The sequence below is a fragment of the Apium graveolens genome, chromosome 10, assembly GCF_009905375.1.
Source record: "Apium graveolens cultivar Ventura chromosome 10, ASM990537v1, whole genome shotgun sequence".
Taxonomy (NCBI): Eukaryota; Viridiplantae; Streptophyta; class Magnoliopsida; order Apiales; family Apiaceae; genus Apium; species Apium graveolens.
In genome coordinates this window covers 148,566,397-148,638,485 of record NC_133656.1, presented here as the reverse complement: position 1 = coordinate 148,638,485, position 72,089 = coordinate 148,566,397, and the positions used below count along the sequence as shown (strand labels likewise).

At 35.5% G+C, this 72,089-nt stretch overlaps 1 protein-coding gene and 1 pseudogene across 1 annotated transcript; one reads left to right on the top strand and one right to left on the bottom strand.

Moving 5' to 3' along the window:
* The first annotated feature begins 32,371 nt into the window (after window positions 1-32,371).
* On the top strand, window positions 32,372-36,177 carry LOC141693182 (protein KINESIN LIGHT CHAIN-RELATED 2-like; annotated as a pseudogene).
* A 3,494-nt stretch (window positions 36,178-39,671) lies between these two features.
* LOC141693967 (terpene synthase 10-like) lies at window positions 39,672-42,392 on the bottom strand. The gene is made up of 7 exons (XM_074499164.1): window positions 42,094-42,392; window positions 41,754-42,015; window positions 41,251-41,644; window positions 40,929-41,147; window positions 40,644-40,782; window positions 40,259-40,507; window positions 39,672-40,164 (listed from the first exon to the last, which is right to left on the bottom strand). The coding sequence occupies exons 1-7, from the start codon at window positions 42,361-42,363 to the stop codon at window positions 39,868-39,870; spliced, it is 1,830 nt and encodes a 609-aa protein (XP_074355265.1). The 5' UTR covers window positions 42,364-42,392; the 3' UTR covers window positions 39,672-39,867.
* Window positions 42,393-72,089: the final 29,697 nt, after the last annotated feature.

Sequence of the window (72,089 nt, the reverse complement as noted above, 5' to 3'; positions counted from 1 at the left end):
CTTTACCAATTGATTTGTGATATTGATGCGAGTGTAGTGATAACGTTAGAGTGATGTTGAATCTTGTAGGTTGACATGCATGCTAGAAACACTTGTAATTTCACTAAGTCTTAGATATGCTTAAGGACTAGATTGTTGTCATGGTTTGATGGTTTTTGAGGTTAATCTATTGATTATGTTTAGAATTTATGATAGGCTCTTAATGATAAAAGGCATGAAAAGATGAAATTGGAGTAAAAATTGGAATTCATTGCTAGTCGTGGCTAGGCGTCAAATGGCTAGTAGCAGGCTCGTATTTTATGCGAGTAGTCTAGGGTTGAGCAAGATGGAGCGAAACGCACTTGCTCAAAAATTTGAAAAAAAGGAAAAAAGAAAAAAGAAAAAAAAGAGAAAAAAAATGGTTTAATACATAATTGATCACGAGTGAGCTCTTTGGTATTCGAGTTATTAAGTTCTTAGGGGACTTTGTGCCTAGTGACCTAAGCTTTTATAGTCTGGGATCCGCTAACCTAACGCTCGCTAAATGGATATCATTGTATAAGTCTTTTGTGGACCTCAAGTCTTTTATGGACCTCACTCATTGCACGATCAAATAAGCATTTGTTTATTGTGTTGAATAAAAGCATGATTCCGTAATAAGCTCCAGTGATCTTGAAGTGTTATAAATTATTTTGTGTCTAGAATTTGTATAATCATGTGATTGCCTTGAGGATAATTGAGTTTTGATAATTGATCTAGTTTCGAAGCATATCTGTTAAGCATCTGCACATACCACGTTTCTAGTTGTATGTTAACTTGTGTGATTTGATTGACCTTTAGTCGCCTAATTGCATTTGTTTAGATGTCATGTGTTGGTTGGTTCAGTCATCGCATAGGGGGATCGCTGCATTTCATGTGGTATGCATTCATGCATGTTTTTATTTTGTTTTTGAGTCTGTGATGCTTGAGGACAAGCATCAATTTAAGTTTGGGGGTGTGATTAGTGGCATTTTATACCACCTAGAACGTCTTATAATGGCTTAAATTGATGCTTTGGAATCAAGTATTTTGTGTATTTGATGTGCTTTCAAGTGTTTTTGCATTTCAGGGTGTAACTTGCATATTCAGGGAGATTTCATCAAAATAAGCCTAGGGAAGTACTTGGGATCAGTCTCGGGGGAATGTGTGAAGAATTCACCAAAATCAGGAGTAGAAAAACAATTTTTCCAGAAGCCTTCTAGGCGCCCGCCCAGGATCTGGGGCGGCCGCCTGGGATCTGGGGCGCCCGCCTGGGAAGCTGGGGCGGCCGCCCGGAGTTGGGAATTTTAATTCTGATTTTTATTAAGTCGTGTTCTACTGGACTTCTGAGATGGCTGATTCTTGTGGACTTCTATATAAGTAATCTTCAAAGATGTTTCACGACAGGAAGTATTCATCAAGCAAGGAGCAAGGAGAGAAGAAAAGAAGACCATTTTAGCTCACCGTAACGAAGAAGAGGAAACATACATTAATTTGTGATTCTTTTATTCGTTGTAACAGTGGATGCTAGTTTTCTTTACTTTGAACCTATTTACTCTTGTGACGTACTCTGGTTTTAATAAATATTTAGTTAGTTTATATTTTCATGTTATTATCATGTTTTCATATGAACCCATGGTGACGATGAGTTCTATCATGGGCTAATCGTGATCATGGGGTCGTAGCGGATTTACTATGGAAGAATTGGCTACCCAATTACAGGTTAACCCCATTAAAGATGAAAGAATTGGCTACCCAATTACAGGAACTTTTGGATAAAGGTATGATAAGACCCAGTGTGTCTCCGTGGGGAGCACCGGTATTATTTGTTAAGAAGAAAGATGGGAGCATGGGGCTGTGCATCGACTACCGAGAGGTGAACAAGCTAACCATAAAGAACAGGTACCCGTTACCCAGAATAGACGATCTGTTCGACCAGCTAAAGGATGCTACCTACTTTTCCAAGATTGACCTAAGAACTGGATATCATCAACTAAAGATTAAACCTGAAGACATTCCAAAGACTGCATTCCGTACCAGGTATGAGCACTATGAGTTCTTGGTAATGTCCTTTGGATTAACCAATGCCCCAGCGACTTTCATGGATTTAATGAATAAAATATTCAAGAAGTACTTGGACAAGTGTGTGATAGTTTTTATCGATGATATTTTAATCTACTCAAAGACCGAGCAGAACATGCAGAGCATTTGAGGATAGCTCTAGGAATACTCAGAGAAGAACAGTTGTATGCCAAATTCTCGAAGTGTGAATTCTGGCGGAATGGAGTACAATTTTTAGGACATGTGATCAATAAGGAAGGAGTATTGGTCGACCCCTCCAAGATAGAGGCGGTTTCAAATTGGGAAAGGCCAACCATACCCACATAGGTAAAGAGTTTTATAGGATTGGCCGGCTACTATCGTAGATTTGTACAGGATTTTGAGAAGATCGTAGCCCCTTTAACACGACTTACTCGTAAGACGGAGAAGTTTGAATGGACAGAGAAATACGAGAGTAGTTTTCAAGAATTGAAGAGAAGATTGGTGACGGCCCCTGTGTTGGCGTTGCCAGACGGAAAAGGAGATTTTGTGATATATAGTGACGCGTCGCACAAAGGATTAGGGTGCATGTTTATGCAGCACGGTAAAGTGATCACGTATGCGTCAAGACAACTAAAGGAATACGAGATTAGATATCCTACTCATGACCTTGAGCCCGCGGCAATAGTTTTTGCCTTAAATATTTGGAGGCACTACTTGTATGGAGAGAAGTGCGAGATTTTCACAGACCATAAGAGCCTCAAGTACATATTCACGCAGAAAGGGCTAAACATGCGTCAGAGAAGATGGTAAGAGCTAATCAAGGACTATGATTGTGAGATTCTCTATCATCCAGGGAAAGCCAATGTGGTGGCTGACGCCCTTAGTAGGAAGGAAAGACTCAAAATGATAAGGTCTTCGGAGGAATTGATAAGGGATTTCGAGAAAATGGAGATAGAAGTAAAGTTAACCGGAGCCGACACCGAAAAGCTGTTTTAAGATCGCGATGCAGCCAGAGGTATTGGAAAAGATTAGATTGTGCCAAGAAAAAGTAATGAATGAAGGCAGAGAGTCAATGACGGGAGAAGAGATCCATACCGAGAGAGATGATAAGGGGATAATGAGGTATTCCTACAGGATTTGGGTTCCGAATGTTCAAGAGTTTAAAGACGATATTTTGGATGAAAGCCATAGTTCAAGGTATTCCATTCATCCGGGGAGCACCAAGATGTATAGGGATTTAAAGAAATATTACCGGTGGCCCAACATGAAGAGGGACGTCGCAAAATGGGTAAGCAAATGTTTGACTTGCCAAAGAGTAAAGGCGGAGCACCAAAGGCCCGGTGGACTTTTACGACTGTAATATTTGGGATATATCGTGTAATTATTTTTGCTAATAAATAAATATTATGCATGTTCAGTATTTATTCTATGAATTAATTGTTAAGTGGTATATGTATTTGGATGTTTAAAAATAATATCAATTGAGTATTTTAATTTTTATATGTCCAAAATAAAATATAGATAATTGTCATATCTTCCTATTTATTTTTATATTGATTTATGATTTTATAGGAAATTAATGAATTTTATAAAATCTTTTTCCGAGTATCTATAAACTATTTTATATAATCGGGAACCAACCGACGTCACCAGTTTTTACGTTTTTATAACCTGAAACTCTTCCGAGAACTCCTTCCTAACCTAATTGCAATATTCCGAGCATTTTCCATGTTTCGACTTTTTTGATCCGGCGTACGGTTTGTGCTGTGCGGGTCTCGGCGCAATATTTTCGGTACATTATTCATTTCGGTAATTCAATAAAACTCATATTTTTGATAAACGGGATCTTTTTATTAAACTATTACAATTATCACCTCGTAATACGTGTAACCAGGCGCTGAGACCAAGACCGCATTACAAATTGTACTGATTTGAATAATTATCCCGAAAACCAGTACCGTTTGGATCTGTTTTTATAAATAAACGTACCATTTTGTATCCGAAATGATCCAACGGGATACTAATTTTCCGTAATTATAAATATCCTTTACCGTATTTTATTTCGTACCGAAAATCATTTGCAAACAGTAATTATAGAATTTTCCAGAGGAAAACCCTAATTTCATATAAACTTTCAAGAATTAAACTACAATTTGGACGTGTTAGTGAAATCTGCTCGGGAAGCTCTAGTAACCAAAATGGAGGTTTTAAAGTGTTCTATCATATTATCCAAGTTCCAGAACTGCAGAATCAAAGGTTTATTTTCTATATTTTTATTTATTTTCGAATTATTTTGATTAAAAATATGAATTTTTGTACGGATGATTGTTTGAATGATTTGATGCTTGCATGTTGTAGAGCTTGTTCTCATGATGATTTTCATATGTCATATGACTGATTTGGAGTTCAATAACGTGTTCAAAATTGAGTTTAATTTTTGAATTTTAAAATTAGGGTTTATAACCCGTATGAATGTTCTTAATTGAAAATTAGGGCTTTTTATTCTAGGGGTTATTAGCTGTTGAAATATAGTAGGTTGTGTTCCTTATGAAATTTGCAATCAATTGGTATATAGCTCGCTAACAGAGGATTCCTAAATCGAAGGGAGTTGTGTTTTTAAGTTTACGTCGAGCTCGCTGGAAATCGGCGAACTTCCCGGCCATTTTCCGGCCAACTCAGGGGTTATCTGTGTGATTGAATGGTATGGTTAAATTTCTTGTGAATTGTAGATTAATTCCGGAGTTTTTGTTGATGGGAGGATTCCAGGAACGAATTCTCCGGCGAACCCCGATTGTTTTCCGGCGAGGGGTGGTAAAATTGCAGTTAGGTCCCTGTATTTTTGAAGATGGTGAAGTTTAGTCCTTGTAGTTTGCAAAATTTTCAAAAATAGGATTCCTGTTTATAAAATGTTTTAAAATCATATTTCCTATTTATTTTAATTATAATTTTTTTTATTTCTTAAAATTCCAAAAATTATTATTTTAATTCCGAAAATTATTTTTAATTCAAAATAAATCTGAATTAATTAGTTAATTAATTTTAGTTAATAATTAATTGATTAATTGGTCAATTAATTCGAAAATTAATTTATTAATTGATTTAATTAGTTATTAATTGATTTTAATTAATTATTTAATTAGATTTAATTATTTAAAAATGATTTAAAAATTCTAAAAAATAGTTTCGAGCTTTAAAATATTATTTTAAATTATTTTCAAGGCTAGATAATTATTAGAAAATTATTTTGAAGCTAGATAAGGCCAACCGAACCCTGTTTATTACTTTAGAATTGATCCAATGACCCGTTTTAATTCCGAAAAATGTTTTAAAAATCATATTAAATACCCGAAAGCTTGTTTATGACCCAAGACTCCTTTATAAATGATATATCATTGATTGTTTGACGTGTTATGTGTTATATGTGACTTGTTGCTTGACTGACTGTCTATATGTTCGGTGTTACTTGTTTATAGCATAACTATCAATCCGTTAATCGGATTTGGGTAAAACGAAGGGTAGATAGAAGTGTATATCAAATAGAATCATATGAGTTGAGTATTGATAGATGTTTATGATAGCGAGCAGAAGAGGCAAGGCGTAGGAAAGGGAAACAGATAGTCGAGGAGTAGGAGATTGTGATTGGAAGTTAGAGAAGTATAACAAGCTAATATCAGGCAAGTGTTCTGAACTTTCTCGAGATATATTGTAATTGATTAATAGTCTTGTTTCATATTGCAAGTGCTTTGAAGCACTGAACCCTAAACCTTGATTCCAGTTGTTGATCTTTGAGCCGTAAACCTTATTATTTCTGAACCATTGATTGTTTTATACCCGAATATGAATCACAGATATACGATACTACTTCACAAATACATACAAACTAAATGCCAAACACTGACTCAAATTGCTTACATACTCAAACCATTGTACCTTATGCTTTGAAAGACCAAATCCTTGCAACCTTGAAACTTTGATTCCTTTGTTATCCAATTCTTTCATTTCCTAACAGCCATTCTTTGAAATTGACATATTGATCCTTTGTGAAGATTGAAACCATTTTATTGTTGAATATCTAATGTTGCTTATGATTTTGTTTATCGCTTTACATTGTTTATTCTGTTATTATGTTAGAATTGGATTGTTTTATAAAATTATGGACCAGATTCATGGTCAGACCAGATTGGTGGTCAAGTTAGGCCAATGTGTGCCTTGAATCCAATAATTAGAGCAGAGCTGTGTGCCTTGCTCGGGGTTAGTGCATGACTGATCAACAGCCTAGCCTTGGTTTTTAAAATAAAAATATAATATCTAATTCTAAATTATTAATCATTGTTCACTTGATACCTTAATCCTTTTCACTTGATGATCATTATTCTCAGTCTTGTCATTGTGACTTGTTGAGCTAGTTAGCTCATTTGTGCGATGTTGTTTATGTTCTTTCCCAGTTAAGAAGGAACCAGTTGGTAGCAAGGATCCCCAATCCAGTACGAGAGCTAGGGGTCCAGGTTGATCGAGTTAAGCTAGCTGGTAGCTTTTGAGATAGTTTAAGTTTGTAATAATGTTTAATGTTTAGTTCTAAGTTTGAATAGTTGGGATTTGGACATTTCTAATACAAATGTGTGTGTGTGGGTGGTGGACATACTTTAACCTGTTGTGGTCTGTGGTAGTTGGTAAGTAGGGTCACTACATATTATTATTATTATTATCTTTATTATTGTTATAAGCATGTTATAAATAAGGTTTGTGTGTGTGTGGACCCCATACTTCTGACCCGAGTTTGGAGGGCGCCACAACGACCCCTGGAGATTCCCGAATGGAAATGGGAACAGATAGCTATGGATTCTGTTGTAGGCTTACCAAGGACAAAAGCCAATCACGATGCCATATGGGTAATTATAGACCGACTGACAAAGTCATCTCACTTCATTCCAATCAATGAGAGATACACAGTCGACAAACTGGTGGACATTTACCTTAAGGAAATAGTGACGCGACATGGAGTTCCAGCATCTATTATCTCAGACCGAGACTGATAAGTGGCATTTTATACCACTTAGAACGTCTTAAAATAGCTTAAATTGGTGTCTTGAAATCAAGTATTTTGTGTATTTGATGCGTTTTTCTAGTGTTTATGCATTTCAGGGTATTAGTTGCATTTCGGAGGAGTAATCATCAAGAATAAGCCTTGGCATGTGTTCAGCATTGCGAGAGGAAAGAAAGGGGCAGATTACAGCGAAGAAACGGAGCAAACTCAGGAATTTTCCAGTAGGGTCCTGAGCGCCCGCTCAGTTATGCTGAGCGGCCGCGCAGGGTCGGGAAAAAAGATAAATTGTTTAAGACTTCTACTTCTGTTTGGCTTCCAACTTCTATGTAATCTGAGTTTTATGGGACTATTATATAAGTAGATTTGGAGACATTTTCACAAGGTTGGATCGCGGTATTAAGAAAGGAGCGAAGGAGATAAGGAAGAAGACCGTTTTAGCACACCGCAACGAAGAGGAAGCATATTTTCTTGTGATTCTTTATTTCGTTGTAACGTTGGATGCTAGTTTTCTTGCTTTTGAACCTATTTACTCTTGTGACGTACTCTGGTTTAATATAATTAGTTTAGTTATTATTCTCTTGTGTTTGTTTATCATGTTTTCATATGAACCCATGATGACGATAAGTGCTATCATGGGCTAATCGTGATCATGGGGTCGTAACGGATTTACTATGGAATTCTGTAGTTAATTGTTTAATACCTTAGTTTGTGATGATTGTATGATATCTAGTATTGGTTGTGCGTATTCATCTTATGTGCGTCACGAACATATAAGATAGGGCGTTAATCTCTTGTGAAGCGACGGTGGATCTCGAGATATAGAACTTGCCATGCTAGCATAGGTTCATGTATGATGTGCATGATTAGTGGGTAACTCTAACCGTTTTATTCGCCCTGTGTAATCAAAAGGAATAACTTGTGCTTAAATCATTATGTTGTCAATTTCTTTAGACATATAGGGACTCAACATAATTGATGACTATTCAACTTCTATCTTAATTGTGGATGCTTGGTAGAATGGTATTAGTACAATGAAAGTTGACTTTTATCAGTTTCGTGTTATTCGATTAATTTCATCACCGTTGCATGCTAAGGGTAATAACAATAACTATTGAAGGAAGTAGTAATGAAGTTGTGATCTCATGAGTGTTTTAATATTGTTAATTCAAAGTGTTAATTAATTGGTTAATTAAGTAGTTAATTGTAGTTAATATTTAGTCAATAATTCTAAGTGTTAGTGTCTTAACATTGAGAAGTAATTATACATTGGTGAGTGAGTTTAATTGAACAATAATTAGTCTAAGTCTCTGTGGGAATGAACTAGAAAGTATTCTATATTACTTGCGAATGCGTATACTTGTGTGTATTATTAGCGCGTGTTTCCGCCCTAAAAAGTTTTTGGCGCCGCTGCCGGGGACTCGGCGTATTTGTTTAGTTTATGTACTTACCATCATTGGTCGTTAGGACTCAGTGATTAAGACGTATTTGTTACTTATTATTTCTGGTTGTGTTTCAGGTACTTTAGCAAGGATTTATGCAAACTCGTTCTCGTACTCGCAAGAGGACTTTAGATACAGCTGAGGAGACAGGCGAAGTTCTTGATATTCTGGAGAAGATAGATTTTGAAGATTCGGATTCAGGAAGTGAGCAGAAAGAACCAGTAATCATGGGTGATCGTATTGTTCAGGCCGATCCAACTCTTATGGACTTTTCTCGGCCTAAAATTGATGACATTCAGTCAAGCATTCTTCATCCGGCTATTCAAGCTAACATCTTTCAAATCAAGCCGGGCAATATTCAGATGGTGCAGAATTCTGTTTCTTTTGGAGGAGCTGCGACTGAAGACTCCAACATGCACATAAGGAATTTTGTCGAGATCTGCAGTACTTTCAAGTATAATGGCGTGACTGATGAGGCTATCAAGCTGAGGCTTTTCCCATTCTCACTGAGGGATAAAGCTAAGGACTGGTTACATTCTGAACCAGCTGGGTCCATCACTACTTGGCAAGATCTAGCGCAAAAGTTTCTGGTAAAGTTTTATCCAATGACAAAGACTGCTGCTATGCGGAGTGCTCTTACTCAGTTTGCGCAGTAACCTACAGAATCTATGTGCGAAGCTGGGGAACGCTACAAGGAAATGTTGAGAAAGTGTCCACATCATGGAATGCCCGATCGGATGGTGATCACTGGTTTCTATAATGGTTTGGGGGCCCAATCTCGGCCCATGCTCGATGCAGCAGCTGGAGGCGCCTTGTGGGCCAAAAGCTATATTGAGGCTTATAATCTTATAGAGACTATGGCTGTAAATGAGCATTAAAACCCAACTCAGAGGATGATGCCTGGGAAGGTAGCAGGTATTCTGGAAGTCGATGCAGCCACCGCTATTGCAGCGCAGCTCCAAGCGCTGTCTATGAAGGTCGATTCTCTAGCTACATATGGAGTTAATCAAATAGCTATGGTCTGTGAGCTTTGTGCAGGTTCTCATGCTACGGATCAGTGTTCTCTCGTCAACGAATCTGTTCAGTATGTGAATAATTATCAGTGACAACAGTAGCCTGTTCCAGCTACTTATCATCCTAACAACAGAAATCATCCAAATTTCACCTGGGGTAATAATCAGAATGCTATTCAGCCACCATATCAGCAAGGTGTGAGTAAACAGTTCAATCCACCTGGATTCCAGCAACCACAGCAGTATGCTCAAAGGCAATCATATCCTCAACAGGGAAGTGCAGCTGCACCTACTAGTGCTGATTTTGAGGAACTTAAGCTGTTATGCAAGAGTCAGGCGGTTTCTATCAAGACCTTGGAAAATCAAATCGGTCAAATAGCCAATGCAGTGCTCAATCGTCAACCTGAAACACTTCCCAGTGACACGGAAGTGCCAGGAAGGAAGGAAGCTAAAGAGCAAGTCAAGGCTATTACCTTAAGGTCTGGGAAAGTTGCTGATGCTGAAAAGGCAAAAGAAGGAGAAGCTGAAGTTAGAGATGAAGAAGCTAAGCAACAGGAGAAAGTGGTGGAACCAAGGAAGACTACTGTTGAACACACTCTGCCTGAGGGTAATACAGGGGAGAAACAGCTCTATCCTCCACCACCTTTCCCTAAGAGATTGCAGCAACAAAAGCTGGATAAGCAGTTCGGTAAGTTTCTGGAGGTGTTCAAGAAACTTCACATCAATATACCTTTCGCTGAGACTCTGGAGCAAATGCCTAGTTATGCGAAGTTTATGAAGAGTATTCTTTCAAGGAAGGTGAAACTGGATGACCTTGAGACCGTTGCTCTAATGGAAGAATGCAGCGCTCTTCTGCAACAAAAGTTACCTCCAAAGCTTAAAGACCCAGGTAGCTTCACCATTCCTTGCACCATTGGCAAGCTGTCGTTTAACAAGTGCCTTTGTGATTTGGGAGCAAGCATCAATCTGATGCCGTTGTCGATCTTTAAAAAATTGGATTTTCCTGATCCAAAACCCACCTACATGTCTCTACAATTGGCTGATCGTTCTATTACTTACCCAAGGGGCATATTGGAGGATGTGCTAGTCAAGGTGGATAAGCTCTTCTTTCCTGCAGACTTTGTTATTCTTGATTTTGAGGAAGATAAGAAGATTCCCATAATCTTGGGAAGACCTTTCTTGGCTACTGGCCGTACCTTGATAGATGTGCAGAAAGGTGAACTTACTATGCGGGTGCAGGATCAGGATGTGACCTTCAATGTATTCAAAGCAATGAAATTCCGTATAGAAGATGAGGAGTGCTTAAAAGTGGATGTGATTGATTCTGCGGTTACTTCAGAACTCGATCATATGCTAATGTCTGATGTATTAGAAAAGGCCTTAGTGGGGGATTTTGACAGTGATGATGAAGATGGCAACGAGCAATTACAATATTTGAATGCTTCTCCCTGGAGGCGAAAGATGGACATGCCATTTGAATCTCTTGGTACTTCTGACCTCAAGAATGCTGAAGGAAAGCTCAAACCATTAATTGAGGAAGCACCTACCTTGGAGCTCAAGCCATTACCTGAACACTTGAGGTATGTTTTTTTAGGTGATGCATCTACTTTACCTGTTATTATTGCATCTCAGGTAATGAGGAAGACAAGCTCTTAAGGATTTTGAGAGAATTCAAATCGGCTATTGGATGGACTATAGCAGACATCAAAGGGATCAGCCTTTCATATTATATGCATAAGATTCTGATAGAGGAGGGTAGTAAGCCAACTGTTGAGCAGCAGCGCAGACTTAATCCTATCATGAAGGAGGTGGTAAAGAAAGAAATTCTGAAATGGCTGGATGTAGGCATCATTTATCCTATTTCTGACAGTTCTTGGGTGAGCCCCGTACAATGTGTGCCTAAGAAGGGAGGTATCACTGTGGTAGCAAATGAGAAGAATGAGCTCATCCCCACTCGAACAGTTACTGGATGGAGAGTATGCATGGATTACCGAAAGTTGAACAAGGCCATGAGGAAGGATCACTTCCCTCTTCCATTTATTGATCAGATGCTTGACAGGTTGGCTGGTCATGAGTATTATTGTCTTCTGGATGGCTACTCAAGGTATAATCAGATTTTTATTGCACCAGAGGATCAAGAAAAGACTACCTTCACTTGTCCATTTGGCACGTTTGCTTTTCGCAGAGTTTCGTTTGGGTTATGTGGCGCACCGGCCACTTTTCAGAGATGTATGATGGCTATATTCTCTGACATGATTGGGAATAATGTTGAGGTGTTCATGGACGACTTCTCCGTCTTTGGACATTCGTATGATGAATGTTTGAATAATCTTCGTGCCGTGCTCAAAAGGTGTGTGGAAACTAATTTGGTGCTCAATTGAGAGAAATGTCATTTTATGGTGCGTGAAGGCATTATTCTTGGGCATAAGGTCTCTAGCAAGGGTCTTGAGGTGGATAAAGCCAAGGTGGGAGTCATTGAAAATCTTACACCACCTATTTCTGTGAAAGGAATCCATAGTTTTCTTGGTCATGCGGGTTTTTATCGGCGGTTCATCAAGGACTTTTCGAAGATATCTAAGCCGTTGTGCAACTTACTTGAGAAAGATGTGCCTTTCAAATTTGATGATGAATGTTTGACGGCATTCGAGACTCTCAAGAAGAGTTTAATCACTGTACCAGTTATTACAACACCGGATTGGACAGAGCCTTTTGAGATGATGTGTGATGCAAGTGATTATGCGGTAGGTGCAGTTCTTGGGCAGCGCAAGAATAATCTCTTTCATGTGGTCTACTATGCTAGTAAGACCTTAAATGGGGCCCAAATGAACTACACCACTACTGAGAAGGAGCTCTTGGCTATAGTCTTTGGTTTCGAGAAATTTCGATCCTATTTGCTGGGGACAAAAGTGACAGTATTCACTGATCATGCGGCTATTCGCTATTTGGTTTCCAAGAAGGATTCGAAGCCGAGACTCATTCGTTGGGTGCTCTTACTTCAGGAATTTGAGTTAGAGATCAAAGATCGAAAAGGTACTGAGAATCAAGTAGCTGACCATCTCTCTAGATTGGAGAATCCCGAGTCTACTTCACAGGATAAGACATTGATCAACGAATCTTTTCCGTATGAGCAGTTGTTCGCAGTTCAGGAGGAAGAGCCATGGTTTGCAGATATTGTAAACTATCTTGTCAGTAATATAATGCCTCCTAATTTGACCTCAGCTCAAAAGAAGAAGTTTCTGCATGAGGTGAAGTGGTATATGTGGGATGAACCATATTTGTTTAGACAGGGAGCTGACCAGATCATCAGGAGATGTATCCCGTTCTGTGAGACAGAGGGGATATTACGAGACTGCCACTCCACAGTTTATGGTGGACACTATGGTGGTGAGAAGACGGCAGCTCGTATTCTGCAAGCAGGTTTTTTCTGGCCTACTTTGTTTAAGGATGCTCATCAGTTTGTTTTAAGGTGTGATCATTGCCAAAGAGTGGGAAATTTGACGAGAAAGGATGAGATGCCGTTAAATGTGATGCTTGAAGTCGAGGTCTTTGATGTTTGGGGAATCGATTTCATGGGGCCTGTTGTCTCATCCTGCAATAATCAGTACATCTTGCTGGCAGTCGATTATGTCTCAAAATGGGTAGAAGTCAAAGCTCTACCAAGAAATGATGCAAAGGCAGTGTTGAATTTTCTTCATAAGCAGATTTTCACAAGGTTTGGAACGCCTCGGGTAATCATAAGTGATGAAGGGTCGCATTTCTGCAACCGTAAGTTCACTTCTATGATGCAGCGTTATGATGTGAATCATCGAGTTGCTACTGCCTATCATCCACAAACAAATGGTCAAGCGGAAGTGTCTAACAGAGAGATCAAGCGCATTCTAGAGAAGGTTGTTTGTCCGTCAAGGAAGGATTGGTCTTTAAAGCTCGATGAAGATGTTTGGGCTTACAGAACAGCATACAAAACTCCACTTGGTATGTCCCCGTTTCAACTGGTGTATGGTAAGGGATGTCATTTACCTGTGAAGCTTGAGCATAAGGCCTATTGGGTGTTGAAAAAGTTGAACCTGGATTTAGATGCAGCTGGTAAGAAGAGAATGCTTCAGCTTAATGAACTTGATGAATTTCGACTTCAAGCGTACGAGAATAACAAAATGTACAAGGAAAAGGTGAAGAGGTGGCACGATAGGAAGTTACGTCCTAACTTATTCGTGCCGGGGCAACAAGTTCTCTTATTCAACTCTCGTCTACGACTTTTTCTTGGGAAGTTGAAATCAAGGTGGTCTGGACCTTTTATTGTCAAAACTGTGTTTCCACATGGAGCGGTGGAGATTTTTGAGAATGATCCGGACCAGGCATTCAAGGTTAATGGTCAGCGTTTGAAGCACTATTATGGGGACACGGCAAACCGAGAAGTGGTTAGTACCATTTTATTGTCAACTTGAGGAAGGTACGCAAAGTCAAGCTAATGACGAAAAAGAAGCGCTGCGTGGGAGGCAACCCATGAATTGTTGTTACAGGAACCCTTAGAAGTTAATAACCTATCCAAAACCACAAAAAAATCAGAAAAACCGGGCTCGCAAATTTTTTTTCCAAAGACCCCCTGAGCGCCCGCTCAGCTTTGCTGAGCGACCGCTCAGGGGTCGACATTGAGAATTTTTTTTAAGTTCATAAAAAATCAAAAAAAAAAATAATCAGAAAATCAAAAAAATAAATTACAGCCCTATTTCCCACGATTTCTTTTCCTATTACCCCATGATTTTATCCCTCAAACCCACTCCTAATATAATTTTAACCTAATCCATACCCTATATATACATACACCTATCCCATACATCTCCCACACACTTTCTACACTCAAACTCTCTCCCAAACACAAAAACACTATTCTCAAGCACTTTTATTCAGATTCAATGGCACCCAAGAGAGCAAGGACTATTGATAGCAGCAGCACAGTCCCTACTGCTGATTCATCGAGGGGTACTGCTGCGAGGCCTCGGTTGAATGACATAGCTGCGGAGGAGGAGTACACTAGGCTTTTGGGGAAGCCGATTCTGAAGGAGAGGGGGTTTTTACCATCGGGGAGGGATGGTGAGTTGCTACCTATGATTGCAGAGAAGGGGTGGATAGCTTTCTGTGAGTCGCCTAAAGCAGTACCGATAAGCGTGGTTCACGAGTTCCATGCGAACGCTAAGGCCGAGAAAAATGGATTTTCTGTGGTCCGAGGGCTGACGGTTGATTATCACCCAGCGGCGATTCGCCGTGTGATTGGGCAGCGAGAGAGGAAGCCCGAGGAGGAGAAATGGAATGAGAAGACTGCTGAGGATTTCGACTTGGATTTGATTTGTACTACTCTTTGTAGGCCGGGCACAGTTTGGACCTTCAAGACATGAACTAATGAGTATTGTCACTTTCCGGCGATCGCTATGAACATGTATGCCCGTGCATGGAATGCGTTTATTTGTGCTAATATTCTGCCTTATTCGCATGCACATGAGGTCACAGTTGAGAGAGCACAGTTGTTGTGGGGAATTCTGAATGAGGAGTGCTATGTGGACCTTGGTGAGTTCATCTACCAAGGGATTCTGAAGTTTTTGAGGGGAGCTAAGCACATGAACATCCCTTATGCATCCACGGTCACGAAGCTTTGCCGAGCAGTGTGAGTGAACTGGCCGTCTCATGAGCAGTTGCAGTTGCCGGTTGCTCCGATTGATTCTGGGACTCTGAATGGGATGCAGGAGTGGACCGGTGGTGAGCCCGAGGAGCATGGGCTGGGTTATCATCTTCCAGGAGGGCATCCAGCACGAGGTGCTACTATGGCTAGGCCTAGGCGTGATGAGGCTGGTTCTTCGAGAGCTCAGGTTGGTGCTGGGATGGCTGATGCCCAGTATAGGAGCCTGTCACAGCGGATGGATGCCATGTACGAGACGCAGAGCAGGTTTGCTCAGGAACTCACCCTTGCGTTAGGGACTGCTTTTCGGGGCCTTGGAGCTGACATCCAGTGGCCAGTTTTTGGTGAGGACTCTGCATACCCGCTGCCTGATACTCCACCCACTGAGGGTGATGATGATGATGACTCCGAGTAGGTATACCCTGTGTTCCTTTCTACTACCTTCACTGGGGACAGTGAAGATTTTAAGTTTGGAGGTGGTAGTTAAGGAATATTTTGTGTGTGTGTCATATAGCTGCATATTCATGATCATGATAGTTTAGTTCATATAGTTGCATAATTTTTGCCATATAGTTTTTTTATAGCTTTATTTGTTTATCATATCATATAGCTCATGCATATGCCATGATCCCTTTTGCGATGATTTATCGACTGATTTGTGATGTTGATGCGAGTGTAGTGATGGCGTTAAAGTAATGTTGAGTCATGTAGGTTGATATGCATGCTAGAAACACTTGTATTTTCACTAAGTCTTAGAGAATGCTTAAGGAATAGATTGTTGTTATGATCTGATTATTTTCGAGGTTAATCTAATTATTATGCTTAGAATTTGATAATAGGTTCTTAGTGATAAAGGCATGAAAAAGAAAAAATGGAGTAAAAAAATGGAATTTGTTGCTAATTGTGGCTAGGCGTCAATTGGCTAGTAGCCGGCTCGCATGTTATGCGAGTAGTCTAGGGTTGAGCAAGATGGAGCGAAACGCACTTGCTCAGACATTTTGAAAAAAAAAGAAAAAGAAAAAAAATAGAAAAAAAGAAAAAAAAGAGAGAAAGTATGTGTTTATCCATAATTGATCGCGAGTGGGCTCTTTGGTATTCGAGTTATTAAGTTCTTAGGGGACTTTGTGCCTAGTGACCTAAGGCTTTTAGAGTCTGGGATCTGCTAACCTAACGCTCGCTACATGGATACCATTGTATAAGTCTTTTGTGGACCTCACTCATTGCACGGTCAAATAAGCATTATTTGTGTGAATAAAAAGCATGATTCCGTAATAAGCTCCATGATTCTCGTAGTGTTATAAGTCACTTTGTGCCTAGAATTTTTATTCTTTGTATAATCATGTGATTGCCTTGATGATAGTTGAGTCATAATAATTGGTCTAGTTCTGAAGCATATCTGTTAAGCATCTGCACATACCACGTCTCTGGCTGTATGTTCGTTTGCATGATTTGATTGATCTTAGTCTCCTAATTGCATTTGTTGAGATGTTGTAAGTTGGTTGGATTGGTCGTAGTAAGGGGGATCGCTACATTTCATATAGATTGCATTCATGTATGTTTTTATTTGTTTTTGAGTCTGTGACGCTTGAGGACAAGCATCGGTTTAAGTTTGGGGGTGTGATAAGTGGCATTTTATACCACTTAGAACGTCTTAAAATATCTTAAGTTGGTGTCTTGAAATCAAGTATTTTGTGTATTTGATGCGTTTTTCTAGTGTTTGTGCATTTCAGGGTATTAGTTGCATTTCGTAGGAGTAATCATCAAGAATAAGCCTTGGCATGTGTTTAGCATTGCGAGAGGAAAGAAAGGGGCAGATTACAGCGAAGAAACGGAGCAAACTCAGGAATTTTCCAGTAGGGTCCTGAGCGCCCGCTCAGCTATGCTGAACGGCCGCGCAGGGTCGGGAAAAAAGATAAATTGTTTAAGACTTCTACTTCTGTTTGGCTTCCAACTTCTATGTAATCTGAGTTTATGGGACTATTATATAAGTAGATTTGGAGACTGTTAGATATATTTGATAATGTCATGACTAATATGATTTATGTTTAGTTTTCAGATCTTACTTAACATGACAAATCAGTACTTAACTGGGAATCAGTACTTATACTGGAAGTCAGGACTTAAGGATATCAGTACTTATATTATCAGGAGATAATCATCAGAAGTTGGATATCAGAACTTAAGTGCTGAAGGACGATCAGATAAAGAAAGTAGCTGATTAAAGGAAAGAAGATCGAGATAAACATAAGAAGAGATATGCATGAAGAAGGAGTTCCGTGAAGAATAGAATACTTGGAAGAAAAGATATCTGATTGATATATTTTAGGAAGCAGAATTATATTCCATATCAATTAGCGATAATCTTGTAACTGTGTAGTATATAAACACACACATAGGGTTTACACTAAAAGTGTTGTTATATTCGAGAAGATTATTCATTGTAACCCTAGCAGCTCTCGTGATATTTGTTCATCACTGAGAGGTAACAGTTCCATACTGTAACAGAGTTTATTGTTTCAATAAAGTTTGTTTTCTGTTACTCAAGATATTAAAGTTCAATTTGATTGTATTATACACTGTATTCACCCCCTGTACAGTGTGTGTGACCTAACAAGTGATATCAGAGCCTATCTGTTAACACACATACAGTTAAAGATCCAAACACAATCATGTCTGACACAGAAACTCCAACTAAGCCTACCAAAACTGAAGAACCTCCAAAGACACAAATTCAAAGTCGGTATGAAACCATCAGAGTTCCCATACTGAGACCATCTGAATATGCCATATGGAAGGTGAGGATGACCATGTTTCTGGAAGCTACAGATCCAGAATATCTTGATAGAATCAAGGAAGGGCCTCACAAACCAACCAAGCTCGCTGTTGCAGTTGCAGGTGAAGCAGCAAAAACTGTACCAAAGGAAAAGAGTGATTATACTGCTGAAGATATCGCATCAATTGCTAAGGATGCTAAGGTACGACACTTACTGCATAGTGCCATTGATAATGTAATGTCAAACAGGGTAATTAACTGCAAGACTGCTAAAGAGATATGGGATGCTCTGGAAACAAGGTGTCAGGGAACTGATACGATTAAAAAGAACAGGAAGACAATACTCGCTCAAGAGTATGAACACTTTGATTCAAAGGCTAATGAATCATTGACTGATTTATATGATAGATTTGTCAAACTCTTGAATGATCTGTCACTGGTTAATCAGGAGTATGATCTTGAAGATTCAAACCTTAAATTCCTGTTAGCTCTTCCTGAATGTTGGGATTTGAAGGCAACAACAATAAAAGATAATTACAATCTTGATGAAACAACTCTTGATGAAATTTATAGAATGCTCAAGACTCATGAACTTGAGATGGAACAAAGAAGCAAGAGAAAAGGAGGAAAGTCAAGAACAGTTGCTCTTAAGGTTGAAGAAGAATCCCCCAAGGCAGCTACCTCAAGGAAAGACAAGGGTAAAGCTCTTTTAACAAAGTCTGATACTGAGTCATCAAGTTCTGAAAGTGATGATGACTCAGATTCTGAAAGCTTGCCTGAGACTGATGCTGATGAGGAGATGATGAAGCTGTGTGCTCTTATGGTGAAAGGGATCATAAAGATTGCATACAGGAAGTTCAGGAAGGGAAAGAAGTTTTCCAGGAAAGGCATAATTTCTGATAAGAAGAATTTCAGAAGATCTGAAGGCAGAGGAGGAAAGTCTGATAGAGGAGATTATACCAATGTCAAATGCTATAACTGTGGTGAGAAAGGCCACATATCTCCTGACTGCAAGAAGGTAAAGGGTGACAAAGGCAAGGCTCTTGTCACAAAGCAGAAAAACTGGACAGACACCTCAGACTCTGAAAGTGATGAGAACTATGCATTGATGGTAAATGCTGATAAAGAAAGTGCTGAGAGCAGTTCTGAAACTGCTGAAACAAAGGTACCTCAGACTACTTATGCTTTTCATACTGATGATATTAATGAGTTGAGAAGATATCTTAAAACCATGTTTGTTAGTTATAGAGATCAAACTTTAACATGTGAAAGATTAACTTCTAAAAATCTTGCTTTTAAGAAAAGAAATGATTTCTTAGAAAAAGAGTTAGTTATATTCCATCAAACTCAGAAGGATAGAGATGATGCTCTTTATGTTAGGGATGAAGTGCTAAAAATGAATGAATCTCTAAAAACTGAGTTAGAAAAGGAAAGAGAAATAATCAGGACTTGGACTAACTCCGGCAGAACAACTCAAAATTTGCTAAGTAGTGAAAATTGGAAAGAGGGCTTAGGTTATGGAGAGGATAAGAATGATAAAGGAACTGTAGAAATTAAGCCTGTTGTTAAGCAAAAGCCAAAGTTAAAACCTGTTAAGTTTGTAACTGAAAAGTCTGATAATGATAAATCAGAAGTTAGAGAGGGATTAACTTTTGACAAACTAAAACAGGAAAAGACAGCTGAAGTAAACATAGGCTTAATGACTAAGAAGCAGCTTAAGCATAAGCTGAAAGATGTTAAGAATGCAAACAAGGTAAAATCACCTAGGAAAAATAGGAATGGAAAGAAAGGTGTGAATAAAAGCAATGATTATAAACCTGTTCTTGATGCTCCTAGGAAAACATGTCATAACTGTGGAAGTTCTAACCATCTGGCTTCTTTTTGCAGGAAGAATAAGAACATTAACTCCTTACCTTCAAAATCAGGAGTTAAGAGTCAGTCTGTTAGATATAAACCACAAAATCCTTGTTTTCATTATGGTAGTTTATGGCATTCCATTTATACTTGTAAGGAATATCATAGTTTGTACTATGATTATTATCAATTAAAACCTTCTTTGAAGAAAGTTTCCATTGTTCCTTCTAGTGTAAATTCTGATTCAAAGTCTGATAGTGTAAGTTCTGATAAGAAAAATATTAACATAAACTCTGATGCTAAATCCGCTGCAAATGTTAACAAACTTAATAAGGCCAAAGGATCCAAGCAAGTCTGGGTCCTTAAAACTAATAATTAGTGGTCTTTGTGATTGCAGGGCAACAGGATAAATATTCTAGTTCTGGACAGTGGATGTTCAGGACATATGACTGGAAATAAGGCCCTGCTATCAGATTTTGTGGAGAAAGCTGGCCCAAGTGTTTCTTATGGAGATGGCAACATTGGAAAACATTGGGATATGGCAATATCAATCTTGGGAATGTCATCATTAAAGAAGTAGCTCTGGTCTTAGGACTTAAACACAATCTGCTGAGTATAAGTCAAATCTGTGACAGAGGTTATCATGTTGATTTCTTTGAAGAACACTGTAAAGTTGTGAGTAAATCTAAAGGCAAAGTTGTTCTGAAAGGATACAGGCGTGGTAACATTTATGAAGCTAAGCTTTCAACAAGTACTGATGGTTCTGTAATCTGTCTGATGAGCAGAGCATCAATTGAAGAAAGCTGGAATTGGCACAAGAAACTCTCTCATTTAAATTTCAACAATATAAATGAACTGGTCAAGAAAGATCTTGTGAGAGGACTGCCAAAGTCAGTATTTGCTCCTGATGGCCTTTGTGATTCTTGTCAGAAAGCCAAACAAAGAAAATCTTCATTCAAGAGCACGACTGAATCATCAATTCTTGAGCCTTATCATCTACTACATGTTGATCTATTTGGTCCAGTAAATGTCATGTCTATTGCAAAGAAGAAATATGCATTGGTCATAGTGGATGAGTTCACTAGATACACATGGGTGTATTTCTTGCACACAAAAAGTGAAACTGCATCTATCTTGATTGATCATGTCAAACATCTGGATAAATTGGTCAAAGATTCTGTGAAAACCTTAAGGAGTGATAATGGCACTGAGTTCAAGAATTTGATAATGGAAGAGTTATGCAAAAACTATGGAATAAAGCAGGAATTTTCTGCTCCTGGAACTCCACATCAAAATAGAGTTGTTGAAAGGAAGAATAGAACTCTCGTTGAAGCTGCACGTACAATGCTTGAAGAAGCAAAGCTTCCAACCTATTTCTGGGCTGAAGCTGTGCAGACTGCTTGTTTTACTCAAAATGCAACACTCATTAACAAGCAAGGAAAAACACCATATGAGATGGTGAAGAAAAAGAAGCCAAATCTGAAGTACTTTCATGTATTTGAATGCAAGTATTTTGTTCTCAAGACTCATCCTGAACAGCTATCAAAGTTTGATCTAAAAGCTGATGAAGGAATCTTTATTGGATATCCACTTTCCACAAAAGCCTTCAGAGTCTATAATTTGAGAACAAAAGTGGTCATGGAATCTATCAATGTCTCCTTTGATGACAAGAAGATTACTGGTCGTGAAGATTTTATTGACCATGATCAGCTGAGATTTGAAAATGAAGACTCAAATTCTGATGCTGAAAATCCTGACAGTCTAAGTCCTGATACTGTAAATTCTGATGGATTAAACTCTGATGTTATTGAAACTGTGGTGACTACGCCAAAGGAAGATGCACCTGTACAGGGGGAGCATAGTCAAGATCTTACCACATCTCAAGAAACTTCAGAGCATACATCTGGATCTTCAAGTTCTGATTCGTCAAGTTCTGATAAGCCAAGTTCTGACAGTGCTGAAAATCTAAATTCTGAAGAATCCAACTCAGAGAGCATAGTTTCAGGGGGAGCATCAGAAAATGAAAATGAAGACAACATGGATCGTGGGGGAGCATCCAGTTCTAGAGAAAACCTTCCATCTGCAAGGAAGTGGACAAAATCACATACACCTGATTTGATAATTGGAAATCTTGATGCAGGTGTCAGAACTAGAACAGGTACTTCAAACGAATGTCTTTACAATTCTTTTCTCTCTCAGTCTGAGCCAAAGAAAGTGGAAGAAGCTCTTCAAGATGCTGATTGGGTGCAAGCAATGCAGGAAGAGTTAAATGAATTTGAAAGAAACAAAGTATGGACCCTAGTGCCAAGACCAAAGAATAGATCGGTTGTTGGTACAAAATGGGTATTCAAAAACAAAACTGACAGTGATGGCATAATTACAAGGAATAAGGCAAGGCTGGTTGCAAAAGGATATTCTCAACACGAGGGAATTGATTATGATGAAACATTTGCACCAGTTGCTAGGTTAGAAGCCATAAGGATATTTTTGGCTTATGCTGCTCACAAAAAGTTTACTGTCTTTCAAATGGATGTGAAAAGTGCTTTTCTCAATGGAGAATTGGAGGAGGAAGTATATGTCGAACAACCTTCAGGCTTTGTAGACTCCAAACATCCAGATTATGTCTACAGGCTTGATAAATCACTTTATGGACTTAAGCAAGCTCCTAGAGCATGGTATGAGACTTTAGCTCAGTTTCTTTTGGAAAGTAGATTCAACAGAGGAACAATAGACAAAACATTGTTCTACCTCAACCATGGAAATGACTTACTTCTGGTCCAGATTTATGTTGATGATATCATTTTTGGGTCTACAAATGACAGACTTTGCAAGAAGTTTGCCAAACTGATGCAGTCAAGGTATCAGATGAGTATGATGGGGGAACTTAGCTATTTTTTGGGCCTTCAAGTCAAGCAGAATGAAGAAGGCACTTTTATTTGTCAAACTAAGTACACCAGAAACTTGCTAAAGAAATTTGGAATGCAAGATTGTTCAAGTGCATCCACTCCCATGGCCACTGCAACAAAACTGGATAAGGATACTGGTAAATCAGTAGATATTACTGATTACAAAGGTATGATTGGCTCTCTACTTTATCTAACTACTAGTAGACCTGATATCATGTATGCTACCTGTCTTTGTGCAAGATTTCAAGCAGATCCAAGAGAACCTCACTTAACAGCTGTGAAAAGAATTTTTAAGTATCTTAAAGGAACAGCTGATCTGGGATTGTGGTATCCTAGAGAATCAGATTTTAAACTAATAGGTTACTCAGATGCAGATTTTGCAGGTTGCAAAATTGACAGGAAAAGCACAAGTGGAAGCTGCCAATTTCTTGGAGGCAGATTGGTTTCTTGGTTCATCAAGAAACAAAAGTCAATTTCCACATCAACTGCAGAAGCAGAGTATATTGCTGCAGGAAGCTGTTGTGCACAGATTCTTTGGATGAAGAATCAGTTACTGGATTATGGGTTAACATATTTCAAAATCCCTATTTACTGTGATAATCAAAGTGCTATTGCTATGACAGGTAATCCAGTTCAACACTCTATGACAAAGCACATCAGCATCAGGTACCACTTTATAAGGGAACATGTGGATGAAGGTACAGTGGAATTGCACTTTGTTCCAACAGATCAACAACTAGCAGATATCTTCACAAAACCATTATGTGAAGCCACTTTTACAAGATTGGTAAATGAACTTGGAATGGTTTCAGGTTCTTTCTCTAAATCTGCTTAGTCTTGTTCTTTTATATCAGACCTTATGATCAGTATTCACAGAATTTAATCTCTTTGTGTATTCTGTGCTTAATTGACAAATGTGTTTAAATACTGACTGTTGTCTGATATATGTTTCTAAACTCTAATAAGTGATATGTCTGTTTAAGTAACTATTCAATCCTATGAGGATAACTGTGCTAGATGCTGACCTAGTAGTCTTCAATAAACAAATGATCCCATGTAAGAAGTAATTATTTCTGTGGAAATCTATTGACACAAGCAAATTCTGATAATTGAGCTTAGTTGAGTTTACTTTGTTTATCTTATTACTAAGTCAAAAATTAGAATAATGCTACTCATCTATTAAGTTCTGATACTAGTAAATCTGCTGAATGCACTAAGTGCTGATAAACCTCACTTATCAAATGAAAAAGCAAAAGGATCAAAGAATAAAATCAGGTACTCCTTTGAGATCTAGAGTAAAAATGTGGAAGGGATGACCCAAGTGCATTGCTGGTATTAAGTAAATATGCATTAGAAAAGCAAAATATTTTCTTGGTGACTTTTCACACTCTATGATTACTGGAGAAACACTCTGATAATAGCATAAATTCTGATAAGCAGTCGTGACTCACTTACACTGAGAAGCCACTATGAAATGGAATTTAAAAAGATGCATAAAATTAGCACAAAATAGTTGAGGTGGACTCAAGCATGAACTTATTCAACAGTAGGTTTCAGAATAATGACAGCTCTTTAGCAAAGTTTTAGTTATGCCTTATTTCTAAGATGTATTGAAGTGAATTAGACTTTACTCTTTGTCTGACATTTAGCTTAATGCACACACTAATCACTCCATATGAATGATGAAAATTACTGTGGTGGTCTATGTTGTTTTAGATAAACAGTCATTGTGTCACTTTGCACAAATTCTGAGGACAAGTTCTGGTTGCATGTTCTGATGATTAAGTTCTGAAGAATATAACTCAGAACTTGTATGAGGACTTACTAAGATAGGCATTCCTTTTTCAAGTTAAGAAATTATGTTCTGATGTCTGTTAAGTTCTGATATAAGTCTAAGTTCTGATATTACAGTCTAATTCTTTACTTGACTTATCTGTGGATAAAATTTGATAACAGTCTCGATTCAAACTAGAATATGTTGAAGTGGAAGATTAATAGTCACTATGGTTAGGGTTAATGGTATTCGTACTTGAACAGTCAACTTTTACTTGCTTCTTGTGCGCATTAAACCATGTTTTCTCTTTCCAATGAATGTTTTTCTTTTTCCAAGTCTGGGGAGACGAGGTAGAATTAATTCTACCTGTCAACATTAAATTTCTTTGCGTCTCCTGGCATTCTCTTGCCTATATAAGCAACCACTTCACATCAGCCTTCTCATCAAATCCTTTCTCACAAACTCATCTTACCTTCATCCTTTTTCTTTCAAAAACACCATGGTCAGATACAACATGTTTTTGAACTACGAAACATTCAATATGGAGCTAAGCTGTGTCGATCGGCAGCAAGAATGGCACGTCACTGCCATTCCTGATGAGATATGGGACTCTGTCCCACAGGAGGTACTCACCCACCTCCTGTTCTTCTATATGGATTACCATCGCCATCTGGAGCGATTGGAGGAGGAAAGGCTGGAAGCTCTCCGCCAGCAAGAGCGAATAATTCGACTCGCCATTTTATTTGTCGAGAGTAGGAAGAAGAAATGATTTATTTTCTTCTTCCTGTTTTTCTTCATCGTCAGCCTTGCCCTGCTTCTTGAGCTAGGACTAAGGCTGTTGATGTTAGGTTTAGCAGCTTAGGGAAATCTTGTACAAGTACTGATGTAATTTCAATTTCATGAATGTATTCACTTGATATATTAATGAAATTTGTTTGTGTTTCAAGATTTTGTCTCTAAGTTCTTTTGTAATGCATTGATAAATCCTGATACATAGTCATATTCTGATGACCATATAACTTCTGTTTTAATTTAAGTTCTGATTTTCCTTTATCAGTACTTACTCATCTGATTTATCTTGGTCATTTTCACTTGATTTATTTTCAGAATATTAATGATGCAGTGAAAAATAATTAAATAAGTGGGAACGGTTTCAATTTTGAATTAAAACTGTTTCACCTTGATTAATGGAATATCTGGGTAAGTGGAACGGTTTTTCCTCGAACAACGGCAAGTGGGTAAGTAATGATTACTGTTTTCTCCAGCCCAGTAACTATCCGTTATTACTGCATGTCTGACAGGTGTCCAACGGTAACATTTTTTTTAGAGTATAAGTAAGAAAGAGAGAAGATTTTTTTTAATCTTTTATTTCCCTTCATATTTTTTTCTCTCCTTGCTTTTACTCTCTTTCTTCTTCTCACGTTGGTTTTTCATACAGACATTTTATCAAACACCTAACAGGCACGCTTAAATCTCAATTTTTCACATGGCACCTAAGGATTTAATCATTGATGGAGCTAAGTTTGTTCCAAACAACTATGCTGCAATTCTTGATCATGCTGAAGCTCCATCTGAATTGCATTTTGTGCAAGATCTTCTTGCACACAATGAGATTGAGTATGCATTGACCCAGCCTTCAGTCTTTTCAAGCCAACAAGTTCTGACATTTTGGTGGACTGGGCACTTTGATGATGGTGGTAGACATGGCACTCCTAGTATTGTTTTCGAAGTGGGTGATTCTTCATATACAGTCACTTCTGGTACAATACGCAAGGCTCTACATCTCCCAGAAGGATGTACCTTTTCAATTCCAGAGGAATCAGCTCTTCAGGAGTTAATGGCCAATTTGGGGTATGAACAGAGTTTGGCAAAACTTGGGCAGTTGAAACGGGCTCATATCAGAAGAGAATGGAGCTTCTTCTTCGACTGCATCACTAAAGCTTTTGGGAAAAATGTTCGAATTTTGATGTTATCCCAATTTTGAGTCAGCACATCGGGTATGCTATTATAAACCAAACTCATTTTGATTTTGCAACTGGTATAATTGGTTTTATTGGGGATAGGATGACAAAGGATAGGAATGTTGTGTAATTTGCTAGATTCTGTCAACTTATATACACTTTTTGTACTGATGAACCTCAATTAGTCAGTTCCTCAACTCCACCTTTTAAAGTTGCAAAATGCTACTTTAATGACCTGGTAAATGCTGACAGTAAGAAATTAGTGGTTATACCTTTACAGATTCCTCAGTCTGTAAAACAGATCTTAGTAAATGTTGATCCTGATACTTATAGATCTGTTTATTCTGATGTCCAACCAACAACAACCTCCCAAAAATCACAACAACCATCAGCACCTACCACTCATTCTACTCAACCAACCCTCAGACAATATATCAAATCCTATCTCTCCACTTCACAGACAGTTCAACCCTTATCATCAGCACCTAGTGTGAAGCCTTCATCTTCCAAACCAAAGAGGACAAAGACTGTTCCTAAAACACTTCAGAAGAAAAGGAAGATTGCTTTGAGAGATGAATCTGATACTGAGAAACAGGTTCCTTCTTTAAAACCTGTTATTGAAGAAGCTGAGAAAGTAACTTCTCAGATGGATTCTGGAATTGGGGGATCTAGGCTTCTCAAGAGGTTTAGAAGAATGACTGTTCCTGAAACTCCCAAGGAATCCAAATCTACAAAGAGATACAAGAAACAGAGGGCAAATAGGCCAGTTTCAGATGATGAAGAGGAAGCAGCTAAGGAAGGGGATCAGGAATCTCTGATCTCACAAGAAAAGGAATTTGCTAAAGTTACTTCTTCTTTATCCACTCCATCTAAGGAAGCTGTTTCTGAAAAGGTCATCACACCATCTGTATATCCTGTTGATCCAGGCACAAGTGCTGATATTGATGTTCAAAACTTGGTTGTGCCTGAAGTAATTCTCTTAGAAGCTTCAACATCAACTAATCCTTCAACAACACCTGTTACTGATGCTGTTCAAAATCCAGAGTTATCTGCTACACCTTCTCTGTATCTAGATGCTGATGATCAGACTTTAGGTGAGCATCAGGATATGGCTGTTGATCAGAAGTTAGAACCAGATCAGCAATTAGAGGATGCTGAAGCCTCCATTGCTACTCACAATGTTGTTTTATTAGAGGGTACTGATTCTGTAAGTTCTGATGCTGCAAATGCTGGAGGTACTGGTGATGCTGCTCCAACTGCAGATGCTGATGAAGCAGGTCCTTCAGGACATGCTCCTCAATAGACTATTCTTAAGTCTGAACTTGTTAAGAAGTTTGTTACCAGAGAAGCACCAGTGCCTTGGAGTGAAACTCCTGCAGGACAGGAGTGGACTAAGGAATGAAACTCAGTCACCTGTGTTCCAACTGCACAGAATCTGGCTGAGCAACTGACAAAAGCTGATGAGATGTTAAATACTGATGATTTCAAAACACAACTTAGAGTCACTACATTGAGTACTAAACATTTACAAGGTCTTCATTCAAATACTCATGCAGAGTTACATCTCTTAAGGGAAGAACTAATGAAGCAAGAACAAGTTCACAAGATTGATAAGAAAAAGTTCTTCCAACCTACCTTTGACAGGATTGCTTATATTGAGAAGACTCAAGATAATCAACAAGCTCAGATGATGATATTCTGAAAAATCAAGCTTCTCAGAAATCACAACTTAATGAAATCCAAGCCTCAGTGGAATTGCTTGTCTCTCTTCTACTACCTGCTGATGCCAAAAAGGGGGAGAAAGTAATTAAGTCCAAATGCATGACTGACAAGACACTAAAGGGAAGGATGATGAAAAGGATGATCAAGGAAACTCTGGAACGGGTAGAGGTCATAGTCAAGGTAGAGGTTTCACATCAAGAAAAGCTGCAATCACAAGTCACAGGACAAGTTCTGATACTGGGAAAAGAATAAGTTCTGCTACTAGTAAAAGGATAAGTTCTGATGAACTTTTAGATCTTGATGAGGAAATGTCAAGACAGTTATTTCTTCAGGAAAATCCAGGAATGGACTTGGAGAGTTTAATGGAAGAAGAAGCCAGACTTAAATCAGAGAAAGTCACATCTAAATCTGAAGCTTCTGGTAAAAAAGCCACTTCCAAAACTCAAAGGCATTGTGATCAAAGATAGGACACATACTGAAGCAACATTGGCTAAATCACAACCGCAGATAGATCAAAGATCCAAGGGTAAATAAAAGGTTGGTGAACCTATCAAGGTTATGTGCCTCATGAGGATGAAGAAATTACTGATGAAAAGGATGATCTTGCTCTGACTTCAAGAAAAGTTCTTAAAACAACCTCTGACATGGCTCAAGTTGTTCAGAGTCAAGAAACTGTAAGTTCTGATATTCAGAAGAAGCAAGTAACCTCTGACATAGCTCAAGCTAACTTGATATCAGAAGATAGACCAAAGACACTCCTACCAGGATTCACTAATGCAAAACAGACTCAACCTTTGAAGACTACTGCAAGTGGTTTTGAAGCCAGAGTAGTTACTGGAAAGGAAGCAAGAGATAAAACTGGATTGGGAAGTGTTGATGAAAGAAGAATACATAACACTACCAATGATCCAACTTCCTTGAGTGAACCAGGTATCGGAGCAACTCCTGAGAGATTGAATCAACTGGAATCTGTACAAATGGTTTACCATACCTACTTGAAAGAATACATCTTGTTGTATTTCATGACAGATGGTAGGGTTTATCATATAAGGCAAAATGCCATTCCATTGAAGTGTTTTGAAGAATTGGAGCATGTACTATTCTTACTTCAAGTGGATGACAGATTGACAGGAACTGCTGCAAACTATTTGAAGGATCAGATTCAGAGATAGAAAAGGCTTTATTCTGTTAAATCTGACAGCACATATGTTCCAAAGTACAGAGATCACAAGGGTGATATAGTTGAAATGAAGCCCAATTCTGCTCAAATTATAACTACCTTTCTAGGGTACAGGGCTGTGGAATTCAATCTTGAGTCTGATAAAGCTTATTTGATCAGACTGGATCAGGATATAAGAAAAGCAAAGATTAATGATCGCAGGGCTGCAATCTTTCAAATTGGTGAAGATACTGCAGAGCTTAAAGATGCCAAAAGGAGAATGATTGATGAACTTAGATATGCTGAGAGATGTTTGTTGAAGAACTATCTCAGAACAACTCCTGACATCAGAGAGATCAGAAGATGAAGCCAAGTCAAAGATCTACAACTGCTTAAATTCTGATATTTGTACAGACTGAAGTTGTTATCAGAAGTTAAATATTGGTAAAGCTTTAAGGACTGTAAGTTGTAGTTATCTAGTCTAATTCTCATGCATTTGTACTTAATGTTTTTGACATCATCAAATATCTGTTAAACTTGTATATTACGCTAATTTACAAGTTGGGGGAGATTGTTAGATATATTTGATAATGTCATGGCTAATATGATTTATGTTTAGTTTTCAGATCTTACTTAACAGGACAAATCAGTACTTAACTGGGAATCAGTACTTATACTGGAAGTCAGGACTTAAGGATATCAGTACTTATATTATCAAGAGATAATCATCAGAAGTTGGATATCAGAACTTAAGTGTTGAAGGACGATCTGGATAAGGAAAGTAGCTGATTAAAGGAAAGAAGATCGAGATAAACATAAGAAGAGATATGCATGAAAAAGGAGTTCCGTGAAGAATGGAATACTTGGAAGAAAAGATATCTGATTGATATATTTTAGGAAGGCAGAATTATATTCCATATCAATTAGCGATTATCTTGTAACTGTGTAGTATATAAACACAGACATAGGGTTTACACTATAAGTGTTATTATATTCGAGAAGATTATTCATTAGTAACCCTAGCAGCTCTCGTGATATTTGTTCATCACTGAGAGGTAACAGTTCCATACTGTAACAGAGTTTATTGTTTCAATAAAGTTTGTTTTATGTTACTTAAGATATTAAAGTTCGATTTGATTGTATTATACACTGTATTCACCCCCTCTACAGTGTGTGTGACCTAACAGAGTTTGTTGGGTTTGTGGAGTCTATTAATTAAGCCCATGAAAATAGACTATTCAGATTCAGATTAGTTTATGGATTAGTCTACTTTTCAGATTTGGACTATAATTTTGATTTAGGCCTAGTTTCTTCTCTTATAAATGCTCATATAATTGTAAAATTATAACACAACAAATTGTGAGAGATCAATACAAGATTAGTGCAGCTTGTGGAGTAGAAATTTCTGAACCACGTAAATCTTTGTCTTGTATGATTGTCGTCTATTTTTTTGTTCTTATTTATTCACTTTGGGTTTTGCTTTCGTTGTTGTATACTCAACAAGATCAAGGTGTTCACAAGGTTATCCAAAACAGATTTGGTCGAAGCAATCGGTATCCGAGAGGCATTGAGTTGGGTGAAGAACAACAACTACAACAACATTGTCCTCGAGTCTGACTGCTGCCGATTATCAAGCCATTCGTAGCTCTTTCATGTGCTTCTCGTATCTAGGGAGAGTGATAAATGAATGTCGAGATCTCTTGAAAAGTTTAAATTCTAAAAACGTTATGTTTAGATTTGTGAAATGATCTATGGACAAAGTCGCACATTTTTTAGCGCGACACAACTGTTCAATAGCTGATCGTGTGTGGGAAGGTGGGAGATTTCTGCCCCGATTTCCATTCTGTTATATTGAACGATTTAAGTTATCAATAACGGTTCGAAGCTTTTTATGGCAAAAACAATCAATCTCAAAAACACTATTTTAATATGTTCTTCGTTCATCCAATCTTATATTTCAAATTTTTCATTTTTTTACAATTTAGTTCTACCAATATGAAAACTAGAACATGATATATAATAATTATAATAACCAGAATGAGGTATAATTTAGTATGTCTTTATTGGTCGGTATGTCTTTTTTTGTTGGTTTGGTTATCCCAATTTATTACCGTCGGATCTTTTAATCAAGTGATCATAACCGTTAGATTCAAATACTAAAACATATACACTACTCAAACTCTCAGGTTCGAATCCCGCCAATAACAAATATCTATAAGTATTTATATTATTATTTATACAATACTAAAATCTCAGGTTCGAACCCCACCGACAATAAAAATTTATATTATTATCTATACCCTACCCAAGATTCAAGTTCAAATCATGTCAACAACAATACTTATATTATTATTTATAAATATAATATTAAGGTAATGATTAAAAAAATTATATAATTTTAAATAATATAAAAAAATTAATGAAATGCACGGGTTGTAAAGTTAGTTATTTATTATAAAAGAACTATCATAATATCATGTATCAGCAGTAATTTTTGTAACTAAAGTTAAAATTAAAAATTATACCTGACATTTCTTCTTTCTCATCTACATCTAGCACAAAGAAAAGAGGGGGTTTTCAAGCGTTTTACAAAAGTGTGACACACAGAACACACACAGAGCACACACTCAAACAACCCACCATGAGAAGAGCTTCATCAAAACTCATAAACTTAACCAAACCCTCTTTCTCTCTTCTCTCCAGAAATCTCTCAACTCAAAACCCCATAAATCACAACTTCCCCCTTAAACCCTATTTCAAGAACTGACAAAACCCCATGATTTTCTCTCATCAAGATCCAATTTTTGTGCTAGCCCATCTCATATTTCACTACTTATGCAGATGCAAAAGCTTCAAATCCCCCAAATATCATCAAGACAACGAAAATTAAGAAAAATCACACCTTGAAGAGGCTTTTGAGGTTGCAGAGACTGCTGATGAAATGGTGAAAGCTTTTAAAGAAATGGAAGCAAGTTTCGAAGAAAAAGACTCGGGTTGGCTTGTCTGAAAATGGGGGCTTAAATTTGATCAGAAGGTGAGGAACCCGAAAAAACATTGTCTTATGGTTTAAGGGCTTTGAAAATTTTAGATAATAATGATAATTTGTCGTTTCCGCTTGCAATGACTTTGCAATTGTTGGGTTCTGCTTGTTATAATTTGAAGAGGTTTAATGATGGTTTGGGGTATTTAAATAGGGCTAATAGGGCATTGAGTAAGTTACAGGAAGATGGTACGATTAGTGTTAATGATATTAGTCCGGTTTTACACGCGGTTCAACTTGAGTTAGCGAATACGAAGACTGCATTAGGGAGGAGAGAAGAAGCTCTTGTTCATCTTAGGACTTGTTTGGAGATTAAAGAATTGACTTTAGAAGAGGATAGTAAAGAACTTGGAAATGCTAATAGGGATTTGGCTGAGGCGTATGTTGCGGTTTTAAATTTAATGAGGCGATGGGGCATTGTTTGAAGGCTATTGAGATACATAAGGCGAAGTATGGGTTGAATTCGGTGGAGGTTGCAACATGATAGGAGGTTGCTTGGAGTGATATATACTGGATTGGGAGAGCATGAGAAGGCGTTGGAGCAGAATCAGTTGTCGCAGAAGGTGTTGAAGAATTGGGGTCTTAAATCTGAGTTGCTTCGTGGTGAGATTGATGCAGCCAACATGAAGATTTCATTAGGAAAGTTTGACGAGGCTATTAATACTTTAAGAGGTGCTGTTCAACAGACTGAAAAAGACAGCGAGGAGAGAGCTATGGTCTTTGTTTCTATGGCCAAAGGCTTTTGTAATCAGGAAAATTTTGCTGACTCAAAGCGGTGTCTTCAGATTGCATGCGGAATTCTAGATAAGAAAGAAACCATCACCCCAGAAGTTGTTTCTGAGGCGTTTATGGAAATATCAATGCTATATGAGACCATGAATGAGTTTGAAACTGCAATCTCTTTGTTGAAGAGATCACAAGCCATGCTCGAGAAGCTTCCACATGAACAGCATTCAGTTGGAAGCGTTTCAGCGAGAATTGGTTGGTTACTTTTGCTGACAGGAAAGGTAAAGCAGGCTATTCCTTACTTGGAAGAGGCTACAGAAAGATTAAAAGAGAGCTTTGGTTCTAAGCATTATGGGGTGGGGTATGTTTACAATAACTTGGGTGCTGCATATTTGGAACTGGATAGACCTCAGAGAGCTGCACAGGTTTTTGCATATGCGAAGGATATTATGGATATGTCTCTTGGTCCTCATCATACCGATTCAATTGAGTCATGCCAGAACCTTTCAAAAGCTTATGATGCCATGGGAAGGTAAACAAGTATATTTAAGTTGATCTCGATAGAATCAAATACCTAATGTAGACTAGTATTACAGATATATCAATATATATTATTACTTAAAATACGTAATTAGACTATATACTACAGTTGACAACATGTAGGTATGATAATCTTACGTTTCGGTCAATTTTTTAATATTGCCTAGAAAATAACAATAAATTGACGTTGCCCACAAGGATGATTTTTTATTTTTCAATTTTAGGTTCTGTTTTGCTGGAGTATATAAACCATTTTAGAGGGATCCTGTTCTTTTAAAAAAACAATTATTTGTACTTCAGATGTAACTAGGCCGTTTGAGCTTTGTTTTATATACTTTCTTTTATAATCATCATACAGTACCTATCAGCAGCAGTCTGTAGTCCACATACGAATATACAGTCTTCCCTGTCTTTATCCCTTGATTACTTGCGTTACTTTGAAATTGGATTGCATATTTACTTTCGTTACTTTGAAATTGGATTGCATATCCTAAGACTCGTCACTAAAGCACACCTGGAAAATCCCATTGGGAATGTAGCTCTTTACTTTTGCCAAATATACTGCCATGGCAGAGCTTAGGTCATCTCCAACCATTACTCTATTTTAAAACAAATCTATCTTTAAAATTTCACCTTTTTCACTTCAAATCACTATTTCCAAAAAGTTAACATTTTGTACCAAAAAACTACCTTTTCCAAAAAGTACCTCTTTCAGAATGGCAGAAGTATAGTTCCAAACACCTATATTGACACGAATAAGATGATTTAATCTTGTATTTTTACAGTTCAAAAGATTTTACAATTAGCCTTCCAAGCAGTTGTTCCTCTCCTTTATTTGATAGTGAAATTGTATTAAAACAAAGGAAAAAATTACAAATTTGCAAGGGGCATACCCCAGGAACAACAACCCCCCCCCCCTCCCACACGGCTATACTAGTACTGCAATTAAAAAAGCAAAGTGCTAAGAGTCTTGTCTTTAGCCAAGTGTTTTTTGAATTTTTCAGATGAGTGAACTCTTTCTCTAACCTTACTTTTTACAATAAGCAACAGACTATTCACCCGTTTTGGGCCTTCATTTGTTCTAAGACTATATTTAGTAGTGACCTGTAACTTAAAAGTACTTTATGTTCAAAAATATTTTTTATGAGTCATCCTTTCTCCAACCACCAGATATTGGTAGTAACTAACTAGTGTTCTTACAAGATTTGCTAAGATTTTAATATACTTCATAGTCACTATCACGGCAAAAATCAATCTTAGATTGCTGTTAAGCTTGATGAAGTGTGAATGTGTGATTGAATAGTCGATCACTTGATGTGTTCCTTTTTTAACATGAAAACTTGAACAATATTTAGTATATAATTTTGTACTTTCTTTGGAATCTTTTAGAACCAAAAGCCTAAACTGATGTTTTGATTTTTGAGTTGGGACCTTAAAGTTTCTTTGTGATCAAATATATCACTCTTGGTTGCATTTTTTGATGTTGCGGTAATATATGACCAAGATTTAAGTTATTAAGTTAATAGCAAATGGGATATCGTGTCATTTGTGTCCAAAATTGCGTATGGATGTTTTATTCATTTTTTTTTAAATTTTTCCTAATATAGTGTTATATGTTTATAGGGTCATTTCATTAAGTAATTACATGTGTTTACTTTTAAGTAAAATTGCACACATAAATATGATATAAGAAAGACGTGCCCCTTTTAAATCTGCAATTTCGATAGATGTATCTCATGAATTGAAAAAAGAGAACCTATCATTCTTTTTAGCTAGTAAGGATTTAGGTTCTTCAAGTGTTACTTTTGTGGATCATTATAATTATAATATGCCTTCGTAATGCTGAGAGGCATTTTTCTTAAACAGCCATATCCTTTATGAATTACCTGAAGCCAAGCCCATGTTTTTCATGGTTTGTAAGTTTTCAAGTTTGTTGTTTGACATCATCTTCCGAATCTGCAGCTATGCAATGGCAATTAACTTCCAGGAGAAAGTGGTTGAGGCTTGGGAAGGCCATGGTCAGAGTGCAGAAGACGAACTTGAAGAAGCACGTCGTCTTCTTGAACAATTAAAGCAAAAAGCTCGGGGTGCATTATCAAAAGATGTTCCCCAAAAGGCCCTTCCTCTTCCCCACACTAAAGAATCTGTCTCAGCTAGGAGGTCACAATCAGGCTTTGCAGAAACTGAAAAGCTGTCAAAGGCTGCCTAATGGGTAATCATACGTGGATGAATATTATTGTGCAGAAATTTACATTCTTCAGCTTGTAGTGAGCTTTTTTGCTAAATGCCCAATAGGTATGGGTTAGTTAAATTGATAGTTTGTAATATCTCTAGTAATCGTCAATGGTGACTAGCTGAATTTAAGAATGCAGTAGGCCGGTAGTCCTCTGTTACCTGATATACTCTGTAGTTTGTTCTGCAAATACTGGTAATTGATGTGTGGTGGCGGTCCTTAAAACTTGTTCTTGATTGCATTATAACTCTATTTTTGTTAATTATTAGAGGAATGTTGATGTCCTTTTCTTATGTTTTGCACCATGTTTAAGATGTTAGTAATAGTCAGATGCGTTATTCAGCTCTGTCAAGATTTATAAATGCAAATGTCCAGATAAGTGTTTTAAAACTCTAAATTAATGTTTGATTCGGCAGTTCTGCATGATCTCATCCTAACCCAAATCAATCGCCGGACAAAATATAGTGCCTTTGTGTACGAGTCCAGATCTTGTGTTGGATAATTACAAGCATTGTTATGCTGCTTCTAAAGAAAATTTGAAGAAGGTAGGAAAGATAATTACTTTCGGAAACAGAGTATTAATTAGTAGAGCTAAAGTAGAAAGTCCTTAACATTTTCACCAATTCCGACCTATATGTTTAAACTTTTTAGCAAAGAGATTAAGTCAATTCATATGATAAGTATTTTAACAAAAATTGTTGCATAAAGAGACGAAACAGTTAGCATGCTAATGCTTCTCAAAGTGGATTAAAAGTAGACTTTATTGCACGAAGATGACCTCAGTTGTAATTTTTTTGCACAAAAATATTCAAAATATAATAATAGTCAGGTATGACTATAATTTTCCTTAGTTATCATTAACGCACGTTAAATGTTCAGGATAAAATTGAAAAAAAAAATTGTAACTGTTAATTTATCCATGTATTTATATTAGGCCATACATAAGCAAACCCAACTGGAAATGTGAAGAAAGCAGACTGAATCGTGAACAACAATCAATACCTCAGGCTGGTTATCATAAATAGTTGTGAAGACAAACTCTTTCCTAACTTACCATTGCAATATTTTAAAGTATGATTGGTACGAAGAATTTCCATCAGCAAAACACCAATTCTTAAAAATGTGTCCTGAATGAATAAGAGATCCCAACTGCCTAACAGATCATTGATGCTAAAAGCCACTGCTACTTCCAATGCTGCTCCAGAAACGGCTGCTTCCAATGTTTTGATACTTGCATAAATTTCATGTCTTTTGAACACCCCCTTAATAAGATTAGTTGCCTTTGGAATATTTGAACAGCCGGTTTAATATCGTCGAGATTTCCAGTCTCCACTTTGGCATCACGTAAACACTGGATAACAAGCCGTTCACAATGTTCACACTATCCAATTCACTTCCACGAATTCCTTTATGTCACAACCTTACAGATTTGTGTTCCATGTTCCAAGTTGACATCAATTTAAATATTTTACTCATATGAGAGCACATGTATGGCATCTGCATTGTAACACGAACCAGTCTCATTAACTTTATCTCATTGATTTCACATGTTTTCAAGAGGTGATACATCATGTTTCAAAGCAAATCTTCACCTCCAATAGTGCCTAAGCTTTGATTGTTATTGCGAGATTAAATGAATTATACCTATTAATTCAAAAAATTGCAAGATATGTTGGTGATACATGAATTATACCTGAATCATGCGGTGCCTATTATTATATGTTGGGCATTTTTGTGTAAAAAAAATTATAACTCAGGTCATGTCCGTGCAATTAAGTCTTAAAAGTAAATGTTTTTTTCCTTTAAGAAAGGATGAAATTGTTTCACAGCATAGGCAAGGCATGCAACACAATTTTGTGGATGTCATCATGTTAAACAAGATCACGTTTCGAATTCGGATATTAGGGATTTGTTGTTAGCTTGTTAAAATAAAGAGTAATTGGCAGTTTGTAACCTACTTTTATTTTCATTTTTGCGATTTGGGTCTACATTATTTTTCCTGTCAACTTACACCCCATAAAATTAATTTCGCTTCTATTTGCACCCCATTGACGACTTTCCATCCATGTTGACCGTTAACTTTAACGGAATCGGGGGCATTTTAGTAAATTACTAATTAAACCAGAAGAAAATAAGAGTATTTTGCACTTTGTAACCCATTTCTTTGGGCATTTTTTCAATTCGGGTCTATATTATGTTTCCTTGCAAGTTGCACCTTTAACTTTGAATTTCGCTTTGTTTTGCACCCCGGACCATTTTTAACTTTTATATCAGGGTTAAAATCAAAACTTTCTGATTTCCAAGAACAAATCGCCGGATCCTTAGATTTCCCAGTCCAAACCAACAAATAAATACATGAATCGATTGTAAATAGGGCTGAGCAAATCGAACCGAAAAACCGAACCGAACCGTACTAATTCAGTTCGGTCCTGATTTTTCAGAAATTCGTTCTATTCGGTCCGGACCAAATAGACCGAAATAAAATTCGGTTTGGACCGATTCTTTTAAAAAATATTTCGGTCCGGACCGAATAGACCGAATAGTCCAAATCATAAATACTATAATTTTATATTATATATTTACATATATCTAAAAATTATAATCATAGTTTTTAATTTGTAATTATACTCGTACACTCTTAGAACTCTACATATCACCTTACTTTAATTATATTTTAGATTTCATATTTTTTGGTTTGAAATTTTTAATAAAATTTTCTTTTTTTAAAAAAACTCGGTCCGTTTGATCCAAAACCGGGCCGAATCGAATTATTTGGGTTTGGTTGGTCCGGTCCGGTCCATAATAAAATTTCAGTTTGGTTCGATCCAAGAAAAGAAATGATAATTCAATTTTTCGGTCTATTCGGTACGGTGTGGTTTTGGACCAAACCGACCGAATGCTCAGCCCCATTTGCAAATAACAAGCAAAAGATATTTGTAATATCAAATTTCAAGAAAAATGCCCGAAAATCAAACCCCCAATTCGAAATAAGAATCCTAGAATCGAGTTTAATTTTTTATTTAGCGAATATGGACCGGCCTATTAAATATTCGCCTCATTTATAATTAGATTTTTTTTATCAGATCGAATCCAAGATCGAATATTTAATATGCCGATTCATATCCGCTAAAATAAAAATTAAACTCGATAATAGGATTCATATTTCGAATTGGTGGTTTGATTTCCGGGCATTTTTCATAAAATTTGATATTACAGGTAGTTTTTACTTGTTATTTGTAATGGATTCATGTATTTATTTGTAGGTTTGGATTGAGAAATCAAAGGATCCGGCGATTTGTTCTTGTAGACCAAAAAATTCCGATTTTACCCCTAATATAAAAATTAAAACGGTCCAGGGATGTAAAACAAAGCGAAATTCAAAGTTAAAGGTGCAACTTGCAAGGAAACATAATATAGACCCGAATTGAAAAAACTTCGAAAGAAATGGGTTACAAAGTGTCAATTACTCTTATTTTCGTCTATTTTAATTAGTAATTTACTGAAATACCCCCGCTTCCGTTAAAGTTAACGGTTATCTTGGATGGAAAGTTATCATTGGGGTGCAAATAGAAGCGAAATTAATTTTTATGGGGTGCATGTTGACAGAGAAAATAATGTAGACCCAAATCGCAAAAATGAAAATAAAAGTGGGTTACAAACTGCCAATTACTCTAAAATAAACTGACAAGGAGCAAGTCTACAGCAATCAGAAATAAAAGGAAGGGTCAAGTTTAGCGAGCTCGTGAGTAGCTACAAAAGAACAAACTATTTGAGTTGAGGACAGATAAGTTGAGACATTCTTCACTGATTTAGGTATGAAATACAAGGATACAGGTTTAGGGAGTTTGTTCACAAGAGACCCTATCCCACTCTTAAGCACAAACATCTGCTCTTCTCAGACTTAGAATGTAGTGAATATCTCTGAGTTTCTAACTAGACTTCATTGCATGACAGTGAAGAAGATTATAAACTAAACTACATAGTTATGGGGTTAACAAACAGATATGTTGAACGCTTTTTATCCTTTAGGGTTGGGGCACCATGTCCATCTCCATACATATATATGCTTAAGGCTATCCTACCCAGGTTCATACACATGTTGATGAAAGGTTTCGAGAATGTAGACTCTGCAACTAGCCTCTCTTCATTTAACTCCTTCCAGTTCTCAATTAACAACTGCTTAACGTATTCTCTAGCAGCTTCTTCTGAAACACCATTATCTTTCATGTAACATTGGACCAATTTCGGATTGTCCCCTCTCTCTAATTCATGCTGCAATATCATCATCATTGAAAATAGTAGTTAAAATATATCGACATACTAGGTACATATGATTGATTATATGATCGACAAACAGTGTACGTACATACGAGGTTCCCATGTCATCTGCAATTCTCAGAATGGTAGCCGCGAGACGAACTATTTTTGGATAATTTCTTATGCTCTGTAACGCTTCATCAGTGAAGGATGTCGCAGTCAAGAAATAAGAATGGGTTAATATTATAGGGCCTGTTATTGTGATCCATGCATTGTCGAGGTATTCTTTGAGACTTGGTTTATAACCACTGTGATACCATTTTGCCTCCAGCAAATATGCTTCAAAAAGATCTGTCCACTGTATTTATAAATATTGAATTGATATCGCTTGGCAAATTAAGAAATTTTAAATTATATATGCATATCAAACAGAGTGTTCTGTACTGAAGTTGAATAGAATTTACACAAAATACAGCTAGGGTAAGTGAACTTGCCACTTTCTGGAAGTAAGGGAGAATGGTGACACCATGTTTCTTTTCTGCAACCTTAGCCACTTCATTGATATCATTATAGAACACCGTAAAACAAACCTTTACATAATCTGGCAGTTGGTCCAAATCCGCGGCATCCCATCTGATTAACGCCACAAGATATATGTTAGTCATGTACTGCGCGATAAATTGACAAGTAAAAATGATACTGCGAGAGAAGATGGGTATCGACTAGACTACAATTTACAGGAATGCTGACTGCTGAGGTTGTTTATAATCACAGCTTACCTTTTTGTTAATTCTGTCAACACTTCAAGTTCCTCCAAAGTAGCATAAACGTCATAAATATCGTCGATAGTAGTTATGAAGGCTGTAATGGCAGTGAGTACCTTCCTTTCATAACTAAACTCAGGGTGAGAGTTATAACCCACACTCCAGTAGTAACACTCCATCAATCTTTCTCTGGCGAAGCCTAGTTTTTCACCCCATTCCGTGTCCTTCCACCATCTATATAAACAAATCATAGCGAAACATATAGTTAAGTAAATAAAGAATGAATTTGTTGAAAAAAAGTGTCATATTGATTATTGGCTAGCTAGCTGGTATGTACTTCGACAAGTTTTTAAGTTCATCCTGATAAATTGACTGCACCATGTTGTAGTCTAATTTTGCAAAGTAGAGCAAGCTAGAAACATAATCTTCTGCTGGTGCCGACGTCTCATAGAAGTCAATGAACCACCTAGCTTCTTGCCTTGGCTCCCTCCAATGCTGTGGAAACTCTAGTGCATGACTCACAAGTTTAATAAGGTTTTCATCCTTAGTACTGTTAATATCATTTATGTAGTCTTTCATATGCTTTGTCGCGAAATCCTGTGCCTCGTCCATGATTTTTTCCTTCTTTATCGAAAGGTATGATGCCTCGTACAAGGATACCATACCCTTCATATCTTTGCTGAGGCTGGCCTTAAATTTCCCGGATTCATCCATGAACTCTTTAAAAATTTCTACAGAATATGAATCAAAGAAATATCAGTAGTTGCAATTATTTCCATGAAGATGTACTCTTATGAACAACTTAACTTAAAGTACCAATTGAAGAGAAAAAACAATTACCTTGAGGAACATCAAAGCTATGTTGCCTTAAGAGTCTAAATTTCAGAGAGGCGGCATTAAGATCGTGACTGTTTAACTTCTCATTACTGTTGTATATAGCCTCCAGAATTCTCATAATTTCATTCTGAAAGTGATAAGAAACTCCGAGCCTTTGAATAGTATCAACTAACTCGAGTTTATGGACACTGTCCATCTCCTCCTTGTTGAGCAGCATCCTCACATTTTCCTTCAGTTCGCTAGCATGTTTACTGCAGATTTCTCCCTGCATATACACAGAATTTAGAATGATTTAAATATCAACAAGAAGGTCATCATGCATATATAATCATAAATACGATACCTTGAAATCACTGGAAAGAGATTGGAAAAAATTATAATCCCACATGGAAGGAGGGTAATTTCCGGATCTTCTAACATTCGACATTTCATCACTAGCATTACCGGGGCTGGCTAATGCAGTATCATGAGTAGTACTACTGCATGGGATCCTTGTGATCTGGAAAACTTTCCTGGCAGTGGAGGATGGGTTTAAACATGTAAAAGAAGTTGGTTTAAGCATAGAACGAACTGAAGAGAAATTGAAGCCAAGATTCACAACACAAAGGGCCATAACTGGTATAACTTCTGGCTTATGTTGTATTGTGCATGTGAATAACTGGATGATCTATATATGCCTCTTTAAATAGAGAATCAATCACTATTTGGGTGTATATAAGTCAAAATTAAACCACAAGAAAATGAGTAAGATATCGAGCAGTCCTGTACACAATCCGGCATGTAATGATTCTGTCGCATGCAAATTCTATGTTGGACAACTTGAATAAAAAAATCACTACAAAAATGGGGGTACATTGTTAACTTATCTACAGTTCGTTTTTAACTCTCTTCTGATTAAAAATGGAGAATATGTACATTATTGTGGAAACCTAACATGCATGGTGCAAGTGGAAGTTAAAATTTAGGAAACAAAATTTCTCTCTTCTTCTAGTCAGCAAAGATTGGAAAAGAACAGCACGACTATGAACAACATGTAAATTTCTACTAATGTATAAAAATTATTGCATGGTTTGCTTTTATTTGGACTGTATACGTACATATACCTTTGACTGATGCTTGTAAAAAATGAAGGAATGAATTATAGTCATTATTTCGGGGGAAGAAAACTAAAAAATCAGGGCAAAGTATGTTTAACAAAGATGAAATTGTTGCTATAAATAAATAATTGTGATTAATATTCAAAACAACCTAATAAAGATTTGATAAAGTAAATGTGGTTTGAAGTGTACTGCCACACGCACTAAACAACCTGAAGCCTTTAGATAATTGATTGGAATAGTCGAAATATGATACACTATTCCATCAGAGAACATGCTCTTTGACCGAGACACATTCAATTTTCTGGAAAGAATAAAATCGTTAACACAAGATGTTATGTTTACAGGACCTTTAACATCGGAATATAAAAATTAAAAGAGTTCGATAAGTAATAACGGAACACATATATTAAAAGAGTTTGATAATTAATAATTATTTTAAAAAATTAATAATTATATCGCTTCTTACTTACCCTAACGCAAGTAAATAAAATATTTTTAAGATTTTAAAGCCTAAATCATCACTTGCATATTTTCCAAATTTCCCTCAAGGATACAAGTAAACATGTCTGGTTTATTTTTCCCAAAAACAACAAGTAGGCCTAAATACTTGTCTTTGATAACTGATTCAGGAACGTAAATAATACTCCCGTCCCTCCCATTTTTATACACTTTTTATTGGATTATTTACATTTTAAAATTTTAAAATTTTTCAAAAATATTGAAATTTTTATAATTTTTTCAAATAATTATACTCACTACTTCTCTCTATTATATTCACTTTATATATAATATTAATCGGCCATATTACTTTACTCACTTTTTCAATTTTACTCCCTTAATTTATCATTTTTTTAAACTCCGTACATAACCCAAATATAAATATTTGGGAGGGACGGAGGGGGTATAATGCGGGTCTTATGATTTTATCAATAATAGTAGCTAACAGAAAATCACACTTCAGTCAATCAAAAACCTTATATAAATCAAGTTTCGAATTTGTTTTTATAAATTCTTTCTTACTTGTTTGTTACATAATTTGTTTTCTATTTAATTTTCTATTTTGAATTTTATTTGGAGGTTTTTATAAACTTTTTGTTGTATGGATAGATTTTTAATTTTTTTTCAATAAAATTTATTGATATCAATTTAAATTATTTATATGTATATATTTAATATAAACATAAATGGTGTTATGTATTATATAATACATCATTTTTGCTTGTACTTAATGTTATTTTATATTGAAATCATTGTTTCCACCTGTATTTAATAAAGTGTTATTTAAATTTTGTAGAAATGTTTTTCAACTTTTATAAGAATTTCTAGTCATATTTTTATTTACATGAAATTTAATTTTGTGTTATTTCTTTTACTTGTATTATTACTATTATTTTTCCTGGATAACCAAATATTAAAAGAATGTCGACTAAATTATAAAACATATTTATTTGTTAATTATAATTTTGCATAGATGGCAAAAATTAATAGCCTACATTATACATGTTGGGGCAGTAATTTCCTTGATCCAGAAGAAGTTAACAAGCTAACAGAAATGGCATCGGACAATAAAAGATGGGAGTTCAAAATTTAAAATATTCTAGTAAGACTTTGTTTTCGGTAATTTTTATCCATGTTACTAAGTTTTGTTAGTGGAGTTTCACAACCTAATCATCCCATGCCCCTTCATATTAACTATTTTTTTTATCGTAAATAACCCGTAGCCGCTACCTTTTGGGTGCGCACTGGATAAATCTTACGGGTTCACGTAATAGCCTGTAAATCACGTGAACCAAGATAAACCGCATTTAAGCGACAGTCTCTGGGTCAGGAGACATACTCATAAATTCTCCTACTGTGGGATTCGAACATGTGACAAGAGGATAGTTTTCCTTTTTTTAATCAACTGAGTCAGAGTCATATTAGCTATTTTGCTTTAATAACATATAAGAATATAATAATTTATAAATTATTTAAATGTTTCAAAATTTAACATAAGAAGGCTATGATTAGATTATGATAAGGTCACTTGGCAAAAAGAAAACATTACAATAAGGTCATTAGTTTCTAATATCCAAGAAGTAGAAATACGTAAAAAGTAGGTTTTATAGAAGTTTTTTGTTTAACACTTAATAGGTACAAATGGAAGTTATAGGGAAATTGAAATACCTACACAATGCGGAAATATGCTTACCTTAAGTTGCTTACGAAAGGTTCCCATGTTAACTTATACCGAACAATTTTTTTTTAATTTCCTAGTAATTACAATTTCTATAGTAAATTTAAATTTCATAGTAAATAAATTTTAATATCATACCAAACAAGCATTAAGCAAAATAAAGGAGAAATGAGCCGCAAGTGTTTACTGGTTAAAGACGGGATAACTATTCTCTTAGTCAGGTTCGAATCCCACAGGAGGAGAATTTATGATTATGCCTCCTGAATCAGAGTTTGTCGCTTAAATACGGTTTAACTTGATTCACTTGGTTTGTATGCTATTGTGTGAACCCGTAGGATTTACCCGGTGCGTACTCGAAAGGTAGTGGCTGCCGATTATCTACGATAAAAAAATAAAAGAGAAATGTACATTGCGGCTAACTTTCAATTTTTCATCATTTGAGTACCGATCCGATCCTGTCCATTAAGCAGATTACAAATTATCGAAACAGTGCATGAAAAACAGGACCCGGCTTATCATTGAATCAAGTTGAAAAAAAAATAGTTAGTGTCTATTTGAAAAATCTTAAAATAATTAACTTATAACTTAAAATTAATAAGTCGCTTAAAAGTTAGAGTAAATGAATACTTATAAGTTATGCAAGTATTTGGTTAATTTTACTTATAAATCAAATTTTTTTTAACTTAAATGAATTAAAGTAAATAACTTTTTCAATATAATTATCTTAATTCATTGCTTTTAAATTAACTTAACATTTAAAAACATATATTTAAAAACTAAAATTAATTAAAAAGTGAAAAATTAAAATAAGTTGAAAAAAAGTACGATATTAATAATATTTAATTTATCAACTTATAAATTATAAATTGGATTAACAAATAATCCAAAATAAACATTTACAAATTTATAAACTATAAATAACTTATAAACTCGTACACATAGATGTCTTTAAGACAGACATGCACATTGTTAGTGGTGGCCTATCAACTTAAAAGATATTGTTAATGATATTAAAATAAGTAATTTGTAATTTAAAATATATAAATAATTTATAAATGATAAATAGATAAATATTTAAAAATTATAAGTATTTGGATAATTTTACTTATAACAGTCATAATTTTTTTTACTTAAAACCACCAAATTAAACAGTCAAAAATATAATTATCTTAATTCGTGAATTTTAAATTATATTAATATTTAAAAACATATATTTATTTAAAATTAAAGTTAATAAAAAATAAAAAATTAAAAAATAAATTAGATTAATTACATGCTTTAGTGTCAAAAAGTCGCGTTCCCATTTTCAAATTTGTACTTATCATTGTGTTGCCAATGGTATATTGACTTATATTAAGAAAGGTAGAGCTCTAATTTAAGTTCGTAGGGATCTCGAACTCGCCCAAATCGAATTCGTTTAAGTGGAAATGGATAGGCTTATTTAATTAAGGAGTTGAAATAAGCCAAGTTTAAATAGAGGTTTCGACTCATTTAGTTAATTAAATTTACGTGACTTGATCGTTATAATTGACTCTATTGTCTAAATAACAGAGCTAAATTCGGTTAGAGATTTAGACTCAAGCAAGTGTAAAATTAAATGATTCAGCTCACCCGATCATTATAATTGACTCTATTACCTAAATAAATCGGCTCAATATGATTTTTTAAATTAAATAAGTTGAGTTTGAATAAAAATTAAACCAAATGGATGTCCAAACAATGAAATATTAAGGAGATATCCAAAATCCAAATGGATGGGCCAGAGTACCAATTAATAAGCCTCGCTATCAGCTTGCTGAAGGGGACTGCTTCCACTCTTGCACTGACAAGCCCTTGTATCTGCGGATCATTTAAGAATTCATACTTGACCATAGAACATATCGAGCCTATAATTTAATTCTTAACAATATTCATCGGATTCTCAAACTAAAACAGACTTTTCGAGCTAACAAATGAGGTAAATGGTGTTAGTTACGTAATGTTTGTAAAAATCGAAATCTATTAACTGGCAGGACACCGATTTAAACTTAATTTAAAGTTAGGATTAGTGGAAGGATAGATCGAAATAATTGAATGTATTTTAATATTATTTAATATTTTACTCTTCTAGGTGTTACTATCAATTCTTTATCCAATATGAATAATTGGATGAGACAGATTGAATAATTAACTGATATATAATAATGTGTCATATAAATCCCATACTTATTAACATTTAATTAATAATTAATTTTAATTCTAATAATTTATTTTGAAAACTCATTTCAAGAACTTTTCACAATATAGAATATCAAAATTGAATCCATTGGTTAATTTTTTATATGGTGATATGAATATATATGTTATACATATGAGCATAAAGATTGCATATTTTTTCTTATATATAAAAATTCCTAACAATGTTATTAAATACGTAGTAGCATATTGTCTTTTTAAATTTTTTTAATCTAACATAATATAAAAGCAGGTGGTTAATGTGATTTTATATTTATTCACAATTTTTAAATTAATATTATTAAACGTTAATTTTAAAATATCGTTAAGAATAGAACTTTATTTATTTTTATTAGATAAATTTCATTTAACATTCAGATAAATTTGAGTTGAAAGAAATGGAAAAGGATCATCAAATTATTATTATTATTTATAGTATATATATGTTCAAATTGGGACTTGCTGGTGCCGTCAGTTTACACATCCATGAAATTATACACAAACTCGTGTAAAAATAGACGAGGAGTTTTCTACTTTCGTATACTCTTTAAAATTATTTAATTAGCACCCCTCTAAAGAAACCATGCACCGGATAATACAACCATCAATCCAAGATGTTGGCTCCGCATAGTAGTGACTCAAGGGGTTTGGTAAGAAGCTGAAGGGAAAAAGTATCGACCAACTAAAGAAGCAATCATCTATTTCTGGAAAACAAATATGATGAGAACATACGTGAATTTTGTTAATTTATAACATGAAATAATGATTTTAGAAATATATACATGTAATTAAGAATTTAATCTATATTAGTTGATAAAGTAAGGACCGAGATAAGCAGGATGATACACTAAAAATGTGAAATTTAATTATATAGTTAAAAAGAATTGAACCGGGGATAAAATGAAAGAAGCAATAAAATAAAGGGGTTTTTGCATAAATATACCAAAAAAAAAGTTTTGCAAAATTAATTGTAGTTTTTAAAACTAATTGCATTTATACCTATCTCAGACATATTAATTGCAAATATACCTTCATAACTTGTAATTATATTTAACTGTTACAAAACCAGTTTTAGTTGGGTATTAATTGCGACAACTGAAACACAGAAAACAAAAACAACTGCAACGGAAACGGCAACAAACGAAATCAACGAAATTGATTACATAACTTCAATTCCTTTCATCGCAAAACTCAATACTCACACATCAATTGATAATTCGTGATTAATCTGTTCTTCAATCCAAATCATGAAGATTAAAGTACTGCTACAAGTTTGGTTCAGATCAAGTTTCAGGTAACTACATATAATTCACTAGATCTATTAGATTTGTCTTATTAAAGTTTGATTACGAATTTTAAAGTATGTTGCTTAATTAGTTGAATTGCAGGTTACTGAAATTATATACATGTATATGAACATAATGATATTCTCCAATTTGAATTCAAATTGATATGATTTGAAAACAATCACTTAGAACTAATTCAAATTGGAAAAGTAGAGGTTGCATATATTGTGGCAAATGAAAGCTATATTACAGTGTTAGTTTGAGTAAAAAATTAAACAAAATAGTTGCTTAGTTTATGCTTGAAAAAGCTGTAAACAATAACTGATTCTATTGTATAACGTTGAGGTTGCGTAAACGGTTGCAAAATAATGGTATTTTAGATTGATAGGTTGCAAAATTTGTAGTAAAAAAAGCAAAAGCAGTTGCGCAGAATGTGCTTGAAAAAAAATCAACAATAACTGGTTCTATTTGATTACGTTGAGGTTGCGTAAAATGTAGCAAATGAATGGTATACTAGCTTCGTAGGTTGCAGAATTATGAGTAATAATAAGCGAAAAGAGTTGCAAAGTGTATGCTTGAAAAAGAAGTCAACAAAAGCTGATTGTATTTTGTTACGTTGAGGTTGCGTAAACTGTTGCAAATGAATGGTAGAGTAGCTTAGTAGGTTGCGGAATTTGGAGTAATCATGAGCGAAAACAGTTGCGTATCCTGTGCTTGAAAAAGGAGTCAACAAAAGTTGATTTTATTTGGTTACATTGATGTTGCGTAAACTGTTGCAATTGAATCGTATATTAGTTTGATAGGTTGCGGAATTTTGTGTACTCAGGAGCGATAGCAGTTACTTATGATGTGCTTTAAAAAGGAGTCAACAAAAGCTTATTTTATTTGGTTACGTTGACGTTGCGTAAACTGTTGCAAAAGAATCGTATATTAGTTTGGTAGGTTTTGGAATTTTGAGTAATCACGAGCGAAAGCAGTTGCATATGATGTGCTTTAAAAAGGAGTCAACAAAAACTTATTTTATTTGGTTACGTTGATGTTGCATAAACTGTTGTAAAAGAATTGTATATTAGTTTGGTAGGTTGCGGAATTTTGAGTAATCATGAGCGAAAGCAGTTGCGTATGATGTGCTTTAAAAATGAGTCAACAAAAACCTATTTTATTTGGTTACTTTCAGGTTGCGTAAAAAGTTGCAAAAGAATCGTATATTAACTTGGTAGGTTGCACAATTTTGAGTAATTGTTAGCGAATGCAGTTGCGTAACATGGCCTTGTTAAATTTACTCTGTTTTATAATTAGTACTTTCTGTTTACAATCTAAATGTGCACATTTATATTTTGTTTGTAGGAATGGAAAATATACCTATTATTGTGCAACATGGTGGACATTGGGAAGAAATTATAAGCTACATAGGCTTTAAGGTCTTTGGATTGCTTCTCCCAACAGATGCTGATTATGCTAACTTAGTCGGAATGGTATACAATCAGTTAAAGTTGAATTCAGAAGCAACTTCAATATTAATTCATTATCAAGCAAAAGATGGATATCCTTCATTCTCAATTGTTGATGATACGCAGCTGCTATTTTATAAAGAGCTAAAGAAAAGAGAGATTGACTTTAACAAATACCCTTTGTGTATCACAACTGAATCATCAGATGTTCAAATTTCATCTACATTCAATAATCGTAGTTAAACGACAGTTGAAATTGGACAAGTTGGGTTTCAAATTACAGAAGCTGAATCATCAAACAAGGCAAAAGATATCACAGCTGGATTAAATATGAATACTGTTGCGGATAATGTGGATTATGCGGATTATGCGGAGCTAATTTCAGAACAAATGGTAGACATACCAATTGAAACAGAAGTTGATCAAGAGATTATACATGAAAGGAAAGATGAGGTGATCACAGAAAAACACCATCCCCAAATATCAGAGTTTCAGATTTATAAAGATAAGGAAACCTTTAACCTAGTCCTCAACCACTACGCAATCAATAATAATTTCCAGTTCAAAGTGAAAAAGTCTTGCAAAAGAGTATTTTTAGTTGAGTGTATTGACAACAATTGCAAATGGATGTTGCGTGCTTCAAGGAATGAAAACACAAATCAGTTCATAATTCAGAGATTTGTCAACAACCACAGTTGTGCTCTTGATGTGAGGTTTAAAGGACAGCGACAAGTAACCACATCAATTATTGCAGATACAATAAATCAAAGTTTACAAATATCAAAACAACTTACACAGTTGCAGATATTATACGTGATATGAGGAATGATCATAATATAAACGTCAACTACAACAAAGCATGGAGATCAAAGGAAAAAGCTCTGGAAAATATGAGAGGAAATGCAACTGCTTCATATGCTGAATTATATACTTATTTGTTCATGTTGCATAACACAAATGCTGGATCAATAATTGAACTACAATTGACAGGAAATAGTTGTTTCATGTATGTGTTCATTGCGTTGCACGCATCAATAAAAGGTTGGAATTATTGCTTACCAGTTGTCGTGGTTGATGGCACCTTTCTTAAATCAGCATATGGAGGAACTTTATTGGTGGTTGCAACTCAAGACGCAGGAGGCAGAATAGTACCACTTGCTTTTGTAGTGGTGGATTCGGAGAATGATTTGTCATGGGAATGGTTCTTCACCAAATTCAGAAAAGCTTACGGAGGAAGGGAAAACATGTTATTCGTGTCGGACAGACATGAAAGTATTATTTAAAGGAGCAAGTAAGGTGTACCCTGAAGTACCAAATGTCTTTTGCATCTTTCATCTACTGGGGAACATTAAAACAAAATTTAAGAAAAATTTTAAGAGGATAAATGAAGAATTCCTATCTGCTGCTAATGCCTATATTGTCAAAAAATTCAACTATCACATGAAAGAACTTGAGAAAGTCGACAAAAGAGTGCAACTCTATTTGCAAGAAATTGGCTATGAAAAATGGGGCAAAGGTCTACTTCATAAATAATAGATATTCAAACATGACATCAAATATTGCAGAATCTCTAAATTCCGTGATCACTTCAATAAGAGAGCTACCAATCTGCACAATGTTGGAAAGTTTGCGAGGTTTAATACAAAAATGGAGTTGGAAAAATCGCCATGAAGCAACTTCAACAGCAACACATTTGACTTGGAAGTATGAAGAACTGTTGAAAACAAATTACAACTACTCTATGGATTTAACGGTAAACTATATGAACCTATGCTTTTTAGTTAAATAAATTAGTACATTTAACATTTCCTTTAAATAACTTACTAGGTGCATCCAACAAATGAAATATTCTTTGAAGTGCATAATAAGGAGAAAAAGTATGTGGTTGACCTTAGTAAAAGAACTTGCAGCTGTAACAGGTAGGTGCAAACTCAAAACTTTTTTTTTGAAGCATGAAATTATAATATAGATCTTGATTTTTCTTTTATTTACTTTTTCAGATTTCAAATGGATAATATGTCATGTTCTCATGCAATTGATGTTTTAAAACAAGCAAACATGGATCCTTATGAGTATTGTTCCCCATATTATAAAAAGGAAACAATAATTACAACTTATAAAAAAACTCTTTACCCTGTTAGGAATAAGGACTGCTGGAAAGTACCAGAAGAAATTATTCAGTTGAAGTTTATCCTCCAGAAGGTAGAATTAAAGTCGGTAGACCAAAGAAGAGAAGATGGAAAGCTCATTGGGAGAAGAATGGAAAAACACGAGTGCAATGTGGGAAATGCAACCAAATAAGACATAATCGGAGGACTTGCAGAAATCCGATGAACAACAATTAGTTCACTTTTAAAAATTTGTTTGGACATAAGAATTGACATAAGCTTGGACTATCATTTATACATGTATTAAAAGCACAATAACTTTAGTTATATGAATTTATATTTTTTAAAGCATAAGTTATGATTAAAATACAGTTCAATATAGACTTGTGATATATGTTTACATTTACAATCTTTTGCAACCTTACATGCATAAATATGTAACTCTTAAAGCAACTGTTAAAGCAACTGCTTATGCAACCTAATCTAAAAAAAACCTTTTATGAAACCTTTAATGTAACTAATAATAAACTTTCCAACTACTTTTGAAACAACATATTTAACATTAACAATGATTTGAGGAAAAAATATTATAGTAAATATGAAAATGGAACAAAATACAACTCAAACACTTTATCACAAACTACTTGGTTTAAGTTTTGCAACTTATAAAGAAACTAATTATGTAACCAAAGATATTAGTTTTATATTGTAAAAGATAAATTAACATTTTGGTACTTGTTAATTTAAAGTTGATCATATCTTTCTAAAACCCAATTAGGGGATTAATGAACCCTAAATGGTTAAAATAATAATTTTTTTGGTCAAATATTCGGATAAAACTACCGGTTCCTAGGGTTTAGGGCCTAGCGGCCATAAACCCTAGCTTTAATTATGGTTCAGGCTCTAGAGTTGAGGGCCTAAAGGCCCTGAACTCTAAAACCTAAACCCTAAACCGTTATGAAGTTTATTAAAGGTCATCGTATCTTTCTAAAACCCAATTAGGGGATTAATGAATCCTAAATGGTTAAAAAATTAATTTTTTGGTCAAATTTTTGGATAAAATTACCGGTTCCTAGGATTTAGGGCCTAGCGGCCCTAAACCCTAGCTTTAATTAGGGTTTAAGCTATAGAGTTTAGGGCCTAAAGGCCCTAAACTTCAAAACCTAAACCCTAAATCGTTACGAAGTTTATTAAAGGTCATCGTATATTTCTAAAACCCATTTAGGGGATTAATAAACCCTTAATGGTTAAAACAATTAAAATTTGGTTCAACTACATATATGACACTAAAATCATCTACAAAACAACTAGAAAGAGCTACTTCAACCATATATGCAACTTCTAACAACCATATATGCAACCACAAATGAAAATTTGAAAAAATGTGTTGAAAATTACATTTAGTTGCAAAATAAGTTGCAAGTGAGGATAAAAATGAGTACCCCTGTGGGGCCAATTTTAATATCACAAAACAACCATGAAATCAACTAAAAAAAATAAAAATAAAATTATGGGTTGTTGCGGCCATTGATGCGTTCAAGATTGATAACCGAAATATTGTTACTAGCTTGTGCATCAAACAATTTCTTCACATCAATAAAAACCTTGATCAAATGTTACTAACATGGCTTGATGTATCTGATCTAAACCTTATATCCTAAATTTAACAATTATTTTGATAATATTAGATTTAAAAGCATTATTTTGATAATGTATGGTTCATACAAAAGTTCATATGTTCTGGGTCCATTTCAAATATATTATACTCTGCATATGGGGTTTCATATGCAAATTAAAAATTATTGTAAACCCATTATAAAACTTAATATGCAACCAGAACATCAAAATGTAAGTTACAGAACACTATTTAAAACATATTATGCATCCAGATATGCAACCCCATAAGCAACATAAAATTCAAAATTTTTGTTTTATAACATCTTGCAACCTGTTATGAAACCTGTTTGTTACTTATAGATTAACTTTTCTAAAATTATACAACAAATTTTAAAGAAACAAAACTAGTTAAACACAATCTAAAGTGCAAGAAATGTAACATAATACTGATACTTCATGTTAGATATATTTGATAATGTTATGGCTAATATGTCTTATGTTTAGCTTTCAGATCTTGTGTGAACAGGATAGATCAGTACTTAACTGTTGATCAGTACTTATACTGGAAGTCAGGACTTAAGGATATCAGTACTTATATTATCAGGAGATAATCATCAGAAGATAGATATCAGAACTTAAGTGCTGAAGGACGATCAGATAAGGACAGTAGCTGATTAAAGGAAAGAAGATAGAGATAAAACATAAGAAGAGATATGCATGAAGAAGGAATTCCGTGAAGAATGGAATACTTGGAATAGAAGATATCTGATTGATATATTTTAGAAAGCAGAATTATATTCCATATCAATTAGCGATTATCTTGTAACTGTGTAGTATATAAACACAGGCATAGGGTTTACACTATAAGTGTTATCATTATCGAAGTTATTATAATATATAACCCTAGCAGCTCTCGTGATATTTGTTCATCACTGAGAGGTAACAGTTCCATATTGTAATAGAGTTTATTGTTTCAATAAAGTTTGTTTTCTGTTACTCAAGTTCTTTAAGTTCGATTTGAGTGTACTATACACTGTATTCACCCCCTCTACAGTGTGTGTGTGACCTAACAATTGGTATCAGAGCCTATCTGTTAACTTACATACAGTTAAAGATCCAAACACAATCATGTCGGACACAGAAACTCCAACTAAGCCTACCACAACTGAGGAACCACCAAAGACATAAATTCAGAGTCGGTATGAGACCATCAGAGTCCCCATACTGAGACCATCTGAATATCCCATATGGAAGGTAAGGATGACCATGTTCCTGGAAGCAACAGATCCAGAATACCTGGATAGAATCAAGGAAGGTCCTCACAAACCAACCAAACTCGCTGTTGCAGTTGCAGGTGAAGCAGCAACGACCGTACCAAAGGAGAAGAGTGATTATACTGCTGAGGACATAGCATCAATTGCTAAGGATGCTAAGGTACGACACTTACTGCATAGTGTCATTGACAATGTAATGTCAAATAGGGTAATCAACTGCAAGACTGCTAAGGAGATATGGGATGCTCTGGAAACAAGATGTCAGGGAACTGACACAATTAAGAAGAACAGGAAGACAATACTCACTCAAGAGTATGAACACTTTGACTCAAAGACTAATGAGTCATTGAATGATTTATATGATAGATTTGTCAAACTTTTGAATGATTTGTCATTGGTTGATAAAGAGTATGATCTTGAAGACTCAAACCTTAAGTTCCTGTTAGCTCTTCCTGAATGCTGGGATTTGAAGGCAACGACAATAAGAGACAACTACAATCTTGATGAAACAACTCTTGACGAAATCTATGGAATGCTCAAGACACACGAGCTGGAGATGGAACAAAGAAGCAAGAGGAAAGGAGGAAAGTCAAGGACAGTTGCTCTTAAGGCTGAAGAAGAATTCCCCAAAGCAGCTTCCTCAAAGAAAGACAAGGGTAAAGCTCTTTTCATAAATTCTGATACTGAGTCATCAAGTTCTGAGAGTGATGATGACTCAGATTCTGAAAGCTTGCCTGAGACTGATGCTGATGAGGAGATGATGAAACTGTGTGCTCTTATGGTGAAAGGAATCACAAAGATTGCATACAGGAAGTTCAGGAAGGGAAAGAAGTTTCTCAGGAAAAGCATAAGTTCTGATAAGAAGAATTTCAGAAGATCTGAAGGGAGAGGAGGAAAATCTGACAGAGGAGATTACACCAATGTTAAATGCTATAACTGTGGTGAGAAATGCCACATATCTCCTGACTGTAAGAAGGTAAAGGGTGACAAAGGCACAACTCTTGTCACAAAGCAGAAAAGCTGGACAGACACCTCAGACTCTGAAAGTGAGGAGAACTATGCATTAATGGCAAATGCTGATAAAGAAAGTGCTGAGAGCAGTTCTGAAGCTGCTGAAACAAAGGTACCTCAGACTACTTATGCTTTTCATACTGATGATATTAATGAATTGAGAAGATATCTTAAAACCATGATATTAACTTCTGAAAATCTTGCTTTTAAGAAAAGAAATGATTTCTTAGAAAAAGAGTTAGTCATATTCCATCAAACTCAGAAGGATAGAGATGATGCTTTTTATGTTAGGGATGAAGTGCTAAAAATGAATGAATCTCTAAAAACTGAGTTAGAAAAGGAAAGAGAAATAATCAGGACTTGGACTAACTCTGGCAGAACAACTCAAAATTTGCTAAGTAGTGAAAATTGGAAAGAGGGCTTAGGTTATGGAGAAAATAAGAATGATAAAGGAACTGAAGAAATTAAACCTGTTGTTAAGCAAAAGCCAAAGTTAAAACCTGTTAAGTTTGTAACTGTAAAGTCTGATAATGAGAAATCAGAAGTTAAAGAGGAATTAACTTCTGACAAACTAAAACAGGAAAAGACAGCTGAAGTAAACATAGGCTTAATGACAAAGAAGCAGCTTAAGCATAAGCTGAAAGATGTCAAGAATGCAAACAAGGTAAAATCACCTAGGAAAAATAGGAATGGAAAGGAAGGTGTGAATAAAAGCAATGATTATAAACCTGTTCCTGATGCACCTAGGAAAACATGTCATAACTATGTAAGTTCTAACCATCTGGCTTCTTTTTGCAGGAAAAATAAGAATATTAACTCCTTACCTTCGAAATCAGGAGTTAAGAGTCAGTCAGTTAGATACAAACCACAAAATCCTTGTTTTCATTGTGGTAGTTTATGGCATTCCATTTATACTTGTAAGGAATATCATAGTCTGTACTATGATTATTATCAAATAAAACCTTCTTTGAAGAAAGTTTCCATTGTTCCTTCTAGTATAAATTCTGATTCAAAGTCTGATAATGTAAATTCTGATAAGAAAAATTTTAACATACTCTGATGCTAAATCCGCTGCAAATGTTAACAAACTTAATAAGACCAAAGGATCCAAGCAAGTCTGGGTCCTTAAAACTAATAATTAGTGGTCCTTATGATTGCAGGGCAACAGGAAGAATATTCTAGTTCTGGACAGTGGATGTTCAGGTCATATGACTGGAAATAAGGCCCTGCTATCAGACTTTGTGGAGAAAGCTGGCCCAAGTGTTTCTTATGGAGATGGCAACATTGGAAAAACATTGGGATATGGCAATATCAATCTTGGGAATGTCATCATTAAAGAAGTAGCTCTGGTCTCAGGACTTAAACACAACCTTCTGAGTATAAGTCAAATCTGTGACAGAGGTTATCATGTTGATTTCTTTGAAGAACACTGTGAAATTGTGAGTAAATCTAAAGGCAAAGTTGTTCTGAAAGGATATAGACGTGGTAACATTTATGAAGCTAAGCTTTCAACAAGTGCTGATGGCTCTGCAATCTGTCTGTTAAGTAGAGCATCAATTGAAGAAAGCTGGAATTGGCATAAGAAACTCTCTCATTTAAATTTTAACAATATAAATGAACTGGTCAAGAAAGATCTTGTGAGAGGATTGCCAAACACAGTATTTGCTCCTGATGGTCTTTGTGATTCATGTCAGAAAGCCAAACAAAGAAAATCTTCATTCAAGAGCAAGACTGAATCATCAATTCTTGAGCCTTATCATCTTATACATATTGATCTATTTGGTCCAGTAAATGTCATGTCTATTGCAAAGAAGAAGTATGCGTTGGTCATAATGGATGAGTTCACCAGATACACATGGGTGTATTTCTTGCACACAAAAAGTGAAACTGCATCTATCTTGATTGATCATGTCAAACAGCTGGATAAAATGGTCAAAGATTCTGTGAAAATTCTAAGGAGTGATAATGGCACTGAGTTCAAGAATCTGATAATGGAAGAGTTCTGCAAAAGCCATGGAATAAAGCAGGAATTTTCTGCTCCTGGAACTCCACAGCAAAATGGAGTTGTTGAAAGGAAGAATAGAACTCTCATTGAAGCTGCACGTACAATGCTTGAAGAAGCAAAGCTTTTAACCTATTTCTGGGCTGAAGCTGTGCAGACTGCTTGTTTTACTCAAAATACAACACTCATTAACAAGCATGGAAAAACACCATATGAGATGGTGAAGAAAAAAAGCCAAATCTGAAATATTTTCATGTATTTGGATGCAAGTGTTTTGTTCTCAAGACTCATCCTGAACAGCTATCAAAGTTTGATCTAAAAGCTGATGAAGGAATCTTTGTTGGATATCCACTTTCCACAAAAGCCTTCAGAGTCTATAATTTGAGAACAAAAGTGGTCATGGAATCTATCAATGTCTCTTTTGATGACAAGAAGATCACTGGTCTTAAAGATTTCGTTGATCATGATCAGCTGAGATTTGAAAATGAAGACTCATATTCTGATACTGAAAAACCTGACAGTCTAAGTCCTGATACTACAAACTCTGACGGATTAAACTCTGATGTTATTGAAACTGTGGTGACTATGTTAAAGGAAGATGCACCTATGCAGGGGGAGCATACTCAAGATTCTACCACATCTCAAGAAACATCAGAACATGCATCTGGCTCTTCAAGTTCTGATTCGTCAAGTTCTGATAAGCCAAGTTCTGATAGTGCTGAAAATCTAAATACTGAAGAATCCAACTCAGAGAGCATAGTTTCAGGGGGAGCATCAGAAAATGAAAATGAAGATAGCATGGATCATGGGGGAGCATCCAGTTCTAGAGAAAACATTCCATCTGCAAGGAAGTGGACAAAATCACATACACCTGATTTGATAATTGGAAATCCTGATGCAGGTGTCAGAACTAGAACAGGTACTTCAAATGAGTGTCTATACAATTCTTTTCTCTTGGACTGAGCCAAAGAAAGTAGAAGAAGCACTTCAAGATGCTGATTGGGTGCAAGCAATGCAGGAAGAGTTGAATGAATTTGAAAGAAACAAAGTCTGGACCCTAGTGCCAAGACCAAAGAATAGATCTGTTGTTGGTACAAAGTGGATATTCAGAAACAAAACTGATAGTGATGGCATAATTACAAGAAATAAGGCAAAGCTGGTTGCAAAAGGATATTCTCAACAGGAGGGAATTGATTATGATGAAACATTTGCACCAGTTGCTAGGTTAGAAGCCATAAGGATATTTTTGGCTTATGCTGCTCACAAAAAGTTTACTGTCTTTCAAATGGATGTGAAAAGTGCTTTTCTCAATGGAGAATTGGAGGAAGAGGTATATGTTGAACAACCTCCAGGTTTTGTAGATACCAAACATTCAGATTATGTCTACAGGCTTGATAAAGCACTTTATGGACTTAAGCAAGCTCCTAGAGCATGGTATGAGACTTTAGCTCAGTTTCTTCTGGAAAGTGGATTCAACAGAGGGACAATAGACAAAACACTGTTCTACCTCAACCATGGAAAGGACTTACTTCTGGTCCAGATTTATGTTGATGATATCATTTTTGGATCTACAAATGACAAACTTTGCAAGAAGTTTGCCAAACTAATGCAGTCAAGATATCAGATGAGTATGATGGGGGAACTTAGCTATTTTCTGGGCCTTCAAGTCAAGCAGAATGAGGAAGGCACTTTTATTTGTCAAACCAAGTACACCAGAAACTTGCTAAAGAAATTTGGAATGCAAGATTGTTCAAGTGCATCCACTCCAATGGCCACTGCAACAAAACTGGATAAGGATACCGGTAAATCAGTAGATATTACTGACTACAGAGGTATGATTGGCTCTCTACTCTATCTAACTGCTAGTAGACCTGATATCATGTATGCCACCTGTCTTTGTGCAAGATTTCAAGCAGATCCAAGAGAACCTCACTTAACAGCTGTAAAAAGAATCTTTAAGTATCTTAAAGGAACAGCTGCTCTGGGATTATGGTATCCTAGAGAATCAGATTTTAAACTAATAGGTTACTCAGATGCAGATTTTGCAGGTTGCAAAATTGACAGGAAAAGCACAAGTGGAAGCTGCCAATTTCTTGGAGGCAGATTGGTTTCTTGGTACAGCAAGAAACTAAAGTCAATTTCTACATCAACTGCAGAAGCAGAGTATATTGCTGCAGGAAGCTGTTATGCACAGATTCTTTGGATGAAGAATCAATTACTGGATTATGGGTTAACATATTTCAAAATCCCTATTTACTGTGATAATCAAAGTGCTATTGCTATGACAGGTAATCCAGTTCAACACTCAATGACAAAGCACATCAGCATCAGGTATCACTTCATCAGGGAACATGTGGATGAAGGTACAGTGGAATTGCATTTTGTTCCCACAGATCAACAGTTGGCAGATATCTTCACAAAACCATTATGTGAAGCTACTTTTACAAGATTGGTAAATGAACTTGGAATGGTTTCAGGTTCTTTCTTTAAATCTGCTTAGACTTGTTCTGTGTTATCAGACTTTATGCTCAGTATTTACAGAATTAATATCATTGTGTATTCTGTGCTTAATTGATAAATGTCTTTAAGTACTGACTGTTGTCTGATATATGTTTCTAAACTCTGATAAGTGATATGTTTGTTCTAGTACCTATTCAATCCTATGAGGATAACTGTGCTAGATACTGACCTAGTAATCTTCAATAAACAAATGACTCCATGGAAGAAGTAATTATTTCAATGGAAATCTTATGACACTAGCAAATTCTGATAACTGAGCTTAGTTAAGTTCACTTTGTATATCTTATTACTAAGTCACAAATTAGAATAATGCTACTCATCTGTTAAGTTCTGATACTAGTTAAACTGCTGAATGTACTAAGTGCTGATAAACCTCCCTTATCAAAAGAAAAAGCAAAAAGATTAAAGAATAAAATCAGGTACTCCTTTGAGATCTAGAGTAAAAATGTGAAAGGGACGACCCAAGTGCATTGCTGGTATTAAGTAAATATGCATTAGAAAAGCAAAATATTTTCTTGGTGACTTTTCACACTCTATGATTACTGGAGAAATACTCTGATAATAGCATAAATTCTAATAAACAGTCGTGACTCACTTACACTGAGAAGCCACTGTAAAATAGAATTTCAAAAGATGCATAAAATGAGCACAAAACAGTTGAGGTGGACTCAAGCATGAACTCATTCATCAGTAGGTTTCAGGACAATGACAGATCTTTAGCAAAATTTTAGTTTTGCCTTATTTCTAAGATATACGGAAGTGAATCAGACTTTACTCTTTGTCTGTTTTTAGCTTAATGCACACACTAATCACTCCATCTGAATGATGAAAATTTCTGTGGTGGTCTATGTTATTTTAGATAAACAGTCATTGTGTCATTTTTGCACAAATTCTGAGGACAAGTTCTAGTTACACGTTCTGATGGTTAAGTTCTGACGTTCATAACTAAAAACTTGTATGAGGATTTACTAAGATGAGCATTCCTTTTTCGAGTTAAGAAATTATGTTCTGATGACTGTTAAGTTCTGGTATAGGTCTAAGTTCTGATTTCTCAGTCTAATCCTTTACTTGGCTTATCTTTGAATGAAATTTAATAACAGTCTCAGTTTGTACTCGCATATGTTGAAGTGGAAGATTAATAGTCACTATGATTAGGATTAATGGTTTTGTACTTGAACAGTCCACTGTTTCTTGTGTCTTGTGCGGTCTAGACCATGATTCCTCTTTCCAATGACTGTTATTCTTTTTCAAAGTCTAGGGAGACGAGGTAGAATTAATTCTACCTGTCAGCATTAAATATCTTTGCGTCTCTTGGCATTCTTTTGCCTATATAAACAACCACTTCACATCAGTCTTTCCATCACATTCTTCTCACACACTTATCCTCCTTCTTCTGTCAAAAACACAATGGTTCGATACAACATGTTTCTGAACACACAAACCTTCACAATGGAGCTCAGTTGTGCCGACTGGCAGCAGGAGTGGCATGTAACAGCCATTCCTGAGGAGATCTGGGACTCTGTCCCACAGGAGGTGCTGGCTCACCTTCTATTCTTCGAGATGGATTATCATCGCCATCTGGAGCGCCTGGAGGAGGAAAGGCGGGAAGCTATCCGTCAGCAAGAGCGAATCATACGACTCGCCATCTTGTTCGTCGAAGATAGGAAGAGGAAGATGACTTAATCTCGTCTTCTTCCTGTTCTTCTTCATCCTCAGCTTTGTCAGGCTTCTTAGCTAGGACTAAAGCTGTTGACGTTAGGATTAGAAGCTTAGGGAAAATCTTGTTTTGATGTACTTTCTATTTCATATATGTATTGACTTGATATATTAATGAAAACTGTTTTTACTTCAAGATTTTGTCTCTGAGTTATTTTATCTTGTGTTGTTAAATCCTGCTTGATATTCTGATGACCATTTAAATTTTGTCTTTATTTAAGTTCTGATTCTTTGTCAGCACTTATTTCATCGAAATTATCTCGGTCATTTTTAACATGATTCATTTTCAGAATATTAATGTTGCAGTGAAAAATAATGCAATCAGTGCTAACGGTTTAAATTTTGAATTAAAACTGTGTCTCTTGATAAATGGAACGGTTTTTCCTTGAAATAAGGCAACTGGGTAAGTAATCATTCCTGTTTTCTCGAGCCCAGTAACTATCCGTTATTACTGCATGTCTGACAGGTGTCCAACGGTAACATTTTTTTTCAGAGTATAAGAACAACAGAGAGAAGATTTCTTTAATCTTTTATTTTCTTTATACTTTATCTCTCTTCTTACTTTTACTCTCTTTCTCATTCTTTCTCACGTTGGTTTTTCATACAGACATTATCTCAAACACCTAACAGGCATACTTGAATCTCAACATTTTTTCACATGGCACCAAAGGATTTAATCATTGATGGAGCAAAGTTTGTTCCAAACAACTATTCTGCAATTCTTGATCATGCTGAAGCTCCATCTGAATTGCACTTTGTGCAAGATCTTCTTACACATAGTGAGGTTGGGTACGCCTTAACTCAGCCTGAATTATTTTCAAGTCAACAAGTTCTGCGGTTCTGGAGGACTGGAGTTTTTGATGATGGTGGTAAACGAGGCACTCCCAGTATTATCTTCCAAGTGGGTGATTCATCCTATGTAGTCACTCCTGGTACAGTACGAAGAGCATTACATCTTCCAGAAGATTGTACATTCTCTATACCAGAGGAATCAGAACTTTGGGGGTTAATGACTGATTTGGGATATGAAAAGAGTCTGACGAAACTTGGACAGTTGAAACGGGCTAATATCAGAAGAGAATGGAGTTTCTTCTTCGATTGCATCACCAAGGCTTTTGGCAACAAGTGTTCAAATTTTGATGCTATTCCCATTATGAGTCAGCACATCGGGTATGCAATTATCAATCAAACTCATTTTGATTTTGCAACTGCTTTAATTGGTTTTATTGGGGATAGGATGACAGAGGATCGAGATGTTGTTTATTTTGCTAGATTCTGTCAACTTATTTACACTTATTGTACTGATGAACCTCAGTTAGTCAGCACCCAAACCCCACCTTTTAAGGTTGCAAAAAGGTACTTTAATGATCTAGTAAATGCTAATACTAAGAAGAAAATGGTTAGATCATTACAGATTCCTAAGTCTGTAAAACAGATCCTGGTAAATGCTGATCCTGATACCTATAGATCTGTTTACTCTGATGTTCAACCACCTCCAACCACCCAAAATCCATCAACCTCAGAACCTACCTCTCATTCTACTCAACCTACCCTCAGAACTTATCTCCAATCCTATCTCTCCACTTCACAGACTGCTCAACCTTCTTCTTCAGCACCTACTGTGAAGCCTACATCCTCTAAGCCAAAGAGAACAAAGACTGTTCCTCACACACCTCAAAAGAGGAGGAGAATTACTTTGAGAGATGAATCAGATTCTGAGGATCAGATTCCTTCTTCAGAACCTGTGGTCAATGAAGCTGAGAAGGCAACTTCTCAGAAGGATTCTACAATTGGGGGTTCTAGGCTTCTCAAGAGGCTTAGACGTATGACGGTTCCTGAAACTCCCAAGGAATCCAAATCAATAAGGAAGTACAAGAAACAGAGGGCACAAAGGCCAGTTTCAGATGATGAGGAGGAAGCAGCTAAGGAAGGGGATCAGGAATCTCTGATCTCACAAGACAAGGAATTTGCTCCAGTCACTTCTTCTCCATCAACTCCATCTCAGGAACCTGTATCTGACAAGGCTAATTCACCTTCTGTGTCTCTTGTTGATCCAGGCACAAGTGCTGAAATTGATATTCAGAACCTGGTTGTGCCTGAAATACTTTTCTTAGAAGCTCCAACAGCAAATAATCCTTCCACAACACCTGTTACTGATGATGTTCAAACTCCTGCGTTATCACTAACACCTTCTCTGCATCAAGATGCTGATGATCAAATTTTAAGTGAGCATCAGGATATGGCTGTTGATCAGAACTTAATATCAGATCAGCAATTAGAGGATGCTGAAGCCTCCATTGCTACTCACACTGTTGTCTTATCAGAAGATACTGATTCTCTAAGTTCTGATGCTGCAAATGTTGGAGATACTGGTGAGGCTGCTACAACTGTAGATGCTGATGAAGCAGGTCCTTCAGGACATACTCCTCCACTGACTCTTCCTAAGTCTGAACTGGTAAAGGAGTTTGTTATCAGGGATGCACCAGTACCTTGGAGTGAAACTCCTGCAGGTCAGGAGTGGACTAAGGAATGGAACTCAGTTTCCTGTGTTCCAAATGCTTTACATCTTGCTGAGCACTTGACTAAAGCTGATGAAATGTTACATTCTGATGATTTTAAAACCCAGCTTAGAGTCACTGCATTGAGTACTAAACATCTACAAGGTCTTCATTCTAACACTCATGCAGAGCTACACAAGATTCAGGAGAACTTTATCAAACAGGAACAAGTTTGGAAAATTGATAAGAAAAAGTTCTTCCAACCTACCATTGACAGGGTTGCTTATATTGAGAAAACTCAAGAGAAGCAACAAGCTCAGATTGATCAAATTCTGACAAATCAAGCTTCTCAGCAATCGCAACTTACTGAAATCTAGACCTCAGTGGAACTACTTATCTCTCTTTTATTACCTGCTGATGCCAAAAAGGGGGAGAAGGTAATTAAGTCCAAATGCAAAACCAACAAGACACTGCAAGGAAAGGATGATGGAAAAGATGACCAAGGAAACTCTGGAATGGGTAGTGGTCATAGTCAAGGTAGAAGGTTTACATCAAGACAAGATAGTCACAGAACAAGTTCTGATACTGGGAAAAGAATAAGTTCTGCTGCTGGTAAAAGGATAAGTTCTGATGAACTTCTAGATCTTGATGAGGAAATGTCAAGACAGTTATTTCTTCAAGAAAATCCAGGGATGGACTTGGAAAGTTTAAAGGAAGAAGAAGCCAGACTTAAATCAGAGAAAGTCACATCTAAATCTGAAGCTTCCGGTAAAAAGTTACTTCCAAAACCTAAAGGCATTGTGATCAAAGAAAGGATACATACTGAAGAAACTTTGGCTAGATCACAACCACAGATAGATCCAAGATCCAAGGGTAAAGAAAAGGTTGGTGAACCTATCAAGCCTTATGTACCTCCTGAGGAAGAAGAAATTACTGATGGAAAAGATGATCTTGCTCTGACTTCAAGAAAAGTTCTTAAAACAACCTCTGACATGGCTCAAGTTGTTCAGAGTCAAGAAATTATAAGTTCTGATATTCAGAAGAAGCAAGTAACCTCTGACAGTGCTCAAGTTAACTTGATATCAGAAAATAGATCTAAAACACTCCTACCAGGATTCACTAAAGCAAAACAGACTCAATCTTTGAAGACTACTCCAAGTGCTTTTGAAGCAAGAGTAGTTACTGGAAAGGAAGCTAGAGATAAAACTGGATTGGGAAGTGCTGATGAAAGAAGAGTACACAACACTACCGATGATCCAACTTCCTTGAGTGAACCAGGTATTGGAGCAACTCCTGAGAGATTGAATCAACTAGAATCTGTACAGATGGTTTACCATACCTACTTGAAAGAATACATCATGTTGTATTTCATGACAGATGGTAGGGTTTATCATATAAGACAAAATGCCATTCCTTTGAAGTATTTTGAAGAATTGGAGCATGTACTTTTCTTACTTCAAGTGGATGACAGAATAACAGAGACTGCTGCAAACTACTTAAAAGAACAGATTCAGAGACAGAAAAGGCTTTATTCTGTTAAGTCTGACAGCAGATATGTTCCAAAGTACAGAGATCACAATGAGGATATTATTGATATGAAGCCTAATACTGCACATATCAGAACGTATCTTGGTATTAAGGGACTTGAATTCAATCTTGAATCTGACAAAGCTTATGTCATAAGACTAGACCAGGAGTTAAGGAAAGCAAAGATTAATGATCTCAGAGCTGCAATCTTTCAAACTGGTGAAGATACTGCAGAGCTTAAAGGTGTTAAAAGGAGAATGATTGATGAACTAAGATATGCTGAGAAATGTTTGTTGAAGAACTATCTCTAAACAACTCCTGACATCAGAGAGATCAGAAGTTGATGAAGCCAAGTCGAAGATCTACAACTGCTTAAATTCTGATATTTATGCAGATTGAAGTTGTTATCAGAAGTTGAAATTGGTAAAACTTTAAGGACTGTAAGTTGTAGTTATCTAGTCTATTTCTCATGCATTTGTACTTAATGTTTTTGACATCATCAAATATCTGTTTAACTTGTATATTTTGTTAATTTACAAGTTGGGGGAGATTGTTAGATATATTTGATAATGTTATGGCTAATATGTCTTATGTTTAGCTTTCAGATCTTGTGTGAACAGGATAGATCAGTACTTAACTGTTGATCAGTACTTATACTGGAAGTCAGGACTTAAGGATATCAGTACTTATATTATCAGGAGATAATCATCAGAAGATAGATATCAGAACTTAAGTGCTGAAGGACGATCAGATAAGGACAATAGCTGATTAAAGGAAATAAGATAGAGATAAAACATAAGAAGAGATATGCATGAAGAAGGAATTCCGTGAAGAATGGAATACTTGGAATAGAAGATATCTGATTGATATATTTTAGGAAGCAGAATTATATTCCATATCAATTAGCGATTATCTTGTAACTGTGTAGTATATAAACACAGGCATAGGGTTTACACTATAAGTGTTATCATTATCGAAGTTATTATTATATATAACCCTAGCAGCTCTCGTGATATTTGTTCATCACTGAGAGGTAACAGTTCCATATTGTAACAGAGTTTATTGTTTCAATAAAATTTGTTTTCTGTTACTCAAGTTCTTTAAGTTTGATTTGAGTGTACTATACACTGTATTCACCCCCTCTACAGTGTGTGTGTGACCTAACACTTCAAATGTAACATTGATTAAATCGATCAATACAATACCAAACGAACATTTCGCCAAGTTTGTTGGTCACCGGTTCAGAATCGACAATCTTAAAATAAACAGAGTACTAATATTAAATTTTAAATTACAAGATATCAATATAGTCTTTCGTTTCCTTGGTTTTCTTCTCACGCCTATCCACCTTTTTCTTTCCTAACGCCTCTCTTTTCTTCGGTTTCACATTTTGAACATAATCCTCAGCATCTTCATTAACATCAGCCATATATTCAGTGTCACTGTCATATTCATAAATCTGATTTCCAATGGCATACGAGTATAATGAAAAACCAATTCTAGATCGATGAGTTTCAACATCAAAACTATCTTTAGGAAAATCCATTTTCATAGCCAAGTACTCTGCAATACATATCATATACATTTCGCTTTCACTGCAAAAAACAAAAAAAAAAGTTATATAGAAAACAATAAAACAAAGCAGTTAAAAATATTCAAACAAATATACAATATAATTTAGGTATTCAGTAAAAACTCATATTTCTGTGCACTGAGGATAAGCAAGACGTGTATACATTGATGTCAAACAATCAGTTCTTCCCTTAACTGAATACAGATTAGCAGAAAAATCAATGTCACTCCTTGAGTAGAAATCAGTAAGGAGAAAAAAGTGAGGAAGCAACTTAGAGAAAGGGAGCATAGTTTGCTTGTAGAAATCTTTAGCTGAATCTTTCTCAAAAGTATTGCACACACGAAATTCACGCGTGACGAGATTCAAAACATCAATAACCCAATGATTATGCTCATGCAACCATAGTGGTATCAATACAGACTCTACAGATGACCAAGAAGTACCATACGACAGCGAAGATCCTTTAATAACATTTAGAATATCCTTTCTCGAACGGATTTTTGACTCATCAATATTTTCACAATTAGGAATATCAGAATAAAGTGATAGAATCATTTTCTGAAACTTGGTGTCTGTAGTAGTCATCATCTTCGTAGAATTTGCATTATACTTGAATTTCTTCCTCATATAGTACATAAAAACATCAACATGCTATAAAACACATAATTAAAATAATCAATAAAATGCACATTGACGATACAACATTAATAAACTTAACAAAATGGTAAAACTTACAGAGTTTGAAAGATTGAAACTGCCATACTCAATGGCGTGAAACCAAATCTTCTCACCGATAAACTTCCCTCCCAACTTAAAAGGAGGAGTAATCTCATTATCTTTTTTGCAATAAAAACTTACACTTCAACAAAAGAAAAACAAATATATAAGTACTAAATACACAACAAAAAATACAAAAATAAATATGTAAATAGAATTCAAACCTATTTTTCGCAAGCAGTCCAGTATCCAGCCACTCATAATACTCTACACTTAACTCTAACTCAGGAAGCTTCCCAATATCTTCATCAAATGGAAAAATTGAAACCTTGTTTTCAACTTTCAAATTACAAGCCATTTTCTTTGAGTTTGATCCAAAATATTACAAAAATGGAGATCTCAGAAAGGCAGAAAGCCTAATCTGTCTTTTAGGCAGATGAGTGGTAAAACTAGGATTCCGCAACACAACAACTTTAGATGCAACCTACAAACAGAACAATAAATCACAAAATATACAAAAGTTCATTAAAATGGAATAACATAAAAAGCAAGCCAAAATTAAAACATTCTAAGAAAAACTTTGAAAATATATAAATTTACCACTCCTGCATCTTTCATATCATCATGACTAGATTTATTGAAACAACTTGCCAAATCATCCATCCCCTCATCACATATGGCATTATCCAAAGCCTCTCTTGCAACTTCAAGAATTTTATCATCAACACTGTTATGTTCTACTACTGATAATTCTGAACGCGACAGAATATTACATAATGTTGCAGCTTCAACTTCAGCTCCTGACACATGTGAAATAATTGAAACAACATCTTCTTTAACTTCATCTGCAACTACTAAGAACTCTGCAATAATAGAATCAACATTTTTTGTAACTTGTTCAGATTTGCTTCCATTTTTATCAACAACCTCCACATCATTTGCAACTTCCCCTGCAACATTAAGTCCATCTACATAGCTAATAGGAGCACCCAGATTAACTTTTGCTTCTGAGAACCTATTATCAAACTTTGTCATCTCCAATTCAATTTCATTCAATGTATTGGGAGACATTTCATCCACAAAACCACCTTCAACCCCAACACCAATGGAAATGTCAGCAATTTTATCGTCACGTGAAACTTCATTTCTGTCATTCGTTATATGTTCGACCTTATCACATTTCTCAAAAAAAGAACCATCAATTCTTCCACTACTTGCTCGAACAACTTCATTATCTGAAACCTAGTTTATAAATTTCAAATGCAAATTAAAATTTATTCCAATCTACAAATAACAAAAAAAATAAAAATTAATAATTAAAGTGTCAACCTCATTCTGAGCATTAAATCCATCTACAGGGATATCAATTTTCTCAGCTGGAGTATCTTTAGCACCAACATCATTATCAACAGGAACCTGTAGGAAAAAGATAAAATACAATAAAAAATAAATTTAAATAAGCGAACTATAAGTAACAATTAATCTACAATAACAACTTAAAACTAACAAATAACAACCTCATTCTGAATATTAACTTCTGATATAAAAGGATCATTATCTTCATCAATAGAATCTTGATCACAGTCATCATCATCTACCCAAACCTGTAAATTACAAATATATATATATAGTCACATATTAAATTAAATATGCACCAATATTACAATAATTGAATAGTAAAATACAACTAAATATGCAAATAAAAAATGTCTACATACCTTACTCAATAAAAGAGCACGAAGCTTTAAAATTTGAGAATCAAAGTATGAGCGTTGTTCAGCAACAATAACTTTAACTTGATCAACTTCAAGATACAGTTTCTTATGACTAGCCTCAAGTCTTTTTAGCTGCTTTTGCATTTTCTTCACGGATTTGTCTGATGAAGAAGAAACAGGATTCACATGTCTTGCAACAGGTTGTACAAAATCGTCATCAGAAATATTAGCAGCAGTTGCATTCAAGGTAACATGAACATCAGTTTGCACAACTAAATTATGCAAATGCAACTCTTCAGTCTCTCTTGAAATTGGAGACAAATGTCTAAGTTGCAACTGTGAATGAAGAAAAAATTAATTATATCACAAAAAATAATAAATAAAGGAGAAAGGTAAGTATATAAAGACATATATATATACCTCATCTTATCCAAGTGACAATAGTCTGGAACATTCTTCAAAATTCCCCAAGTAATAATTACTCCAATTAAGGCAACGTGGAATGCTAGCACCACTAGTAGTAGAATACTTTCCGTTGAGATAAGGACAACACTCATAAAACCATAGCTGAAAAGCATATGGGAAACCACAGAGCCTATATTAATTGTCTTTCAAATTTGCATTTGGACCATTTTTAAGGGACTCTAAAGTCATAATAAAAACTTCCTTTCCCCAAGGAAACTCATCAAACTTATTAGCATCCAGTAAATCTAAATCACCTTTAGGAATTTGGGTATTTGTCGTAGAAGTCAAAAGAAAATGATGCAGCAAATACAACTTAGCCATTTTTACAGCATCTCCATTACACGTCCATGTTTTAGCAAAAAACGATTCCTTAACAGAACTTTTAAAAATTGGATTCACGCCATCAAAGAAACTACTTTTGAAACCGTTATCCACCTTAACACAACTCTTTTTATCCGAATTCCGAAAGCACCTAAGCCCAGTAACAATAGAAAATTTTGAAATCCCAAACTTCAACGTAACACCAGCTACACCTATCCAAATCTCGTCACTGTTTGGTTGAACCAATTGTCTAACTAACAAATGGTGAATAAGCTGATTCTGAAGTCTAAAGTTAGGCAAATTCAAGATATACCCAAAGCAGGAACCACTAAAATCAACAAGTTGATCATCAGAAAGAATAGTACGCAACTCAGTCATATGATCGTATTTGTTAGCAGTAACAAGTTTCGCGACCTTATACTTAACATTTAACTCATACTACATACCCTACAAATTAAACAAAAAATTGGAAAATAACAGAAAAAGTTGCACAAAAATTAACAAATAAAATACATACACATAGAATGAAAACATGACAATAATAAAATAATAATAAAATGTGCCTTAGGTGGTGGAATAAGACCTTTTGCAGCAAGGATTTTACATTTTTTCTTCTTAACAGGGGCTGAAACCCTTTTTTTCCCCTTCTTTTTTTCTGTTCTCAATTTAAATTTTGACCTCGATTGCGAAGGAGATGCTTCAGAGGCAGCAAGAGACAACCTAGTTTTAACCATGGCTACAAAGGAAGCTAAAAAAACCTAATTATGAACTTTAAAAACACAATGAACATTGATTCATAGAGTTAAACACAACATATAGTATGTTATGTCAAAAATAACAACAAATAAAACAACAAAATCAGAGAAAGATCATATAAACATGCAACTAAAAAAACATAATCAAAAGCAACCAAATATACGAAGCTTAAACAACAACTAAAACCGGATCTAAAACAAAAAAAGAGGTAAAATATATGTTACAAAGAAAGGAAGAAACAGAGAGAGGGAGAAAGGGAGAGAGAGGGAGAAATAGGAGAGAGAGAGAGAGA

What these genes read in the sequence shown, in the direction of transcription:
- LOC141693967 (XM_074499164.1), bottom strand. Translation starts at nt 42,363, where the DNA reads ATGGCCCTTTGTGTTGTGAATCTTGGCTTCAATTTCTCTTCAGTTCGT. An exon ending in GAACTTAAAAACTTGTCGAA is followed by an intron (nt 41,148 to 41,250) that starts GTACATACCAGC and finishes TTGTTTATATAG; the next exon opens with ATGGTGGAAGGACACGGAAT. An exon ending in ATGACATGGGAACCTCGTAT is followed by an intron (nt 40,165 to 40,258) that starts GTACGTACACTG and finishes ATGATATTGCAG; the next exon opens with CATGAATTAGAGAGAGGGGA.